We start from the raw sequence: 72089 nt of genomic DNA, 5'->3' as shown, positions 1-72089 counted from the left end.
TGTAAAATGAGTGACGCAAACAGAAAAAAAACAGAAGAAAAAAAAACAAATGAATGACGGTCATCGAACCACAAATACATGAGTCTATAGCTGTACAAATTTGAATTTGGAATTCCTTACCAAAGAGGAGAAATTCGTGATTAAAGTGGCCAGTACGAAAAACGCCAATTTCATATGTAAGGACCTAATATTTAATTTTTTTGCACCAGTAGTTTTTTATATAGCATGCTACGGAAAAGGAACTAGGACTGGAGCTTCGGTATCTCTGTTAGCGAACGCTGAGTCTTTAAGTGTAAGCTTAACAGCTAAAATTGTTATTACCCTTGTCATGTTTCTTTTGATTCCCTTCATGAACTACACAACATTTGTTTTCAATCGGAATAGATTCAAATAAACACAATTAAGCGTTTTTAATCTATTCTTTTATGAAGATGTTTGAAGTGATTTAGATGAATTAACTTACTGAAGTATAAAAACTGTTTTAAGTTTTAACGGCGTTGCTCTTGAGCACTAAAAAACTTATAGTCACTGACCGCCTAAAGCACAAAACTTTCAATGAAGTAACAAAAAATAAACAAATTTAATTAAAAATATTCCAAATTAATATTATATTTAAAATAATTATTATATTTAAATTAATATTATTCCAAACTAGAACCATATCTTACAGTAATCATCTGAAAAACACTAGCGGCATTTTTATAAAAATGAGAACACAAAAATTTGAATTCTTTTGATGACACATTATCATGGCACGTATTTCTCTTATGACCTAATAACCATAATCTTATTGGCTCAAATAACATTGTTGTATGTCTTATGTATGATTCAGTACATAATTCTCTACGTTTCGCACATAAGATGGCCAATGCTTAGTAAATTATTCCAACAGAAAATTTATTTGTTCTTAAATCATTCTTTAGCTCCGTTGAGTCAATTACCCGACTTTCACAAGCCAACATAATTCAATTTACGTGACATGTCCTTTTTTCTCGACTGACAGGAGTGTTATGCTTTCGCCTAAGATTTTTGTGTTACACACATTAGTATTTACACGAAGGTATTACCCATGAAAGCATAACTGAAATACACAGTTAAAGGTTTTGTGAAATGTACGCAGTTGTGTATGAGAGGTCTAATCTAAACCGTCATGCAAAGCTTAACGTAGACATGCATTGTAGATGTTAAATAACCCACGAAAAATATTACATTTGTCAGTCTAGAAAAATCCAGTTATTGGAATGAAAATAAAACATCAAGAATTTTTCATCAAATCCAACTGTACTGTTTGAGTAAAATACTAGTATTTAGAACTACTGTTATATAAAAAAAACTGGCGACAAAAGCAAACGAGCGATTCAGACAGACGCTTCGGGTTCGTGCTAAAAAGAAAAAAATACCGAAAGAAACGTTCTTTCAAAACTTACAAACACATTTCGTTGAATCATATTGTATAAATTTCTGTTCAGTCTTGCTTTAAGTAAAGAAACAACAACTAAGAGATTTCTTTCTTTTGTATCTTTTGAAAGAATTTGTACTTTGTTACGCTTTAAGAGGATTTACGCGAAACGAAACAAAAATAGAATTAAATGGAAATCGAATGTAAAACGCGTTAATAACGTGATGTGTGAATTACTTATTTATTAATACGTAGATTTTAAAATAACAGTACTTAATTATTAAACTTAATTAACAGCGGTAGTCGCCAGCAACAACTTCTGATGCACGAATTGGTCAGCTCGCCCGGTGTAACACCACAACCACACAGAAGACAGACGTCAAGTGGAGGCTATTCCGCGTTTCGCCCGATGATTATGGTGCCGGAGGCCTAATTTTGGCCCATTGCCTTTTCCCAGCCTTTTCTTATAAGGAAAGTATGGGAAAGGGAAATATTCTCTTCCTGCGCGTCCCCCCTTCTATCGATTAAAGATAGATAATTGCGGGTTCTGTGGGTAGTGGTCTCTTTGCTGTTTTGGCGAATCAATAAGATGCTTGCTTGTTTACCACCTTATAATAATAAAAAAACTAAAACTCTTAAATTTCAAACAAAATATTATCTAATAAACCCAATCTAACCGTAACTTTGAGTCTACATTGTTAACCTATAATTCAAAACAATTCATTAATATAATTATTTAATTGTCACAGTTATAAAACTAACTCAAAAAATCCAATGTTTCGTTTTAATTAATGGAAGGTAAGAGCTGTAAATGTCAATCGAAGTTGTCAATGATACATGAAATTCCAATGCGCATTGAATAATAAGGGATGAAACATCTTTTGACATTGACAGATAGCCCAACCTTGACAACTGCTCGGTCGTAACGCCATTGGCTCAAACAACGTTAACGATTGCTTTTAACTCTTGATTGATGCGCGTCAGCTTATCTCTTGTTTTTAGTCCCTATTAGGTAGTTAGGTGAATATATGACTATCCGTGGGTTTCTGAGACCAAAATATATATAAAAACATATCGTCATCCCTGGTATTATCTGATTTAGTCTACGAAACCCACTGTAAAGTTTTCTATGAGAATTATGAAGATAATATACATCTATTGTCATTTTTAATATTAATATGTTGCAAAACGTTCAACACTTTGTCCGCTAGCTCAGCGACCCAAAGTGGGTCTTGACCTTCGACACAAGAGATCGCAAAAGTCGCCTGTGCTGCCCCGTCCCGTTCATTACATTTCGATTTTATTTATTAAAAACTATCTTATTAAAATAACAACAGATTTTGTAAAAATAAAACGTGTTTATACTTGTCATAATTGTTTTGGTGGTAAAATTTATAATCGCTGCCTTTTATAATCCGAGTGAATGCCTACGCATATTGCGGGGAGTATGCGTAGGCAGTATGCGTATGCGTAGGCGGACACTAACTCTTCTACTCGCCTACGTTTTTATCAATTTATTACTACATTATGATGATGAAAATGTATTAAGTCGCCTATTGATATATTTCCAACTAAAACTAATTTTCTTCCTCTACTTTTATTATCTGTTATGGCATAAAAACTAATCTTACTACGCTTCATTATATTATAAATGCTAAAGTGTGTATCTAACACGTGTATATACTCAGTTTTGTTTTTAAACCGCACGGACGAAATCATGGGCTAAAGCTAGAAAATATAAAAATTCAACCAACACTTAAAGCGTGGGGTTATATTAATAAAAACCCTGTAATCAGTAAAAATAAGTAGCAACCTGGCGTCAGTGTGATCCACGCTTTATTAGAAATTCAAGCGGCAAACCACAAACACGGGATCAAAGCCGCAATTTATCCTTATCTGGTTTGTTATTACGAAAGTAATCAAGACACCGAAAATATAAAATATAAATCCAAGACCTCAATAATTTTTCTTTAACTCTAAATAAGAAATTTTAATTAATTTTCTAATCTTACTAATATGATAGATGCGAATGTTTAGATGTATATAGGTAGATGGATAGATGGATGGATGAATGGATGTTTTTTGTAAATCATAAGGTGTCAAACGAACAAGCGGTCACCTGAGTCCGCCTAATCAGCGAACCGACCGCTGCCCATAGACATCCGCAATTTAAGACGCGTTGTCTACCTTTAATCGATGATATATCCTCTTCCTGTGCGTCCCCTCCTCCATCAAAGCCACTTCTCCTTTCCATACTTTCCTTATAAGAAAAGGGTGGGAGGGTAACGTGGATGAGACCTCCGGCACCACACTCATCAGACGAAACATGGAATTGCTTCCACTTCACGCCTGTCTTCTGTGTGGTCGTGGTATTGCACCGGTCTATCCGGCACCCAACAAATATTGCTGTTGCGTAATCTACCACTGTAATACTGTGTTTGTTTCAAGGTAACTCCAGAACGTCTGCATGGATATCGATGAAATTTGGCATAGAGGCCGAATTTGGCATAGTCTGGAAGAACACATGGGCTACTTATTAACTGTTTTTTTATTTAAATAGGTTAGATGATAGAGTCGCCGGCGACAGTTATTAATTCATAAATACTTTTTATTCCTTAAAACTATGTTTGTTCTACAAAATTCAGAAGATTAATTGTGTACCTCGGTTCGACATGCGTGGTTTTAACAGCTTAAAACATGTTGTTATCTCTTTTTTTTTTCAAAAGATAATGTACGAGATGACGATACGTTTTATACAAAGATTTTGGTCTTAAAAACTCACGATTAATCGGTTTATGTAAAATATCAAGTGCAAAGTAGAATTACTTGAACAGCTTAGTGAACAAATAAGTACCTGAAGTTAGGTCGTCATGGAAAAGCGAAGTTTTAATGCCTCTGATAATAAACCATTGTCTAAGTAGTTGTCGAATACTTACTTGAATTAAAAACTTTAATGAGAGTAAGAAGAATTTTAATTAAGTTACATCTTAAATTGTTTAAACTTTCGTGAGCTTAATAAAAACCGCTACACTCACGTAAACTCCGATCCGGTGTCGGCACCGACTAGTTTCATGCCCTACTTGACGGGGGCCGCGACCACAAAATATTTTTTTTCATATCATAACGGAGAAGGGGACGCACAGAAAGAGGATATTTCTCCTTCCTGTGCGTCCCCTCTTCCGCCAAATCCAAAAGGGTGGGAAGGGAAAGAGGACTAAAATTAGGCCTCCGGTACCAGTTAAATTAGGCCTCAGATACCATAATCTCTATCCCACTCACTTTAAGTAAGGGCCCACGAGCGGGCTTTAAAGTAGAAATTGGATTAAGTATGTGTAAGTTATATGTTATTAACGTGTCTATTAAAAAATGTATTGTCTGTCATTGCAGGCATTATGAGCCGGAGCATAAATACTTAAGATCATTTCTATAGTAACTTCATAGGATCATTTCTATAGTATTGCTTCATGGGACAATAAATTCTTAGACAGTTTTTAAATTTATCGCATGCTGATATTAGCCATTACTAGAAAAAATGATAAAAATTAAATCTAATATATAAAATTCTCGTGTCACTGTTTTCGTCACCGTACTCCTCCGAAACGAACGAAAGATTTTGATGAAATTTTTTGTGCTTATCCGGTATCTATGAGAATCGGCGAACATCTCGTTCGCGGGCGACAGCTAGTATGAATATATAATTTACTATTGGCGGTCAAAGGGTTAAAACACCTGTTTAACAAAAAGTCTTGGTCTGAACTGTATTTTTTGGAGTAGAACAATTTATACCTGTCGTACGTGTTTATAATTTTGCTTTTTGCAATACAGTTGTTGTATTTGTGGTCATCATCATCATCATCATCATCATTATTTTGTCTGTCATAAAAAATATTTCATCAGGAACTTTCAAGTGTTACTGTGCAGTGCAGAGACTCAATCATTTGTTTTTTTTAATGTTATTTTTAAAGTACGGAATAGATTATAAATATATTTGTTAGAATTATATTACAGAAGCCTACCATTTCTATATACTTTCACAATCTTGCTAAACGTTTAAAAAGAATTCGTTCATTAAGTTTTTGCTCGCATAGCTTTTTTCAATGAAAACGGGGATTTAATAAAATTAAATTTCACTCAATCGGATTTACGTTAAACGAGTCTTAACTTTATAGGGGCACATTAAGATTAATATGAAAGTTGTTTTATTTTCTTATCATTTTCATCTCTTTTTCCATCAAGGTCTACTACCATACTATTATTTTTAGGTTCTTAGTTCTGTTTTATAAAACTATAATTTTATGTTATTTATGAAATACTAGATGCTCGCGACTCAATTTACGTGGAATTAAAAATAATAAGTAGCCTATGTGTTCTTCCAGACTATGTTCTACATCTGTGACAAATTTCATCAAGATTCGTTGAGCCTTCCTGAGATACCTTCAAACAAACATCCATCCATCTAAACATTTATAATATTAGTAAGATTATGGTTAGTGGTTACGCCGTTTTTACGTTTGGTCGTTGCATCCTTTCCCGTCCTTTTCCCGCACAGTACAGGTGAGCGAGAAGGACGCGCCCCGCAATCGCGCGTTTTTGAAAGTTATAATGGCTGAAATCGTCGTCGTTGTGCGTGTGCCGCTCCGCAACTTTTTATTCGAAAAAGTCTTTAAAGTGAGTGCGGGTTCGTGCTGGAGGTGTCCAGAAGCAGGAGAAGACCGGTGAAAAGAGACAAGGTACTGTGCTTCCTTCCTCTAGCAGAACTGCCTCAATTATCGTATTCCCGCAGTTTTGTACTCGTCCCACCGTGCAACGACCAACTATAAGAACCCTTGCATTACCGCGTTTACAGTTAGTAATTATGAAAAGGAAAACTGCGATGTTACAGATAGATCTTTGAGATCAGATAGGTCATTTTGTGTGACTTTATTTTTTTTTCTTCTTTCTTGTTACGTAAATTCCAACGAATCAAAAATGGCCAGACAAGATAAGAATATAAATAAAACATATTTCGTTGAAATGATCGCACATAAATGAATATTTTATGTAACGAATCCTGTTTTAAATTCAGTTATCGGAGTAGAGGGGGGGGGGGGCTGAGAGGGGAGGGGGGGGATGAAATTTCGCAGAAACCACAATTTTTAAATCGAGGACGTTTCAAGACGAATCTGTCGAAGCGAAATTCATCGAAATTGCGAATAGCGTTCATTTAGATGTGACATTTGAAGGGTGAAATTTCTAATAAAATTATTATCCAACTTAATAACTAATTACATCATAAGATGAAAAAAAGTGAAAAATTATATTTTAACTTTTGCGAAATATTATTATAAAATAATTAAAACAACTCAAACCGACTTAAGTCCCGTGACAGCACTGACTAGTGCAATTTGTAATACAAGTACGAATCCAGAATAATTATAACTCATTCTAAAAAGACGGGTCTGAAATTGATCTGCAACCACCGAGACACCAAACCATTTCCTTAAAGGCCGGCAACGCTCCGCAGTTCTTCTGGTGTTGCGGATATCCTCAGTGTCACCTTAGTGTTACCGTCACTCGTTTGCGCCCCGTCTCTTATAAAAAAACTAAACGTGAGTTTACAAATGGCTAATATTCGTAATACGTTTTTAACGTGAAAAGTCTAATTAAAATCACAACATAAAAGTAAAACTTAAAACTGTAATAAAAAAAATACAACTCCAAATGTAACATCGGATTCCGAAAATAACGCGATGACAAAGTGAAGAGTCAACGATTTTTTCTCTTTTTAAAATAAATCTAGACTTCAGACCTTCATATCTGTAATACTTCTGTCATTGTCCAATTGATCGATCAATCACTTAAGGTAGACTACACACGAATTACTTACAATTGCAAAAATCACGCATGGCATTGCAAAAATGTCATTTCAGCACCAAAAACCACTGCTGTCGAAATGAACTGTTGAATCCATGAATAATTTTCCAATCATTCTCTCATTTAAAAATCGATTGACAGAATTTCGAATAAATAATTTTAAAATCGATTAACAGAATTCCGATTAAAGAATTTTAAATTTCCAATTATAACAAAGTAATGGCTAAACTTCGCAATACAATTACTGTAGGTAAACATCCACACATTGTTTAAATTCTTTCATGGGATTTAATGGCTTTTGAAATGTTTGTAAGGTGATAAAAATGATAAATTGTTTATTAACTCGTAAATATCTTTCGCGAATAACTAAGGGAAAAAGGTTACCAAATTATATTTTAACAGACCATAAATTTAATTGTATATTAGAAGGAAAGAAATAAACATTTATTGCCCTACAAGGAATAAAAAACCAAAAAAAAAACACTAACACACATACAAAGCACAAACTTGGTACAATATGGCAAAAGAGAGCCAGCTCAGCGAAGCAGGGAAAGACTAAACTGCCCCTGCGCTGGTTACCTTTACAAAAAAAAAATTAAGTAGAATAGTAGTCACAATGTCCGTGTCACCAATTGTTTGAAGGCGCGACGAAGTATATCCTGGGGTAGTGCAGAAGCTACATATGGAGGGTCCCGGTGCGTTTCATTCGAGATCCCGGGTCCTTCGCAATCGCACATGAGGATGACAACCGAGGGGGTTTTAGTGAGTTGAAATCTCACATAAAACCCTGTCTTTGCCCCGAAAAGGCAGAGTATATTTAAGAAGATTTCCCCCTCGATAAAAAAGGGCGTCACAATGTAATTTACATTCATACAAACATAACCCACACACATAGAAATAAACTTACATGCGCGGAAAAATACATTCCTCTCTTGTCATTAGGGTAATAAAAAAAAAGATCTTATTTCTCTCATATTAGTTAAAAGACACAGATTACTCACGTTTTTGTATGTACTTTCAGTAGTGGAACGTCACAGTATTATTAAATCCAGCATTAAAAGTATAAGAGTGTAATGTGGTATTTTAACAAACACCGATATTTTCACGTAAAAGCGAACGTTTTTAAAGCGAGCTCTCTGTAAGTGAAATATATGCTGCATTAACTAAAGCGCGCTCGCAACCGTTCTAAGTATTCTATAATAAAAAGTAAGAAATAAATAATACTAATACTATATGTACATGTGTGATGTTCATTTTAGAGGACGAATGTACGTAACTTAACTAATCCTAAACTAATTTAGGGACGCCCACGCCCAGCATTGGGCGATAGGTATATAGCTAATATAAAAAAAAAAAACTCCGAATGAAGTCTATCAAGATTTCCATTTCTAATCATTCTAGGAGATTGCTCTTGATTTAGTCGACGCGGACCCTTAATATAAAAATGAAGTTGAATTAATCTTGTGCGGCGAATAAATTTGTAATACCAAAATAGCTTCATAACAATTTATATGTAAATAAATTTGGAACTGTATAAATTAAAACTTTAAATTAAATATATTTAAATGTAACGTTTCATGTGAACGAGATCGTAGCCGCTTCGGAGTATATCATAATTTCCCTCGAGCCAGCCCTAACATAAAGCCTGTAATTAGTTTTGGCGCTTAAATGAAGAATCAAATCACACGCCTACAAAATGTTAAGAGCTATTTGGTTTGTTGCAATATGTCAGGCGTTTTTAAGTTTCTAAATATTAAAAAAAACTGTCATTAATCAATGACAGTTTTTTTTTTTTTCAGGTGAAATATTTGGACAAAAGAAAACGATGAAATTGTGAGAGATACATATTTTTACGAATTTTTGGTACTGAAAATTTATTCTACGAGTAATGTCTTTTTAAAATATTAGCAAGATTTTAATTACACCGAATTGGTTTAGAAATCCAAAACCAATGCAGTCAAGAATTTAAATGTAGCATTGGTAAACCAATGCAGTTGGAATTTTGAAGTTGTAGCGGCTGTTTTATCTTTGAATTAATTAAAAAAATATAAATTCTCATAGACTTCAATTCAGATTTAATACCTAAAAGTCATAAAGGACAGGTTGCACAGAAAGAGCATATTTCCCTTACCTTTGCGTCCCCTTCTCTGCTAAATCTACTTCCCTTTCAATTCTTATCTTAAAAGAACGTGGAAAGGGGAAGAAGGATTGAAATTGCCCACCGCAAAAAGTCATCGAACGAAATGTGGAAATACGAGTACATTAAATTCGTGTCTTCTGTGTGGTCGTAGTTTTTGCATCGGTCAAGCAGGCCTTTTGTGCATCAGCTAATGCTGTGCAGACTCTAACTCTGCAAATTACTTTGTTATTAATCATTAAGTCTACGTTTAATGATTTTTACTACGTCTCGGTTATAATATATCCCATTTGTATCCAATTCTACCCCTGCTTTTTCTATATTATCTATTTTTTTTAAACATTAAAAATAAAATTATGTTAATAACTTCATGTTCAATATCTACGAGTATTATCGTATCAAATATTATTATTTTTTACTGGATCCTTAACCTTCTTCTTTAAGAAGGTTATTTTTACCTTTTTATCTTTATAGATAAATTAAAACGATTTGAATCAAATTATATTAATTAATTTTGTGCAACTTTCGATGTGACAGTAGTTAACTAAACACGATATTGGCAAACATTTGGCGATTACAAGCTGATAAGATAAATCGCCGAGTACAACCCTGATAAATAGATAAGCGCAAATACAAATTTATGTAAATTATTTTTACTGTAGTATCTATCATATATGAGCTATTTAATTAATACTGAATATAGATTTTTTTATTAATAATAAGATTTTTTTGTTAAAAAATCTAAATATATCCCATAACAATCAATAGATGAATGTGAACACCTCACTCCAGACAATCACAATGGTACTTAAAACATATAAAATTACACGCCAACAATTTAGACCGGTAAAAAAAGTTATTTCCCTGAAGAAAATAAATCAACCAGCGGTTCGTACTATTTGTTACATCTCCAACGATTTTTTTTATTATACACATATTTCGTCCTCTAAACTATCGTCATTTGAGACATCTTCCTCTAAATGCGTAAAGAAAGGGAGGCTTTTAAAGAAAAAAGAAAAGTAAAAATAAAGCCGTAACTTGTTTTTTATTGCATTTAATATTTGCAAGGACGACGTTTTGGACACCAACTAGTATCTCTAATAAAACATGTGATTATTATCAAATTAAAAAAAAATAACAGACAACTCATAAGAGATTAGCTTCCATCTTTAAATTATAAAAAAAATGAATTCGTGTGGTTGTTATAAGAATGCAATAGTGTACATGGATATACGATAATTAATAATACAAGGTCGGGCTTAATTAAATTATGCGGCAAGCTTGCGGTCGCTTGGAATTTCTAATGCCTGCTCAGGAAATAGCTCGGACTAATTAGTTAATATAAATGTACATTACTTGTTAAGTATCTCCTTTTTTACCAGAATGACTGATGGATGTTTTCGCACGTATGTACAAACACACCGCTATGACGTCATACGTCTTCAGTTTCTATTTTTCTATGTAACATTTATTTTGTTTTCATGGTTCTGCGAATAAAAGATAAAGATTTATTTGAATACATTTTTGACATTATAAAAATATATATCACTAGCTGACGCCTGCGAATCGTCAGCGCGGAATAATATTATATAAAAAAATAGCTAGCTATATACTATATTCCCGGGTACATTTGCAAACTCCCCTACAAAACATCCCAAATACAACTCGTGTACGGAATATATTTTTTTCTCGACATTACATACAAAAACTCAATTTTTACTAATATATACAGATACTTGATTGATAAGTAGTTGTAATTAAGATCAAGGTACATGAATATAAAAAAAGAAAACTTACTATCCATACATGCAAAATTTTGTAGGCCTTTTTTAATAAAATGCAATCAAATGATCTTGGAATTTAAAACAAAATTACTAAATCCTTTCCTTCCCCGTGTTAGATTACATAGGGCATGGTACATAAGGTTGTTCAACACTTCACCTGCCAATGTAAATTGTGAATGTTCTCTTAGGTGCTAAACAAACACTATGGGCCTTAGAATTCCGTCAAAATGAAAGGTAAACTCGTTGGGTCTCTAGAGAAAATAAACAATTTCGTATTTAATGAGAAGTTTTGTTTAAGAAATGGAAAGCCTTAATGTTCTTTTTTTTTCAATATAAAGACAAATGTTTGAGAAGACGAATTCATTAGAATATGAAAATTATTTTAGAGTTATTTTTAGCGAGAAGTTTAACTTAGAGGCTAGACTTTTCCAGAAATATATTTTCTATCTTGACCTTTGTTTAATTTGTTTTCTTCAATTAAAAATAAAAACAATTATCGAAAAAGAACGAATTTGAAGTGCAAAATAAACTATTTTTTTTTAATCTTCGAAAAATGACCTTAAAGGGTACTTCAAGGTCAATTATTATCGTTATATAACAAAAATAATATTATAAACCATTAACATTTTAACCTCCTTAACATTTTTTTCTTAGGATAGCTCTGTTTCATTATATCGTATATTCAGATTTCTTTAGTATGCTCCGTCGACTTCTGACATCCAGATATATTCGAATCGCAAATTTAGTAGTAGCCTAAAAAGCGAGCACATCAAATATTCATTTGAACTTTGTTCATTTTACCGTAAAAACGAGGCCTGTTCTTTTATTGTTAGCCAAAATGAAGTAGACAAGAGTAAAAAAAAATATTCATGCAAACATAGAGAATTGTAGATCAATATTTATATATTGTTTTTTATTAACTAATCGCCGTCAGTACCTATTTGAACGATCAGTGAAGCTATGTCTGTTAAACCCGCTACACAACTGCCCAGCTTCTCATTAAATACGCAGTTAAAAAAGTGCAGTTAAAGTTGAGTGAAGAATAATTGTACAGTTAAATTGTACGTGTGCAAACAAAATTTGAACTGCCAGTTAAACTGTACAATTCTTAGTTTTGCCTTTCAGTTTTAACTGTATAATTTAAAGTTAATGTTGCTGTAGTTAAAACCGAAGGTGTGTAGCGAGCTTAAAGCTCCGTTTCATCAATATCAACTCAGTATACTGAGGGGCTCGAAGCCTACTCTATATTAGGGGTGACTAGGCCATAGTTAACCACATTAGCCCAGTGCGAGTTGGTTGACTTCACACATATCTATGAATTTTTTCGCAGACATATGGTTGCAAAAAATACATTGAAACATAAAGGGATTCGAACACAAGACCTACAGATTACAAGTCAAGTAACTGAGCCACCGATGCTCTCAGTTACATGACATGTTAAAAATGAATAAAAAATTAATTAAGTAACAATATATCAGTATCTCTATAACAAGCTATCAATTAATATATCAAAGGACTTCGTCTGAATTTCCTGCGAGTAAACGTGACAAGTATAATAAAATTCATCAATTTACATGTCGTCTCTGAATCGTTCCATGGTCACGTTTTCGATCACGATGAAACGAATTCGAAATGAGAAGATATATTTTATTACGCAAGATCTAGTTTAAGGTCGAAATTAGAAATCTTTCTTGAGACGTTTGCTCGAAGAAAAATAATTTTGCGATGTTATTTATAGCTTTAAAACGGAAAATTAAACTTTATTTTTAATCTTGTTATCAGAAAAGAAGAATTAAAAATGAAAATTCCAACTTTTTAATCAATCTAAGTAATTTTATTTACATTTTAAATTATGTTTAAACGTTGATTATTTTATTAATTAAAAAGAAATATTACTACTAAAAAAAAACCTTTTTAAACTACGTAGTTGTTAAATTATTTTGACTTTAACATTCTCATACTTTATGTGGCTTTCCCATACACCAGTTAATTAGGTTAATAAAATTTAATCGATCATGTTACACTGAAATAATGTTCAAGTGAAAGCCATTCATTTCAGTCAATTAGCTGCGGCACTTATCAAAGAACGGAAGCCATCATCTGCGATGTCTATAATTAACTATCTGTCATTACCTCGTTATATCATTGCAATAATGGAGATACCGAAAATTATATTAACGTGGGTTTCCACTGTCGAAAATAACGTATAAAATGATAACATGATTGACACAAGTTTTCCGACAGTGTAATTGCACACTTACACACTTTAAATCCAAGGATGTTTTTTATGTTGTCAAAATGACAATACCGTTGTAGCGTTTGATGAGATAAGACGGTTGAAGGCCCTAAACTATTTTTTGACATAGCTTCTAACTTTCTATAATTGTAAATTCGAAAGCTGGTAGTAAAGAAAAAGAAACGACTTCCATGATTAAATCCAGTTACTTATATAACACAGCTAACGTAATAAATATCAAACCTGTAGCTCGAATATGAACCATTCAAATTCAAATTTGGTTCTAATTCGAAGAGCATGCAACCCTATGTGTAACAGAAGTAAATATGCGCTCCAGTGAAATGAGACTCAGACTATGCACGAAGATTTGACGACGCCGAAGCCGAGAATGCCCCGCCATACATCAACATCGATCACCGTCACTTTAGAAAGTTATCTCACTAAAATATTCTATACATAAAAAGACGGATTATAAACTCTTCTTTAGTTTATCTTTAACTTGAAATAAATGGCTATCCTTAAATTGTTCTGATATTTGCATTTGAAAGCTAATAGTAGGCTCAGTATCTCCGTAGCCGTTTCCCACTCACGTGGGGTCGGCACAAATACTCGTAGTTTCATAAACTTTAAAGTTTTGGCTTAAGTTTTTACGACCGGCCGTCTGCTTATCGCCAACCCTACTTGGGATAATTTTTGTTTATCCTATTCTATGCTGTTATATTCATAACATATGCAATTTTAATTATTTATTTAATGAAAGCATTCAAATTAATAACAGGAGAGTAATTAAATTTGGCCACGGAACAATCACTGCAGTACCGAGCGTATGTGATTTCGATGATTCTTAATAAACAAAATTTAATGTTCATATGAGTTTTAATAAATTATTTAATCCCGGCAACTAATTTTGATCTGTATAATTTAAATTTCGAATCTACCCATTTCAATGTGGGTGAGCGAGATAAACGAGAAAGAAAATGTGGTCTATCTTCACGTCAGATTTGAAGCAACTTCTGACGGGCAAAGATTGTATTTCTATTGTCATGTATTTCCTTACGTAATCGGTTTGCCCCCGTTCCCTTTATTCTGAACAATGACAATACTTGTTTCCCATCCTTTCCTAATAAGAAAAGGGTGGAAAGGGAAAGAGGACTAAAATTAGGCCTCCTGTACCACACTCATCAGATGTAACGCGGAATTGCTTCCACTTCACGCCTGTCTTCTGTGTGGTCGTGGTATTACACCGGTCAACCCGGCCAATTCGTGCACCCAACAAATATTGTTGTTACGGGATCTACCACTGTTGAAACTACCTAATACTTTGCTATCGCAGCAACTATAGGCGACTAACATGTATCCAGTTCTGTTAGTAAAACAAACTAATCAATTTATATTTGTTGAACCAAATAATATGTGGTCTAGATATTTGATATTCTAATTGCTAGGATTAATCCATATAATTAACACGTGTAACAATGTCAATAAAATTTACATAGTTTATGTATAACGCGTATTGATGCTCATAGAACCTCCTTGGTAGTACGGCAGAGGATGTAAGCTGCCTAGGAGGTCGTACTGGCCGGTAAAGTGAAGCCGTGCATAATAGAAGTAGAAATAAAACAGTTGAGAATAAAGTTGTGAAAATGTTGTGAAAGATAGAAATAGTTTTGTTTTATATTTTATATTAATTCCATAGATTGTTATACAGTTATAATCTATACTAATATAGCTGTCACCCGCGGCTCTGTCGGCGCGGCATTAAAAAAAACTTTATAAGTACCCTATGTGTTCTTTCATATATTCTACATCTTTGCCAAATTTCATCAAGATCCGTTGAGCCGTTCTGGAGATACCTTTGAACAAATATCCATCCATCCATCCATCTAAACATTTGCATTTACAGTATTAGAAGAGACAATATTTGATTTTTCTTTTTGAAACTGATGAACCGATTTGAGAAAACCTTTCAGTGTAGGGAAGCTATCCACGGGTAACATAGGCTGTATTTATAAGTAGATATTTTTTAATTCCACGCGGGCTACTGCCAGTAATATTAATACAAAAGTATAGATTTTTAATGTCTACTATAATGATAACAAAGAATACACACGATAAGCTTTTGGTAACACAATAATAACTACTTCGTGTAAGTTTCTAAGTAACTTTCCCATAGATAAATAACTTTATTACGCTTTTATTACTTGGAGCGTCTTTAACTTTGATATATTATTATTATTAGAGTCTCTTACGACATTTCATTTCACAACAGTAAAATTTAATGTCATAAGATAACTTTATTTCAATGAACAATAAGGACACGCTAATACGTTGTCGTATGGCAACTTTAGTTAAACAAGGATGTCTGAACAAGTGAAAGAGGCGCTGCTATCGCTGTTGGGTCAGTAGCAATATATATGTATACTAGCTGTCGCCCGCGACTCCGTTCGCGCGCAGTTAAAAAAAAATGAAAAATAGATTTTGGCCGATTCTCAGACCTACTGAATATGCTCACAAAATTTCATGAGAATCGGTCAAGCCGCTTCGGAGGAGTACGGGAACGAAAACTGTGACACGAGAATTTTATATACGAGGATTAGATATAGAAACGTACTTAAACATTCCTAATTCAAAGTATATAGTCAATATAGTTTGTTAATATAACTTTTTGGACCTGACACCTATTTTAATCAAAGGTTTAAAAATACTTAACACAAACTTTGCTTTGAAGTAATTCTAGTATCACTTTTTATATGTTTTATTTAAGTTTACTAAAGTGAAAATATTCTAATAGATATCTCAAACTAAAGTAACACTGAGATTGTGAACGTGCATGAAATATAAATGTGAGCAAAATTTTCTGCGCTGTTAAAATCACATGCTAAAAGCAGATTTATATATCATGCATAAAATTGATATGGACGTCGTTGGGCGAACATTTTAATAAAACCTAATCTTCAATATTCTATCCATAGAACCAACCGCTACAATCCTTAGATATTATATTATGCTCACATACATTTTGTTGTTAAACAAATTTTATACATCCTGTTTCAGGTCAATTAAAAAATTGCCTTTTCTTCAATTATTTGTTAAATGATGCTCTCGTGGCTCAGTTTGAAAATTCTTGATTTCAATTTATGAATTCTGAACAATGTCTTGTGAAGCTTGGGCAAATTTCCAACCGGAAATTATCATCGTATTTCTGAAAACATTTATAACAGCGAAATTCTAATCAAAATAATTTAATTTAATAAAAGTCTATATAATTGTTTGTAATCTGTAACATACAACTTTATTTAATTCCGATCTGAACATGAAATATTTTCATCATAGGAAAACTGCACATTTTACGCTACTAGCTATTTCCGGAAAATGGTTTTCCTCATATCCATTTATATGTTTGTATTGAAACTAAATATATATATATCATTTAAGTTAAATCCTACCTCCTGTATCGGATAACAAAAGACTTTTCATCTTCCAACATTTTTTTCTGTCTACCGATAAATCTTTTGTTACAAAATAAAGCACACACTACGTTCACTCGACACGACCAACGATAATGTACTTTCGAACAAGTTTGCGAGATTTATACTCTGAAAGTTCGCGTGTTTTGGTATCATCGGCTGGAAGAAAATTTAGAGAAATAGTATTATACGTCGAATAAATGGAAACAACCTAAAGAAAGGGTCGTAAATACATATCAACATTAAATCTGTAACATTAACCTTTTTTTCTCAACGAAATTCTAGTCTTGCCCTTCCTATTCTAATAAGCAAGTAGAGGAACGGGAACTGTCTTATTTCTGTACATCTGTATCCATTAAAAGGTTGGCAACGTATTTACAATTTTCTAACTTTTTGTCACATTCGAGATTTTTTAATTTGTAGCATGTCTAACCTTAAAAGTTTTTTAAGGTCATCCCAAACCAGTCAAGGCACGTTAACACATATTACTTTCGTTCCAATTAAATATCGTCCAAACCAGACAGTACATAAGGCATTGCAATTTCTTAATGTCTCTTTTGTTAAACTTCTCTGGGTAGAAAGCAAAATCTTCAAAGACATTTTGCATGCCGTCTCCGCTGTTAAATACCTTGTCCATTTATAAAAGAGAAATGTATTTTTTTATCTACATTGTCAATATAGTAATTCTTATTTTGAATTTATAATATACTAGTTGTTGCCCGCGACTCCGCTCGCGCGGAATTAAAAATAGATCTTTATAGTAGCCTATATGTTCTTCCAAAGTATGTTCTACATATGTGCCAAATTTCAACAAGATCCGTTAAGCCGTTCCGGAGATACCTTCAAACAAACATCCATCCATCCATTCAAACATTCGCATTTATTATATTAGTAACATTTATGCCAAATTTCATTATTAAAATCATCGCACATTTTAAGATCACTTTTGAAAACAATATTTTATAGTCTCAAAAACATATACTTATTATTTGTTTGTTTTGGTTATGTCTTACTAGACTAAGATGGTTCTAGACTTTATTTACCACGTTAAATTCTTAATTTCATTTAACTATAGATGATCTGATTAAGGTCTCGTACATACACTGCCAGTTTATTTTTATGTAGACCGAAGTAAATATAGATTTATAAATATCACGAATCGAGTTTGGATAAGACGTTTAAGCTTGTTCAATACTATCTTATAAAGTTATTCAATTATGAGTAACCACCGCCTAAGTTTCTCGCAAACTTGGTCGGACTTTGCTACATTGATAATGGCATTATTAATCTGCTTTTGTGATAATTTGTGCTTACATCAATTAGAATTAATATCAAAGTTTGTGATTTTAATATTCACAACTTTCTCTAGCATTAATGTTTAATATACTTCAGGAAGTTTATGAAAATGAAACTTCTTTGACGGCAATTAGATAAAAAGCATCGTCTACTATTTCCTGCAGAAGATAGACACAGTATGTAGCATTCTAACATATATCTCTATCTGCCGTAATATCTTCTTTACTCATTACTGATTTAATTATACTTTCTTTAACTTTATTTTAATTTTAATTATCATAAATTATTTACTTTTATTTTACATTAATTTTAATTTAAATTTTAATTTAAATTAAAATTTTTGATCCCACAGTCAAATTATTTTATATAATTTTGTAGGACATAGTTCTATTTTAGGTTATCATTGTATTATAAATAAATAAATAAATAATCTGAATTCACTCTTTTCTTACGCAAATCCTTCACGCAATCTATCCATACTTTTTACAGTCCCCCTCTACCTTTACCATCAAGATTTAATCTCATTTGTTTCTTGTTTTAGTAATTTGTATGAAACGTACCTTGTTTTGTAATTTTAGAATGTTGGAACCTAAATTACGGTAATGGTCGTATCGTTCCATAAATTATTTCAATCAATCATCAATCTGAATCAAGATGATTAATCGCCATATAATTTTAGCGTTCGTTATGTAATTGTACTGTTATTATTCGATCTATTAAAAAAAAACATTTGATATTAACTTTAAATTAACTAGTTTAAAATAATTAAAGAGTTTCAACCGCCACAACAGCTCCACGAACACATATTTTTATCACATCTTCATTAAATGAAAATCCAAGATTAACATTATTTTCGCAAAAAAATGTATACTACCAAAAGACAGGCTCCTTATTACATGCATACAGGTTTAATTTATAAATAAAAAGAAATTGAGGAATTGTGTGTTTTACCTGTACAACTGCTTAAACAATAATATTAATAATCTAAAGGTAATACTGTGTTTGGTTGAACGGTCGGCCCAACGGAAAACACCCATTTGTCCCATAAATGGGTACATTCAATCAAGTTGTACGAATTAATCAGTTCTTTCATTGTATAAATGCAAACATGAGACTTTACGATGAGTTGTCTGAGCGGATTAGCTTAACAAATGTAATTTGGTTGTATGTAATGTATGATGCATGTATGAAAGTGCAGTGATAGCTTCCATACAGTCTACAAAGTGGCCTTTTGTTCAACGAAATAGCTCCAACATAGTTCTTCTACAATTTTTATTACAGCAATTTTATTTTACGACCGGTCATGTATTATGATTCAATGCTTCAATTTTAAAGATGAGATAGTGCCAGTAAAATTTTTGTTTAATATCCAAACGTTGTCGGCGTTTAAACTTTAAAATATTTTTAACTGAAAACATAAATTGATTACTTTATTTCTTCATGAAATATTTATTAACAATAGAGCGTCGGTGGCTCAGGGGTTAAGCACTTGACTTACAATCTGCAAGTCCTGGGTTCGAATCCCGCTATGTCCCAATGTGTTTTTCGAGTTTCGATTTACATATTATGTGTAAATTTATCTATGGTTTAGTCACCCCTAACTTAGGGTAGACTCTGTGCCCCGCGGTGGGGTCGTATAGTGAGCTGATGATGATGATGATGATGATGATCATGAATAAGCTGTAATATTTTTTTTTTTGTAATTTGAAACCTAATGAATGTCTCGCTCAATAGCCGTCGTAGTCCCATCAACATTGATGCAACCGCAACACTATTATTCAAATATATTTTTCTCTGTTTTTTCAAAAATGATGGCAGAAACAACAGTATGTTTTAATAGAAGATAGAATATAATAGAAGAATTCTACAGTAGAAGCTCACAGTTAATTGAACAATTAAAAAAAGAATATTTTTTAGAATCGCGGCCCTCCGTTGACGCCATTTGTTCCTTTATTTGAAACTCTTCTAACCCTCCAAGTGATTAATTAATTTGAGATGTCAAGAGCAACACTATCATGCGAAGTGTCTAAGGCTGTTACTGAAGTTAAATAATTAATCATTTACAAACTTTGTTTACACAGTAGACATGTTACGTATAAAAATACACATTTTTTTTCTTCTTTTCGTTAAAACTTTAAGAATACAAAATCATTCTTTTTACAAGAAGTACTCCATGACTATTGAATGCTGCGTGTAATCTTTACTTAAAATCGAACCACAGAGAAGTAAAGTTCTCTCATTTCACCTCAGCCCCAGTGTGATGGAAAACGTGACAAAGTACAACTTTCAAGCCGATATGTAAATTTTTCAACATTTTACATTTCGATCACGAACTTCGGACGAAATTCTGTCGACCAGAAGCGGAGCGTTCTTTGTAAATAAATAAATACACTTTCACGTGTCCCTTTTCACTGGATTTCCAATGTTGAAATAAAAAAAGATTCATATAATACTGAAACACGATGTTATGGCTAAGACTATCCCTACATTCATGTAATAAATATAAAAAACATTATATTTATGTGCAAGACAATTTCATATATGTATTACTTTTGTAATTTTGAGTGTGTCGTAAGTCGTATCAAGAAACTCGACACTGCATATCCACTATCGAAGCATAAGCATAAATATATTGTCATCCCACTCAATATCTTACAAAAAGGCAGAGATAACAATATTTTTGTTGCGTCTGTGCAAACCGGTGATAATATAAACATTTGGCATGGAATATAATCCTCTGCGTCAGTGTTAAGCACAATCGTGTGTGTAAATAAACTAACACAGTTTATTCCAATGTGGGTTTTTATATTTCCAGTTATAATCCAGCGCTTGATTCGATCGCTGTACTGGTATAATATAAAGTAGGCAATAAGCCTTGATTACAGAAGTATATAATCGTAAAGTGATAGGTAAAGCATAATCAACCAACCAGCACTGGGCCGGTTTGGTGGCCTAACATGGATAAGCTACGAGCTTCTAGGTGGAGACGTATACATGAGCTGTAGATTAATGTATACAGAGCTTTAAAAGCTTTATGTTACATAGTTTGATATTAAAATACCAGCAGCATTATATTATGAGTTTATATATGAATCTTACAAAGGAATTTCGTTTATGTGGCCACTCGACCGTTCTCAAAACACGCAGTCGTAGGCAAACGTAGGCTACGTTTGACGTGACTTGCTCGATGGCTACTATTTATTACATGTAGTTTCCTTTTTGTTTAGTATATAATATTGCTCATATTAATCTTAATCGAATAATTCTATTTAGAACGATTAGAAATGTGGTGGTAAAAAAATACTTTTAATTAATTTTACACATAATTTTATAAAGCTTTGTCATTAATAACTCTCAAAGGATAAAGAAGAAATAGACGTCTCTTTTTCTTTTCTTTTAAATGATCATCTAATTTTTTAAACACATAGATTCAATTCTGTAGATGGCTAAATTGAGGTTGTACCTATATATTCACATTCAATATGATTGACTTGTATTCGGAGAAAAAAACTTTATCAAGTTTTTTTTTATTTTCAATTACACTATTAGTTAACTACATTTAAAATTCGTAACTATGATCTCTGAATTTTCAGATAGCTAAAATTTTTTTTGCAACAAAAGTTATGATTAATAATTCTGTCGAAATTCGGAAAGCCATAAAATATGACTTGTACCTAAGTGCCGAAAGGTTAGCGGGTGGAGCAAACGACTGCATATATTATCCCGAAAACCCTTTCAGATATCGTTCGTGAACGTTCCGAGAATACAAATTCACTGATCTTAATGTTACTGGAATCATTTATGATTATATACAACAAATATAACAACTTGTTTGAATTAATTAATTACAAAAAATTATAGAATCATATACTGATTTTATCATGTCGGAATTATCTAAATTGCTTTGCAGAAGTCCTATTAAATTACTAATTTTAAATACCGCAGTTTCGTGCGGTTTTTTTCTAAATCATTTATTATTGTTGTTGTATTTGTTGTTTGTTTGTTGTATTGTTGTACTCCTGATTGGTGTTAATAATGTTACAAAAAAAACTTGTTTAAAGACACTAAGTATTCATACTAATCACATAGTTTAATAACCAATTCATCAGTATGTCTAAGATCAATAGAATTGGAATTATACGGGTACTAGCAAATCTAAATAATTACAGGCTTGTGGGATTTAATAGCTCAAGTTGGTCCAATTCAGTGTATGACTCTTGGGCGTAATGTTTGTTGAAAATCACCTCGAGCTGTGAATTTGTAGTTATACTAGTTAGTTTAAATTGGGATCACTTTGACGTATCCGGGATGGAGGAAAATGGAGACGTAGACGAGATAAGTTTTCAGTATCGTGTTGTACGAGTAACCCATCTCCTTATACGAGTATATGTATATACCCAACACTTACCATATAATGTACATGAACACTTATGTACACATAATCCGGGGAATTAGACAGAGGTATGGGGTTTCCATTTCACAAAATCCTGGCACACGAAAGGCTTGCTTAAATTACGATGTTTTTTTTTTAATTTAATTTGATTACTTCTAATTCAGTAGTTGTTAAACATTATACGAGTTACGGAATTTGGGAAACGCCTACGGTCAAATTGATGAAACGGTCATAAGTCAAACTAAATTATGTAATATACAGCACACCAGCGCCCCCCCCCCTGTCAACGTAGAAAAGTATCACAAGATCATTTTCGTACTGTAGCTTGCATGGCAAGTTTTTTTTTCTTTTGCACCACTTTCTCACCCTCAAGGTTTTACATGTTCTTTTACAGAACTAACCGCGACAGCAGCGCCTCTCGCACCGGTTCGGTAATTCGGTTATTTGAGTGTGACAATCTTACAAAAATAAAAAACTTGAGAGGTGTCAAGGGACACCCGGATGGAACGAAGTTCTATAAAAAACTTAAGTCTTCACAAAAAGTACATTTTATTTCTATGAATTTTCGTTATATATTGTCACGTCGTTGCCATGGTGAAGTAGCGCTCATTCGTCTATAGCAAAAAGTGTCGTGACAACTTTTCGTAAGAATTTTTTCCGTCTAGCCCCCTTTCACAACGCGCGATAAGGAACTTCGTTCCAATAAACACCAAAGCTTAGACGAAGACATGAACTATTGTTTGTTAGCAGGTAGCTCCCACAAAGTCTAAATGAATCTATCATTTCACCTAGCATGGTGGACCATGAGGGGTACACCGGTAGAGGTAGGCTTAGGAAGAGATGGATGAATTACGTGAAAGGTGACATGATCAAGAAGAGGGTGACATTGGAGATGACGGCATACAGATTGATTTGGAGGATGGAAACTTGGTGTTCCGACCCTACATAAGTGGGAGAAAGTCAGGAAGGTGATGATGATGATGGTGAAACATGTCATATTAATAAATTATTTTTATACATTATATATTCATACTTATTCCGAGTGGGGTGTTTAATACCAGTTGATAAATTATAATTGAAAAATAATCTAAGAAATAAACAAAATAATCAATCATTTACAATGACATTGCATTTAATCGTAAAATTTCACTGCGACATCACTTTTATTGTCGTCTCTGTTTTTTTTCATATGGTATGAAAGTGATGACTATATGTTTATAATATAAGTAAGTACTTTGAGTGTGGAAACACCTGACGTTAGCATTTTAAATTGTACTTACAAGGTGTCGAGTATTTAGCACTTTTCGGGTGTTTTCCATTGATTCTGTGACTCCAATCGGCCAAACGAATAACATCGCACTTTTCTTTATTGCTATTTATCTAAAGTTATGGTTTTGGAACGAAGTCCCTTATCGAGCGTTATGAAAGGTGGCTAGAGGGAAAAAATTCTTACGAAAAGTTGTCACGACACTTTTTGCTATAGTAATTATGTTAACGACGAATGAGCGCTACTTCACCATGGCAACGACGTGACAATATATAACGAAAATTCATAGAAATAAAATGTACTTCTTGTGAAGACTTAAGTTTTTTATTCATAGAATAAACATTGGTTCCTTCACTAATTAATCGAAAGGAACTTCGTTCCATCCGGGTGTCCCTTGACACCTCTCAAGTTTTTTTTTTATGTATATTAAACCTAGATACGAAATTTATATTGGAAAAACTAAGCAAAATAAATCAAAAGGTCAGGACAAAATCTATACATAATATTAAGAAAAAGTCACTTAATTTTTTTTTTCATTTAAAATAAGCTCATAGCTTTTTTATTTAAAATATGTAGCTTTTTATAATACTTCTTTTATTAACTGAATAAATTATTATATATCTTGGTTTTTCAAACCATTGTAAGGTTTTGAATTCCTTACATTATTTCTCAAGTTATTCACAAGGCATGTTTTAAACTTTAGCAGAATTTACGAAGGAACTTGTATCGAGGGAATTATTCAACCTGGTACAATCTTGTGCGAAACATATGTGTGTGTGAAAACTTTCAAATGTAAATTTTACTTTAGTAATATTTATTTTCAGTTTTTACATAACAATAATTTCAAATTAAACTTTTTATATCTTTATAGTAAAAAAAAAGATATAAGATGTATTAAAATTAAATATACCGTTAATAATCTTACTTCTTACTCATGTTATAAATGCAAATATTTAGATGGATGATGTTTTTTTTAAGATATCTCTGGAACGGATCTTGAAGATTTGGCACAGACGTAGAACATAGTCTGGAAGTTCTGAGTATAATGATACTGGTGACCTATATTTGTGTCACACACACTTATGACATTTCAAAAATAATCTTACAATCAAATGTCAAACTTGTATGAAACACACCTTCTAGAAGCATTATATTTATGGATAAGGATTTATAAGTTAAATAAAATAGATAACAAATAATAAATTGTGTTTGGTTTATATTGAAACTTTTTGCTATCAATGTAAACATTTCATTCTCCAGTAGTTAAGTTTAGCAAAGTTATAATTTTCAATTATTATAACAAAATGTTTTTGAATAATGAATAATTTTACTTTAACATTCTATTATAAAACTACCTTTTACCCGCGACTCCGTCCGCGCGGAATAAAAAATAGAAAACGGGGTAAAAATTATCCTATGTCCGTTTCCTGGTTCTAAGCTACCTGCCCAGCAATTTTCAGTCAAATCGATTCAGCCGTTCTTGAGTTATAAATAGTGTAACTAACACGACTTTCTTTTATTTATTTATTTATTTATTCTTTAGCACTTTTATAAGTACAAGGAGGACTTAATGCCTAAAGGCATTCTCTACCAGTCATCCGGTATATGAGAGGAAAGTATAATATATTATAAGATATTTGATGCAAAAGTATTTTAAAAGAATTAAACTAACAGCGAAATAATGAATTTAACTCTACTTCATAATAATCCTCGCTGTAGTATAAACTCAAACCGAACGTAAATAAACAAAAATGTCAGACGTTCCGCAATGACGGATGGAAAGAGACTGCCTTGAGCAGCAGCGCATGCGTCCTTATAAAACCTTTTGTGTGGCTACCCTCAACAGTCCTAACAATATAGATATAAAATAGATAATAAATTGTGTTTGGTTTATATTGAAACTTTTTGCTGTCAATGTAAACATTTCATTCTCTATTAGTTAAGTTTAGCAAAGTTATAATTTTCAATTATTATAACAAAATGTTTATGAATAATGAATAATTTTACTTTAACATTTTATTATAAAACTAGCTTTTACCCGCGACTCCGTCCTAGCGGAATAAAAAAAATGCACACAAGATAAAAAAGTTCATATGTCCGTCTCCTAGTTCTAAGCTACCTCCCCATCAATTTTCAACTAAATCAGTTCGACCGATCTTGAGTTATAAATAGTGTAACTAACACGACTTTCTTTTATGTATATAGATTTACAAATAAGCGTCTATTTACCATAACGTAGTTCCTACATGTGTGTATGTGGGTATAATAAATTCTAAAATTATGATTTTGTAGAACTTACTCCTGATATAATTGAAAACATAAAATGGCTAAGAAAATTTTAATATACAAATCCTAAAATGAATTTTTATGTGCAATAAAAGAAAAGTACTTTGAAAAGCAAATCCTTAGTAGGTTTGGTAGAATCGTTAAGACTTTATACTTTACGACATAATCTGCTTATCTAATTTTGCCTTTGCAGTAAATTTTCATTTCAAATAAGTAATTTAGATGTATTTTAAATTGACAATATTTCCGTTATTCATTAAAACAAATATTACTGAAAAAAAAACCTTTAAAAATTCTCAATCTATCCATTGTGTAAAAAATACAACTTTTAAAAATAAAATACTGATTTTCAGACATTTTTTTTATTTTATCAATATAAGCAACGTCACCTGACTGTCGACAAATAAATCTTCATTCATTTTAATAATATATTAAAGTCACGTAGAAAATACTTCGAGTTTTCTAAATCCTTGACTTCAATAAGAAAATGCGTACAATTTTAATGTCTCGTACATCCGTTTGACCTCACGTTTACGATCAAATTAAGGTAAGCTAAAAAAACAAATTGAATTTTCGGCCATGATCACGACATTAATCTACCAATTCACATATCCCAAAACCCTTCAGTCTACAAGATATCATAATAAAATGAACTTACATAAATACCCGTGAAACCCCCCTCCCCCCTTCTCAGTCTTTAATATACAGAAGGTCTGTGAAATACAGTTATTATAAGTATACAGTTTAAAGTTCTTTTGTTTTGAACTTTGTAAACCTACATAACTTTAGTGCTTGACTTACGGAGTTAATTTAAAGTTACTGTAGTACCTCGACACAAGTTGAAAAGTTAAAGAGTTGTGAGAAGAGGTAAGTAAGATAAACAATTCTATTGTCTATGCTTTACACTGAAATTAAGTAGACTTATTTGTATATAATGGGAGTACTAACAAAACTATATTTTTGGTATAAAGCTGCTTTGTGAAGCTTTATTGCATACTTAACCAAAGCATTATGTTTACATTATATGCTTTTGAGTTTTCTTCTTACAAATGCCGCGTACTGTGATAATGACCCGTTGTCCTACGTGAGCGATAAGCGCGATAGTGTAACACGACCCAACACGAATCATTATCACATTAAATATTCGCTTGATAAAAAAACGACTTCATAACCATAATAACGTAATAGTGATTATGTACTACGTTCTAATTAATACATTAAGTACGGTAAACATTGACAGTTCCTTGAGTATCACACAAGTTACTTTAAAATAAAAATAAATGACATAAACAACATCTCTCGTAAAATACCTTTATTCAACTATTTTAATATTCAACACAACAACTGAACCAAAAGCAGAAACGCAAACAAACGAAATGCAATAAAAGAGAACATAATTCAAACGAAAGCCTGCCAGTGACACCAATGTATACAGCGTGTGAGAAATAACCTGAACTAAATGTTATTTTCCTTTGTAATATAAATAACAGATTTTTTATATCATAAGGTGGCATACTTATAATGGTGGCATAATAGTACCATGATCATAAGACAGGCGTGAAGTGGAATCATTAACGCCTTTAGTCTGATGAGTGTGTGCTAGAGACCTATTTTTAGTCCACGTTCCCTTCCCAACTTTTCAACACATTTGCAATTGCAGATGTCCATGGGCAGCGGTCACTTCACCATTTCGGAGAATCCAGGTGGCCGCTTGCTCGTTTGCCACATAAATATATAAAAAAAAACTTTAAGCAATTGTTTTAGTCGCTTTGTAAGAGACTAAAATTTAAGGAACTTCCATTGATACACACTTGTACACAATACATTAAATTGTTTGCTCATACTGAGATTGTTACTTAAGTAGTTTTTATTATTTGGACCCAAAACTGAATTTGTTTTGGGTCCAAATAATAACTGTGTAAAATATAAATGGGTTGTAAATAATAAATGGTTTACTTAAAGTGGGATTAATTTCTTCTAAGTTCACAATACTCTGGATATGAGGATGCTTCTACTTTATGGAAATTTAAATGTCTTTAAGTGCCAAGCTGCAGTATTTCTGGCATCGTTTTGAAGGATGATCAGGGCTCACCTGTGACTGTTCACATATCCAGCGGTTGAAATATACACCATATGTTACACCCTTTTAATTACATTTTTTATAATTATTAGTAGTGATTATCGCAACTCTGATAACCCGAAGCTACGTCATATCAAAACAGTTTAGGATTAAATTTCGATAATAATTGATTACAATGGAAAAATTCAAATGTTTATTGGATAAATTTTTATCTGCGCATTAACAATTTTACGCAAAAATATATAAAAATATTACGATGTACCTAGTAGTGATGCAACGGATGTCTGTTTCCGTTTCCGCAAGTGCGGAAGTTCCGCATGCTTTTCAACATCCGTTTCTGCTTCTGTTTCCGCAACTTTTATAACGGAGATAAAACGGAACTTTACGACGGCTGAGAGATCCAAATGCGCGGCGCGATTCGCGCAGTCCGTGTGCGGCCTTTCGGCACTTGTCGCATTTGTTTGTTCACGTACTTTTTTTGTGAATTTAAGCGCGTAATATTTTCTGCTGCTGTTTGAAACAATCAGTTTCTCTTGCTGGAGTTAACTGTCTAGTTGTTGTCCATATAAAATTTGACAACTGGCAAAATGTGACTATTTCATACTTACGAGTTATTAAATGTACTTTTGAATAAGTGATAACCATGTAATATATCATCATCATTATTATCATCAGCTCACTATACATCCCCACTAAGGGGCTCGGAGCCTACCCCAAATTAGGGGTGACTAGGCCATAGTCAACCACACAGGCCCAGAGCGGGTTGACTTCACACATATCATTGAATTTTTTCTCAGATATGTGCAGGCAACATCATTATGGTTTCCTTCACCGTAAGAACGTCGGATAAATGTACATTTGTAAATCGAAAAACAAATTGGTACATGGCGGGATACGAACCCAGCCCCTGCAGATTGCAAGTCAAGTGCCACAAGCCACCGACGCCTAATAATTATATATTTTACTAATGTAGATTTGGTGTATTTGATACTTAACACATTCACTGTTTACAAAATAAAAAAGGTAAAAGCTGGGAGCCAAAACTTTTTACGGTGAATTTTTAGGTTAGTTTTAATATTTAAAAGCCTCCGTTTGTCAACACGTATTTTAACTTATTGCAGCACAGTAAAAATACATACATTGAAGGCTAAAGGACACCGATATCCAATGCCTTAATAAATTAAAAACGAATACAAACTGTTTTTTACCAAAAAAATAAATATTTGAAAATATTTTTTTTCATATTATTTACACTTCTGTTTCCGCATCCGCTTCCGTTTCCGTTTCTGCTAAAATTTATTTTTGACATCTGTTTCCGTTTCTGGTTCCGCTAAGGCACTTCCGTTGCATCACTAGTACCTAGTTGATATCGTCGAGCAGAGGAGTACTTTTGTTCCTGCCTTGCTAAATTAAATGACAAGTACCATAGTTATAAATTACATGGAAATTCACATGTTACATAGGGTAGATCTTCGAATAGATGCTGCTGAAGCCATCCTTCCTAGCTCTAGAAGGACTTAGCCTTGTAATAAACATAAAGTCGCTGGATGCGAATTGTCCACATTTTGTCGAAGAAATAAGGGATGTTCAGCGGTTGACTGATACAGCTGTCGCCGTGCAGCCAGAACTTTTAATAGCAACTGGTAATTGCAGTTCGTGTGTGGCTCAAATACTGATCACTCAATAGTGATCGTTTTCGGTACCGACTCCGTGATGTAGTCCGTGTATGGCGGCGCTAATAGCTTAATAATAATGAGTTATGTGACATTGATAAAAATTATAATCTACACGTAAAATTAATGCCGGTGGAAGTTAGATATTCGTTATCAAAATCGCATGAAAATTATCTTCGCTGGTAAATATTAAAGGATTAAGTGATAAAGTTTTGGAAACAATAGACTTAAAGTAATAAAAATCAAAGCATTAAAAATTTATACTGTAAAAATATAAAACATTGTATAAAACTCATCTGATAATGGTGAAAGTAAAGTACTTTGTTGTTTTTTATACGGAATGACCATCTGCTGGACTAATTTTTTAAAATTTGTCAAATGAAAGCTTCTAAGAAGCCTAAAAATACAAACACCTTGTATTTAGTTTAGCAGTACATTTGGCGTCTTTCAGTATTAAGAAAAGCACCTCGCACTTCCCCCACCTATGTCACGCCTTCCCTTGTAAGCTTTTGTAAACATCTAACGACAGAGCTTTGATATGCTCGGTGCCATCTTATAGATTACTTCATAACGTTATTTGAACCTTCTAGAATCTAGAAGCATGTCTCTAAAGCTTTGTTTGTGGATCCACTGCCGTACGACACGAACAAAAACACTTTTCTCAATTTTCTTCATTTCCTCAAAAAAAAAAGATTTGGTATTATTTTTTTTTCCAGGCGTAATCCTAAAAATTGCCAAATTCTTGTTCATGGCAATGCTAACTCAGACAGTAGCGCCAACTATGATCGCAATAGTCTAAAGGTCATCGTCCACGGTTGGAAGAGCAACGGCAATTCCAACATTAGCTTTATCATCACCTCAGCTTTCTTAGCTGTTCAAGACTGCAACGTGATTTTTGCGGAATGGTGCGATCTAGCAAATAAGTACTACATCACTGCTGAAAACGGCGTACCCGGCGTTGGACAGGTCCTTGGCAACTTCTTGGTTTGGCTTATCATAACTGCTGGCGGTAATTGGAATAATGTCCACTTGGTTGGTTTCAGTTCGGGCGCTCACGACGTATGTAGGTAACGCCGGAGGAAGTCCCAGACGTGTTACAAGATCGGTCGGTGCTCAAGAATTTTATTTAGTTGTAAAAAAGATTTCGTATCTGCTGTTCTATGTATTATTACTCTTATGTATTATTATTACTGCATCCATAATATTGGTAATGGTATATTGGCTTTAAATGTCTTATTTTCCAATTAAGTTAGCAATTACTTTACACGATCATCACTTCGAAAGATCGTACGAAATTAGTATTTATCGAAAATAATGCACTAAATGCATACAGATTTTTAACGAAAATTATAATTCCTCAAGAACCCGGATTGATTCTACAGATGAAGAATCCATTATTCTCCCCATGTTTTCATCGCGTATTCTGTTTAGCTCTTTCGAACACAAGGCAACGTAAATCTTCAAAACTGATGTTGTATCCTTAAACCGCGAGGATCTTGTGGTGCACACACACACTTGTGTTCGGACACACAACGTCAATTCGGCGGGGGTACGGGAGTCGTCTACATCCGCATGGCGACTACGTGTCAACTGTATAGATTTGCTCCACCACATTGACAATCGCAGCGACTTTTCTAACGATGATCTACACCAACAGATTGTGAACGACTTTTTTGTAGGCTAAAGAACAAAACGTAGGCTACTCGCGCCTATGTACGAAAATCCATGACATTCTATTGAGTAAGTCAGTAAGGGACCCAAATTCCTGGGTTTCGAAAAATTACGTTAGCTTGAGTGCGAAGGTCCTATCTATTACTATCAATGGAGCTACAAGGAGGCATGAACTGACGTCTGTCTAATTCTCTTGTAAAAATCAATCATAAATAATCAAATAAGATAATTAGGCACGATCGTGATGATAATGAGTTCTTACGATAATGAATCCAAATAAATACCGCAAATCTGCGATTGTAACTGCCAAAACAGTAACAATGAAGGTTCTGGTGATTGTTTGCGCCCTTATTGCAGGTAAGTTACTACTTAGCAAATTATCATCATCGCCTCACACTATATCCTGCAAGTACAAGATTCGGCATAGATGTGACAGGATCGATCCAAATGGAAATTTGCATGAGTAAAACTCTTGCTCGCTGGAGCCATTAAATACCATCAACCTGCCCTTATCGGCACAGTATTTACCTGGGCCTCTATACATTTCTATCAGCAGTCATATCTGAATTCACCCCCTTCTGACGCAAATCCTCTTTCACACAATCCATTCATACTTTCTTTGGTCTTCCTCTACCTTTATAGCCATCCACATTTAATCTCATTACTTTTTTGTTTTGTTTTGTTTTGGAGCCATTAAATATAGCAAAAATATTTTTCTAATATGCCTGACCTAATTACCAACTCAACGCTTACGCTAATTTTTTTTATAAATTATTAAATTAGAAAAGAGTTTCATACATCGCTTACATTTATAAAAGTTAGTCTTCCCATAAATTTTACACTTAAAATCTACTTGGTAATGAAAAACAATGCATTCCGGAATGTGTAAGATTCGCTATAGGTTATCCCTTAACTTGCAGTGTGCAGTAGTGCACCACCATCTATGATCCCAGGGGACAATAGTCACTATGTAGAGGGTGAAAGTCGATACATCTGGATACCGGATGGGGAGGGTGTACCACACCTAGTCGATTTGGAAGAGCCAGTTGATGAAGATGTCTTGAATGGAAGAAATGGTGCAAACAACCAATACTGGCTATTTACAAGGTAATTTTCTAAATACCCCTCATAGCAAGTATGTCGTGTAATTAAGCAATTCGTAACACAAAATTCCTTAAAATCTTAAAACTGTACGCATACGCATATACTCCACCAAGGATTACTTTAGATCATCAATATCTTATGATAGGCCCAAGTATGCGAAAAGTTCATGAATGTCGTTTCTCTCATTACTCAACTTTTTGACTTAAATATAAACATGCATTTTTTTATTCTAGACGCAATCCCAACAATGCCCAAATCCTTCGCAATGGAAATGCTGGCTCAGTCACTAACTCCAATTACGATCGCAACCGAGCCCTGAAGGTCGTCGTCCACGGCTGGAACAGCAACGGAAATTCCAACATGAACCCTCTCATCACCTCAGCTTTATTAGCAGTTCAAGACTGCAACGTGATTGTTGTAGACTGGCGCGATCTAGCGAATAAGAACTACGTTACTGCTGCAAACGGCGTACCCGGCGTTGGACAGGCCCTTGGCAACTTCTTGGTTTGGCTTATTAACACTGCTGGCGGTAACTGGAACAATGTCCACTTGATAGGCTTCAGTTTAGGCGCTCATGTAGTAGGAAATGCCGGGCGCACTGCCGGAGGCAGACCCAGACGTGTTACAGGTCGGTGCTCAAGTAATTCATTCAGAAGTTTGTGAATTGTATAAAAAATCACATCTATTGCTCGATGGTTATTTACATGACGTTATAAATGTTTATAATTAGATAGATATAAGAACTTTTAATTAGAAGCAATCTGTTGTAAATAAATACAATAATCATGTTCTATAAGCAATAAGCAACTTAGGGTAGGCTCCGAGCCCCTCAGTGGGGACGTATAGCGAGTTGAAGATGAAGGATGTTTCACACAAACAATTTTATTTTGTTCGCATAATTGTCTAAAAGAATTTCTTGATGTCAGGTCTCGATCCCGCTGGTCCCAGGTGGGGAGGTAACTCAAACGCTCTGAACCGCAACTCTGGTGGCTACGTTGAATGCATCCACACCGATGGTGGACTCTTGGGCATCTTCGACCCAATCGGTAACACAGACTTCTATCCCAATGGAGGTCGAAACGCACAACCGGGATGCTGGGTCAGCACTTGCTCCCACAGCCGTGCATACGATCTCTTCGCGTCGACAGTACGAACTAATCACTTGGTGGGAAGGAGATGCAATAATTTAAATGAAGCTAGAAATGTTCAATGTGCTGGTGCCTCTCTTAACATGGGCAATGGAATTATAAATAAATCTGGGTAAGTTGTTCATAAAACTAACTACACAAATAAATATCCTTGATCCATTTATTTGTCTGTGAAAGTAATTTTGCATTTTTGATTCATCCACTTGCCTCCTCAAAGTGAAAAGAGATACTGATTTGTCTGTGCCGTTGCAACCACTTCAGAGATATTCGGAATACTACCTAAATACAAGAGATGCTCGCTTTTTCAGATGTAAAAAGCTCTTATACTTACATCATTTCATTTTGTTACAGATCTGGTCTTTACGGTCTGCGAACTCGCGACAGATGGCCGTACTAAAAATTGAAGACATTGGCCTAATAAACGACGACTGATCATAAATTTTGTTTTACTTACCGTGGAATTCCACCGTCTTAATATTTATGTTGACACATATTGTTCTCTTTACTGTTTCAAAGATATTCAGATGGATGATAATATGAATTAATAAAAGTGTTCCGAAAATGGAATATTTATCCCCAAATTACACTTTCGTCAACAGTTGGCACTATAATTAGTTATCTAAAAAAACAGATAACTTCTAATCTTGTCATATAAAGATTATTTATTAGTTTATTATCGTAATGATACTTACTCCATACCATTTAATTAGTATTAATTTAAATTAAGAAACATTTGTATTTTTTATATTTTATCAACATTCGGGCGCCCGAGACGTCGTCGTCAGCGCGGAGTACAATAAAAATATCATCCAAAGTTATACCCGCACCACTCACTGAAAATCCCGTCAAAATTGGTCCAGCTGTACTGGAAATTACTCTAACTAAGCTTCGTTTAACGGTCAATTTAGTAGACGATTAAATTGTTCAAACTAAATCCATTCTAAGGATCTCTCTTGAAGGACTCTAGTGCTGCAGTAAGCAAATTACATTTTATAATTAATACCGTAGTGTAGAATGAAAAGCTACTAATTAGAGACTGCAGCAATAGCACTGCACGAATGATCCTTTCGACCGGTGCAATACCATGTCCACACAGAATACAGGCGGAAATTTGATGTATTTCATAGTAATGGAAGAAAGACTAAAATTTGGCCTAGTCTTTTTTTCATTCCCACCCTTTTCTATTATATATATCATATTAAAGATATATCATCTTCTTTACGTCTCCTCCACTGCCGATTTAAGATTGACTACACATCTGCAATTGCAATTCTACAAAAACGGACGCTTCGTTATTTAAACGTATTCGATTGGTCACTTGCTCGTTTGCCACATTATATTATAAAAAATAAAACATACATTGATACCCTCACGCAATAGCACTTATTCGATCTATGACATTAGATAAGGCAGCACCTTTTCTCAACGATAGCGTGACAAGAGCGCATCGCGCGGTCTTTCCTACCGCTATGTATACTCTATTAACCTGATTAAAGCTTTTTCAGAACGATAAGTCAAGTTGCAGTCACTATAGTGGTCGTTGCAGTATACTACAGCAACGACGTTCATATACTTTAGTTATACGAGAAATACGTAAATTTACGTCCAGATACATTTGTTGACTCCGTTAAAGAGATATACAATTAATAATCTAAACTATTCGCTTTCGATTGCCAGAAAAAGTATCCATGCGTTCAGGATATTCTAAGTTAATGCGGAAATTCAAAACATCCTGTGTATAGTAAATATGATCATCATCTTAATCATTAACTCACTATACGTCCTCACTCAGGGGCTCGGAGCCTACCCTTTTTTTTTTATAGTCAGGAAATGCATTTACGCACCCCTACGCCGGGCTGTGCAATGGCGTAGGGAGTGTGGGACTCGCCGGCCACAGTAGGTGACCGGAATACCCACTAAAACCTGACTGCCCTCTGACGCGTTACGGCGGGGCCACGGGAAACGCGTGAGCTTACTTCCGTGACTCCCGCTTCCCGTGGCAGCGCATCGTCTCTTTCCTACCGATCCGACACAGGTACCGCCCGAAACAACCATGTCCGGACACCTGCACCTGTGTCGTGCCTTGGCTCCTCCCACACCACTCCGGGAACTGTGGGCGTATGGCCTCTATAGTGCGCACGCCGTATTGGGCGTGCGCTAGGCCACTCGCCCAGAGCTCCACCGTCGTCTTTTTCCTCGCCTCCCGGGCGCGGGAGAGCTCCTCTGGAGCCGGGACTTTGCCCCGGGCTCTTTGTGTTGCCCGCGCACAGTAGGCTTCGGCCAGTACGCCCGCCTCTATTTCCCACGGAGGGGTGCCGGCCAAAACGCAGGCCGCCGCGTGGCCTACCGTACGGTAGACCCGGCAAGCACGCGCCGCAACTATGCGTTGCGGCCCGCGGAGGAGGGCCCTGTTCGGTGCGTTGAGGGCGTCTGCCCATATCGGTGCACCGTACAGGGCCATGCTCTTGATGACCGTGGTGTACAGCAGTCTCGCATGTACATCCGGACCTCTAAGGTTGGGGAGGAGCCTTGCCAGGGCTGAGGCCGCGCCCACGAGCCGGGGGGTCAGCGCTCGGAAGTGATCGCCGAAGCGCCAACCCCCGTCAAGGACAAGGCCCAGATATTTTATCCGGGCCCTGACCCCGACCTCTTCTCCGTTGACCCGGAGGGTGGCCCCCGCAGGAACCCTCCACCTAGGCCCTTTAAAGCAAAGGGCCTCGGTCTTGCTGACGGCCACTCGGAGGCCTAGCGCCTCGATCCTCCGGGTCATTAATGTGGTCGGAGCCTACCCTAGGTTAGGGGAGACTAGCCCATAGTCAACCACGCGGGCCAAGTGCGGGTTGGCTAACTTCTCATATCTTTGAATTTCTTCGCTGAAAGTCGGCTAAATGTACATACATGTATATTAAGTAATGGTCGAGACTGATTAACCATAATGTAATTCGAATTAAAACCGTTCGCGTAATTATATAAAGTAGTGCAAGAAAAACAATTTTTATAATTTTCTAGCAGTGCATTGTAAAAGCTTTGTACAGCAAATAGACTCTACTTTTGAAACAAGACCTCACTGAAAATTAAAAGAAAGACTGTAGTTTGACATCAGATTAATGAACTGCTTGCAAATTAGCAACCTTTTTATATAAAGTATCACAAAAATCGGTACTGAATTAGATAAGTAAATGCGATAAAACAGGATTAACGATAAAATGTTTAATACCGTAACAGTTAATCTCTCAGCATTAAAAATAGCTAACCAAGCATCATGATTTCAGTGATTTCTTATTATCTGACAATTTTATTACGTTATTACATTATCTTTACAGGAAATCGAACACCCACTATTCGATTTTCAACTCATGCCAACTTTGAAATAAGTGACGATGACGATACGAAGGCGATCGTCACAAATATTTGTGCTAGGCCCACACAGATAACCAATGTAAGATATGTTTGCAAAATACACGCTGACAACATAACTGGTCAACAATATGTTATTAACCAAAGAGGTGGCCTGTGAAAATACAAAAACTTGGTAGCGACCACTAGAAATCGCCCATAGACATTTCCAACAAGTTAGAAGATTTCAGATGTAGACCTATGTACCTTTGACAGACTAGTGAGAGGATGAGGAGGGATATTTCTCTTTCCTTTTGCTAAATCAGATAAATTGCAAATAGTTTATTCAGAACTTTACTTAGACTTTGTGAAGCAGTCTCATAAATTAAATTTGGCGACGAAAGCATAATCATAATTTTGGAAATTTTTAATTTATATATGTATCATTTTTCCTTTATACTTATTCCTTGCTTAACATATTGCTATCAGTGCGTGAATGATTTTGTTTTATCGACATGCGTGTGAAATCACGCGTGTTACACTCAGCGAAGTGTTCAGTGTGACTAAATATACACGAGTGTATTAAAGATTTGAAACTTTCGTAGTACTAATCTTGATAAACTATTTAAAAACGGCTAAACATTCGTTAAGATCTACAGCCGTCACCGACTAATTGCAGGTCCATCGAAGGTCCTTTTACTGTAAAAGTGAATCGCGGTCACGTATCGCTACTACATCCTGCTAATTATTTACCCTGAAGAAGGGTCCTAACGAATATGAAATTAGACGGCGCCGACCGGACTATAATAAGCCATTTATGTTTCTGTTCTCCTTTTATATTTAACGTTATCGTAAATATAGCTAGCAATAACAGTAACGTTGGCAATATAGGAATAAAATTGTTGCTACCCTATATTCCAGAACATTTCATTAATCAATATTGATATGACAATTTTTATCTACTATTGTCTACACGAGCGCTGTCCATGGACATCTACAATTGCAAATGCATTGTCTACCTTTAATCAACGGAGTAGGGGACGAGCAGAAATAAGACACTTCCCCTTCCCATCATTTCCATAGTCAACTTTTATACAGTCATGGTCGTGGTTTGCAAAACTTTGTTTTCGAAAAATTGGATAGATAATTTGCAAGATAACATAAAGTCAAAGATAACTAAGGATTTAGATGATAATAAATCCTATAAATTCACTAGATACCCTAGAGTTGCAGCATTGCGTGTGATCACCATGAAGCTCTTAGTTCTTCTTCTTCCTCTAGTGGCACGTGAGTATCAGATTTAAATAACTAAGCACTTATATAGCACTCAGGTGCATTGTGCTTGACATAGACTTAAAATAATAGAGAGGCTTGCCCTCCATCGTAGGAGGGAACCCTCCCCACACCTATTCGAAACGTGCTTCCTTAGAGATTGCCCTCCTAAGATTTTGTGTTAACCTCATTGACTCATACCAAAAATATTCTACTAAACCTTCTGTACACTACATTTATCAATTTCATTTTAAAATAAATTTGATTTGAAGAACAAAAGTGAATTTTTGCCAGCATAAAATACTATGTAACCTTCCAGTGTGCAGTGGTGCACCAAAACCCTTAATCCCGGGTGACAACAGTCACTACGTGGAGGGTGTCAGCCGCTACATATGGATGCCCGATGGTGACGGTGTACCGCACCTGGTTGACTTAGAGGAACCAGTAGACGAAGAATTATTGAACTCTAGAAATGGTGCTAACAATCAATACTGGCTCTACACCAGGTAATGTACTAGATATAGGTATCAGATATGATTTATTGCTTTAAATTATTTTTATGGTACGGCATCTTTATTGGTTCTTCATTTTACTATGAATGTCATTTAAAAATTAATATTTTCTTTATCTGGTATAATTTTAGAATTTTCCTATATACCTACTCCGACTTTCTAGTTTTTTTCACTCTTAAATAAAATGTAACTTAACAAAAACAAATGAAGCAACAGAAAGATTTTATAAAACATTACGATTATTATAAACATTCACTTTCAGGCGCAATCCCACCAGTTCGCAAATTATTACGAACGGCAATGCCAACTCCGTGCGTAACTCCAACTACAACGGTAACCGACCCTTAAAAGTTGTAGTCCATGGCTGGAACAGCAACGGAAATTCTCAAGTTAATCCCCTCGTCACTGCAGCTTTCCTCGCTGTTCAGGATTGCAATGTTATAGTCGTTGACTGGCGACAACTTGCTAATTCTAACTATGTGACTGCTTCGAACGGTGTCCGTGGTATTGGAGAGTCCCTTGGCAACTTTTTGACGTGGCTTCTTAACACTGGAGGCGGTAACTGGGACAATGTTCATTTAGTCGGCTTCAGTTTAGGCGCTCATGTTGTCGGCAATGTCAGACGTACCGCTAGAGGCACAGCCAGACGTGTCACTGGTAAGAAATTTCTGGCAACATTACAAATTACAGTTTGTTATTAATTCCTAGCTGTTGCATCTAACTTTCTTCATGTTTATTATTTTTGTAAACAAAGTCATCACATTTTAATTTCTTCTACGGTTTTACATATAACCTCAAGTTTCGTTCAACATTAATACCGATACTGATCTTTTATATCAAAATATTCTATGGCGATTTTTAAAATAATTTATCGATTTAGAACTTTGTCAAATAAGTTCAACTTCGAACTTATTTTTAAAATATACGTTTGATTAAATGCATAATCATTATTTTAGGTCTCGACCCGGCTGGTCCCAGATTCGGTGGCAATTCTAACGCCTTAAACCGTAACGCAGGTCGTTACGTGGAAACGATTCACACCGACGGTGGACTTCTGGGAATCTTTGATCCTATAGCTCATTGCGATTTTTACCCGAATGGCGGTAGGAATAGACAACCTGGCTGCTCGAACAGCTCCTGTTCCCACAGCCGTGCATACGAGCTCTTCGCTTCCACCGTACGCACGAACCACTTGGTCGGAAGGCGCTGCAATAACTTAAACGATGCTCAAAACAACCGGTGCAATGGAAATACTCTTAACATGGGCAACGGTATTATAAACAAATCAGGGTAAATATATTCTTTATACTTTCTGCTGAGTATCTACGGTAGTTTGAAGACATCTAAATAAATTAATTTATATTTTGTTTCAGAACTAATGGACTCTACGGCCTCACTACGCGTGCGTCTTTCCCCTTCTAAGTCAATGAAATACATATGTCTAATAAATAAACGATTATAACTAGAAAATCTATTATTTCCCATCACGTTTATTGTTCATTGAGCGGTAAAACGTATTTTAATCGTGGTATAATCTTAAACCCAAAGATGGAGACTAACTCATTAACCCGTTAATCGTTAATTAACGAAGTTAAAATTTTGCTTAACGGATTAACTTTTAAGTTAACTTCAAAAAACGTTAAACCTTTTGTTAACTTCCATTAATTATTAAGTCCGTTAATCGTTAAATTAGGAACTTGGAGACAGGGTTTCATTTTGTTTAAATTACGCGCCACGCCACTCTCGTAAGTTCAGCTATGTTGAGCGACTGTCAGCGACTCGAATACTGAACGAACGAGTTGTTAATGGATATATGTGAAGTTCGCGTCCAAGTGTGATGCATCAGAGCGTCCGGGAAAGACGTGACCAACAGCCAGAATCAAAAGAAGGTTCGAAAATACTTTACTGCATTCATACATTTACAATTTGTCTTATACTTGAGATACAAATTCCACCTACTGACTATAGGTTTAATTGCAATCAAAATAATCAAGTGTGAAAAGATCGAATTAATGTTTAAGATGATGTATCGTGAAATTAATACGCGAAACAAGTGTCACCATAATAAATGAAATTGTAAATTCAATTTACAAAAGTGTGTGCCATTCAGGCATATTATCAAAAGATCTTCTTTTTACTCGTTTTACCAATTTCTGTCAGCCCCAATAGCAGTATAATTTTTTATGGTTAACTTTTAACGATTAACTTTAATTTGCTTTAAGTTTTCGATAATTTAACGCTTTAACGCTTAAAGTAATTTTTTTAATCAACAAATCAATGATTAACGAAGTTAACTTTTCGATTAACTGTGCCCACCTGTGCTTAAAACGAATTATGATTTTCGATATTTATACATCAGATTTTAAAAATCAGATTCAAAATTTACACACAACTATTAATCGGGTCTCAACCTATTTTATTGTCTTGACTTTTTATACTTGAATATCTAGCGGCCAATATCTGTATGTCACACGGGGTGATTTAGATCCCGACCCAACCGTCCTTTAGCTTTTTTCCATGATATTCGAAAAATAAATGAGAATTATTCGTTTAAATTCTCAATAAAATATCTTGCACTTTTATTATTTTATTTTTAATGTGAATGTGAAATTATTTTATTTTTTGTAGCGCCTTCAAATTGTTTACCTCAAAATTTCATAATGCAATTTTGTGTACACATTTACTGTGAATGGAAAAAATATTAATTAAAAATTTATGAGTCGGCAGGATAATTAATATTTTTTTTTATTTCCAATACCATTTTACAATAACAATATTACAAATAATTAACGCTATATAAAGCGCAGTGGTTTGTCACTAGCGCTAAAGTAACCGTCTTGCGTACATAAGTAATGTTTTCGCTTGCGCTTAATGTTTTTTTGTGTTGTGTATTTTACCAAACCTGGGGGCAGTTCATTTATTAATCAAGGAACGTTGTAACTTGCCGTGCACTCATCAGTTCACAATACGTCCCCACAGAGGGGCTTGGAGCCTACCCTAGGTTAGGGGTGACTAGGATCCAACATGGAATGAAAAATTCAAATTCTCTGCCAGATTGCCGTAATCCGCCACCAGTTTTAAACCAATATTATTGACAGCCACGCTAAAAAGAATAGAATCAAAGTAAACAATTTTTTAATTAGTCAGAAGGATTTGGGATAATTTTCAACCAAATAAAGTAACCAAAGAGTATCGGTGGCTCAGTGAGCACTTGACTTGTAATCTGCAGGTCCTGGGTTCGAATCCCGCCATGTACCAATGTGTTTTTCGATGTAAATATATACATTTATCTGACGTGAAGGAAAACATCGTTATGGAACCTGCACATATCTGAAAAGAAATTCAATGATATGTGTGAAGTCAACCAACCTGCACTTGGCCAGCGTGGTTGACTATGGCCTAGAAAGGTAATGGTCACTGTTTGGTGGTCTAGCGCCGGTGTGATCCATCACAGTTTCTTACCAAACGGGGTAAGCATTACTGAAGATGTGTACTGTGAAGAACTGAACACAATGATGGGGAATCTGGCACATCTCCAACCATCATTGGTCAATAACTCGTCCCCGCTGCTCCTGCACGACAACGCGTGACATCATCACGCACAGCAGACGGTCTCCAAGTTGCAATAACTGGGGTTGGAAGTTCTCCGTTATCCGCCCTACTCACCAGACCTTGCGCCTACAGACTACTACTTTTTCCAGAATTTGGATAACTTCTTGGCATGAAAAAAGCCAATACCCTAGAGGCAGTACAAAATGCCTTTGAAGAGTTTGTTGACTCCCGTCCAGCTGATTTCTTTAGGAAGGGCATCAATAAACTGCCACTGCGATGGCAAGGATGCGTTAATTGCATGGGTGATTACTTCCATTAATACAAATAAAAAATAGATGAAAAAAATGGTTTAATATGAACTTATATACGTGTTTCGACAACGGAATAGGTTTCCCCAAATTTCACTCTCATTAACCTTTGGCACAATCATTAGTTATTCAAAAAACAGATAACTTCTAATCTTGACATGAAAAGATTATTTATTAGTTTATCATCGTAATAAGATTAATTATTAATCGAAATAAAGAAACATTTGTATTTTTATATATTATCAACATTCGGGCGCCCTTGACGTCGTCAGCGCATAGTAAATTTAAAACATTACCCTTCGGCACATACAGTCATTAGGTATGTGCCGAAGGCCAAATTTTAGTCTCTTTTTCATTTCCACTATTTTCTTTTAAGGTAAGGATGGGAACGGGACGTGTATTTCGATGAGGTGAGGACGCAATGGAAGGAGATATATGATCTTCTGCACGTCTCCTCCACTGCCGATTTAAGATTGGCTACACATCTGCTATTACAGATACATATCTATGGGTAGCGGACGGTTCGTTGTTTAAACGAATTCTATTGGTCACTTACTCGTTTGCCACCTTATACTATAAGAAAACATACATTGATACCCTCACGCAAAAATAATAAAGATAAGGCAGCCTCTTTTCACAACGATGACGTGATAAGAGCGCATCGCGCAGTCGTTGCTACCGCTATGTACTCTATTAACCTGATTAAAGCATTTTCAGAACGATACGTCAAGTTGCAGTCACTTTAGTAGTCGTTGCAGTATACTACAGCAACGACGTTCATTTACGTCCAGATGCATACGTTCGCTTCATTAAAAAGATATGCAAATAATAACTTAACCTACTCACGTTTGATTGCCAGAAAAAGTATCCATGCGTTCAGGATATTTTAAGTTAATCCGGAAATTCAAAACATCCTGCCTATAGTAAAAATGATCATCATCATAATCATCAGCTCACTATACGTCCTCACTGAGGGGCTCGGAACCTACCCCAAGTTAGGGGTGACTAGGCCATAGTCAACCATGCTGCCCAATTGCGGGTTGACTTCACACATATCATTGAATTTCTTCTCAGAACGTCGGCTAAATGTACATACAACTGCTTGCACGTTGGCAATTCAATTAGAGAAGTAAATGCGATGAAATAGGATTAATTTCCCAAAATTTAAAATAGCTAACAAGCATCAAGATTTCAATGATTTCTTATTATCTGACAGTTTTACTACGTTGTTATATTATCTTATCGAAGACCCACTGTTCGAATTCGATTAAACTTTGTGCAGCGTAAAGTATACACCAAAAATTTCATACTAACTATGAAATAAGTGACGATGATGATACGAAGGCAATTATGGCAAAGAGGTGACTTGTGTAAATACTTAGGAAAACTTGGTAGCGACCACTAGAAATCGCCCATAGATATTTCTAACAAGTTAGAAGATTTCAGATATAGACCTATGTACCTTTAACGGACAGGTGAGAGGTTGAGGAGGAATATTTCCCTTTCTTTTTGCTAAATCAGATAAATTGCAAATAGTTTATTCAGAACTTTACTTAGACTTTGTGAAGCAGTCTCATAGATTAAATTTGGCGACGAAAGCAAAATCATGTTTTTAATCAACCATTGTGGGAATTTTTAATTTATATATACGTCATTTTCTTTTTTTAATTAATCCTTGCTTGACATATTGCTATCGGTGCGTGAGTCACTTTGTTTTATCAGTATGAATTTAAAAACACGCGAGTTACTCTCAGCGAAGTGTTAAAGAATTGTCAATGTAACAATTAGTTAATAAGGATAAGACATTATTAAAAATGACTAAATATACACGAGTGTATTTAGATTATAGAAACTTTCGTAGTACTAATCTTGATAAACTATTTAAAAACGGCTAAACCTGAGTTAAGATCTGCTGTCGACACTGACTAATTGCAGGTCCATGGAAGGTCCTTTTAATGAAAAAGTGATTCGCGGTCACGTATCGCTACTACATCCTGCCCAGCTAATTATTTACCCTGAAGAAGGGTCCTGACGAATATGAAACTAGACGGCGCCGACTGGACTTTGTAATAAGTCATTTATGTTTCTATTCTACTTTTTTATTTAACTTAATCGTAAATATAGCTATCAATAACAGTAACGTTGGCGATGTAGGAATAAAATTGTTGCTACCCTATATTCCAGAACATATATTTAATCAATATTGATATGACAATTTTTATCTACTATTGTCTACACGAGCGCTGTCCATGGACATCTACAATTACAGATGCATTACCTACCTTTAATCAACAGAGTAGGGGACGAGCAGAAATAAGATATTTCCCTCTTCTATGCATCCTCTTCCAAATCCACTACCCCTTCCCATCATTTCCATAGTCAACTTTGATACACTCAAGGTCGTGGTTTGCAAAACTTTGTTTTCGAAAAATAGAATAGATAATCTGCAAGATAACAAAGAGTAAAGTCCAAGATAACTAAGGATTTAGATGATAATAAATCCTATAAATTCACTAGATGTCCAAAGTTGCAGCATTGCGTGTGATCACCATGAAGCTCTTAGTTCTTCTTCTTCCTCTAGTGGCATGTGAGTATCAAATTTAAATAACTAAGCACTTATATAGCACTCAGAGGCATTGTGCTTGATCGTAGGGGGGAACCCTCCCCACACCTATTCGAAACGTACTGCATTAGAGATTGACCTCGTAAACATTTTTTGTTAACCTCATTGACTCATACCAAAAATATTCTACTAAACCTTCTGGACACTACATTTATCAATTTCACTTTAAAATAAATTTGATTTGTAGAACAAAACTGAAATTTGCCAGCATAAAATACTATGTAACCTTCCAGTGTGCAGTGGTGCACCAAAACCCTTAATCCCGGGTGACAACAGTCACTACGTGGAGGGTGTCAGCCGCTACATATGGATGCCCGATGGTGACGGTGTACCGCACCTGGTTGACTTAGAGGAACCAGTCGACGAAGAATTATTGAACTCTAGAAATGGCGCTAACAATCAGTACTGGCTCTACACCAGGTAATGTACTAGATATATGTTTCAGATATAATTTATTGCTTTAAATTATTTTTATGGTACGGTATCTTTATTAGTTCTTCATTTTACGTATGAACGTCATTTAAAAATTAAGATTTTCTTTATCTGGTATAATTTTAGACTTTTCCAACAAACCTACTCCGACTTTCTAGTTTTTTATTACTCTTAATTAAAATGTAACTTAACAAAAACAAATGAAGCAACAGAAATTTTTTATAAAACATTACAATTTCAAAACATACACTTTCAGGAGCAATCCCACCAGTTCGCAAATTATTACCAACGGCAATGCAAACTCCGTGCGTAACTCCAACTACAACGGTAACCGACCCTTAAAAGTTGTAGTCCATGGCTGGAACAGCAACGGAAATTCTCAAGTTAATCCCCTCGTCACTTCAGCTTTCCTCGCTGTTCAGGATTGCAATGTCATAGTTGTTGACTGGCGGCAACTTGCTAATTCTAACTATGTGACTGCTGCGAACGGTGTTCGTGGTATTGGAGAATCCCTTGGCAGCTTCTTGACGTGGCTTCTTCAAACTGGAGGCGGTAACTGGGACAATGTTCATTTAATCGGCTTCAGTTTAGGCGCTCATGTTGTCGGCAATGTCAGACGTACCGCTGGAGGCACAGCCAGACGTGTCACTGGTAAGAAATTTCTGGCGACATAACAAATTTTATTAATTCCTAGCTGTTACTTCTAATTTTCTCCGTGTTTATAATTTTTATAATCAAAGTCATCAGATTTTAATTTCTTCTACGGTTTTACATATAACCTCAAGTTTCGTTCAACATTAATACTGATACTGATCTTTATCATCAAAATATTCTATGGTGATTTTTTAAATAATTTATCGATTTTGAACTTTGTCAAAAAGATCAACTTTGAACTTATTTTTAAAATAGACGTTTGAAGAAATGCATAACCACTATTTTAGGTCTCGACCCGGCTGGTCCCAATTTCGGTGGCAATTCGAACGCTTTAAACCGTAACGCAGGTCGTTACGTGGAATCGATTCACACCGACGGTGGACTTCTGGGAATCTTCGATCCTATATCTCATTGCGATTTCTACCCGAATGGTGGTAGGAACAGACAACCAGGCTGCTCGAGCAGCTCCTGTTCTCACAGCCGTGCATATGAGCTCTTCGCTTCCACCGTACGCACGAACCACTTGGTCGGAAGGCGCTGCAATAACTTAAACGATGCTCAAAACAACCGGTGCAATGGAAATACTCTTAACATGGGCAACGGTATTATAAACAAATCAGGGTAAATATATTCTTTATACTTTCTGTTGAGTATCTACGGTAGTTTGAAGACATCTAAATAACTCAATTTACATTTTGTTTCAGAACTAATGGACTCTACGGCCTCACTACGGGTTCCTCTTTCCCCTTCTAAGTCAACGAAATACACATGTCTAATAAACGATTATAATTATAAAATCAATGATTTTTAATTTCAATTATTATAATATTCAGATAAATCGACCTTACTCTTTAAAAGATAACACATTGTTTAAAGATAACACTGATTTTTATTAGTTATTTAAAAAAAAAACCATCACGTTTTAAATTCTCTGAATGGTAAAACGTATCTAAATCGTGCTATAATCTTAACACAAATTATGATTTTATCAAAATTTACACACAACTATTAATCGGGTCTCAAACTATTTTATTGTCTTGACCTTTTTTATACTTCTACTACTACTACTTTAACTCTACTTGAACATCTAGCGGCCAATATCGCCCCGAGTAGATTAACTCTAAAATAGTTTCTCGTATCTCACACGGGGTGATTTAGATCCCATTGAAATTTGGTACAGACATAGAACATATACTCAAGTAACAAATGAGATTTTTCACTTATTAAAATTGTACGTAAACGAAATCGAGAATAAAAACTAGTTTTTATTATAAATTCTATAAGTACATAATAACTTATCGTTAGTCTCCAATTCAGAAGGCAGAGTAGTTGCGCCAGCCAGTAACACAAAAAGAGTGAATGCGATGTTCTCCATTATAATAAAGCTAAAACAACAATTGACATGTTACGATTTGAACTAAAATATCTAAATGGCTTAGGCATATTATTTACTAGACCCTTTTAATGTAACTAATAAGTAATAAAACATACTCATTACTTAATTAAATAAAATGAAATTACATGATTTTCTCAACAATATTGAATTAAAGTTTGGGACATATTATCCTAATATATTATCATATCAGGTAATGGAAAACAATGCATTCCGGAAGGTGTAAGATTCGCTATAGCTTATCCCTTAACTTGCAGTGTGCAGTAGTGCACCACCATCTATGATCCCAGGGGACAATAGTATCTATGTAGAGGGTGAAAGTCGATACGTCCTGATACCGGACGGAGAGGGACCCCATCTTGTCGATTTGGAAGAGCCTGTTGATGAAGATGTCTTGAATTCAAGAAATGGTGCAACCAACCAATACTGGCACGTCGTATCGTGTATTTAAACAATTCGTAACACAAAATTCCTTAACATCTTAAAACTGTACGCATATACTCCGTCAAGGATTACTATAGATCATCAATATGTTATAATAGGCCCAAGTATGCGAAAAGTTCATGAATATCGTTTCTCTCATTACTCAACTTTTTGACTTAAATATAAACATGCATTTTTTTTATTCTAGACGCAATCCCAACAATGCCCAAATCCTTCGCAATGGAAATGCTGACTCAGTCACTAACTCAAACTACGATCGCAACCGACCCCTGAAGGTCATCGTCCATGGCTGGAACAGCAACGGAAATTCTAACATGAATCCTATCATCACCTCAGCTTTCTTAGCAGTTCAAGACTACAACGTGATTGTTGTAAGCCGTACTAAAAATTGAAGACATTAACCTAATAAATGACGACATATCCTAACTTTTGTTACACTTACAGTGGAATTCCACTGCTTTAACATTAATGTTGACACATATTGTTCTCTCTACTATTTCAAATATATTGAGAGAGATGAAAATATGAATTTATATACGTGTTTCGACAACGGAATAGGTTCCCCAAAGTTCACTTTCATCAACCTTGGCACAATAATTGGGTATTTAAAAAACAGATAACTTCTAATCTTGACATGAAAAAATTACTTGTTAGTTTATCATTGTAACATGATTAATTATTAAGCGAAATTTCTTTTCCTACGTCGAATAAACTGCAAATAGTTTATTCAGAACTTTACTTAGACTTTGTGAAGCAGTCTCATAGATTAAATTTGGCGACGCAAGCAAAATCATGTTTTTGATCAACCATTGTTGGAATTTTAATCTATATATACGTCATTTTCTCTTTTTAATTAATCCTTGCTTGACATATTGCTATCGGTGCGTGAGTCACTTTTTTTTATCAATATGAATTTAAAAACACACGAGTTACTCTCAGCGAAGTATTAAAAAATTGTCAATGTAACAATTAGTTAATAAGGATAAGACATTATTAAAAATTACTAAATATACACGAGTGTATTTGGATTTTATAAACTTTCATGGTACTAATTTTGATAAGCTATTTAAAAACGGCTAAACATTCGTTAAGATCTACTAACGACACCGAAGAATTGCAGGTCCATGGAAGGTCTTTTTACTGTAAAAGTGATTCGCGGTAACGTATCGCTACTACATCCTGCCCAGCTAATTATTTACCCTGAAAAAGGGTCCCGACGAATATGAAACTAGACGGCACCGACACCGGACTATGTAATAAACAGTTTATGTATATGTTCTCCTTTTTATTTAACGTAATCGTAAATATAGCTATCAATAACAGTGACGTCGGCGATATAGGAATAAAATTGTTGCTACCCTATATTCCAGAACATTTCATTAATCAATATTGATATGACAATTTTTATCTACTTTTGTCTAAACGACCGCTGTCCATGGACATCTATAATTGCAGATGTGTTGCCTACCTTTAATCAACGGAGTAGGGGATGAGCAGAAATAAGATATTTCCCCCTTCTATGCGTCCTCTGCCAAATCCACTTCTCCTTCCCATCATTTCCATAGTCAACTTGTTTTGTTTGCAAAACTTTGTTTTCGAAAAATAGAATAGATAATCTGCAAGATAACATAGAGTAAAGTCCAAGATAACTAAGGATTTAGATGATAATAAATCCTATAAATTCACTAGATGTCCTAAAGTTGCAGCATTGCGTGTGATCAACATGAAGCTCTTAGTTCTTCTTCTTCCTCTAGTGGCACGTAAGTATCAGATTTAAATAACTTAGCACTTATATAGCACTCAGGTGCATTGTGCTTAACTTAGACCTACGATAATAGAGAGGCTTGCCCTTCATCGTAGGGGGGCAACCCTCCCCACACCTATTCGAAACGTGCTGCCTTAAAGATTGACCTCGTAAACATTTTTTGTTAACCTCATTGACTCATACCAAAAATATTCTACTAAACCTTCTGGACACTTCATTTATCAATTTGATTTTAAAATAATATTGATTTGAAGAACAAAACTGAAATTTGCCAGCATAAAATACTATGTAACCTTCCAGTGTGCAGTGGTGCACCAAAACCCTTAATCCCGGGTGACAACAGTCACTACGTGGAGGGTGTCAGCCGCTACATATGGATGCCCGATGGTGACGGTGTACCGCACCTGGTTGACTTAGAGGAACCAGTCGACGAAGAATTATTGAACTCTAGAAATGGCGCTAACAATCAGTACTGGCTCTACACCAGGTAATGTACTAGATATATGTATCAGATATGATTTATTGCTTTAAATTATTTTTATGGTACGGTGTCTTTATTGGTTCTTCATTTTACGTATGAATGTCATTTAAAAATTAAGATTTTCTTTATCTGGTATAATTTTAGAATTTTTCCATAAACCTACTCCGAATTTCTAGTTTTTTCTCTCAAGAGTATTCTCTTAATTAAAATGTAACTTAACAAAAACAAATGAAGCAACAGAATTATTTTATAAAACATTACAATTTCAAAACATACACTTTCAGGAGCAATCCCACCAGTTCGCAAATTATTACCAATGGCAATGCAAACTCCGTGCGTAACTCCAACTACAACGGTAACCGACCCTTAAAAGTTGTAGTCCATGGCTGGAACAGCAACGGAAATTCTCAAGTTAATCCCCTCGTCACTTCAGCTTTCCTCGCTGTTCAGGATTGCAATGTCATAGTTGTTGACTGGCGGCAACTTGCTAATTCTAACTATGTGACTGCTGCGAACGGTGTCCGTGGTATTGGAGAGTCCCTTGGCAGCTTCTTGACGTGGCTTCTTCAAACTGGAGGCGGCAACTGGGACAATGTTCATTTAATCGGCTTCAGTTTAGGTGCTCATGTTGTCGGCAATGTCAGACGTACCGCTGGAGGCACAGCCAGACGTGTCACTGGTAAGAAATTTCTGGCGACATATCAAATTACTGTTTTTTATTCATTCCTAGCTGTTACATCCAACTATCTCCGTGTTTATTATTTTTGTAATCAAAGTCATCACATTTTAATTTCTTCTACGGCTTTACATATAACCTCAAGTCTGGTTCAACATTAATACTGATACTGATCTTTATCATCAAAATATTCTATGGTGATTTTTTAAATAATTTATCGATTTAGAACTTTGTCAACATGTTCAACTTTGAACTTATTTTTGAAATAGACGTTTGAATAAATGCATAATCATTATTTTAGGTCTCGACCCTGCTGGTCCCAGTTTCGGTGGCAATTCGAACGCGTTAAACCGTAACGCAGGTCGTTACGTGGAATCGATTCACACCGACGGTGGACTTCTGGGAATCTTCGATCCTATATCTCATTGCGATTTCTACCCGAATGGTGGTAGGAACAGACAACCAGGCTGCTCGAACAGCGCCTGTTCTCACAGCCGTGCATACGAGCTCTTCGCTTCCACCGTACGCACGAACCACTTGGTCGGAAGGCGCTGCAATAACATAAACGATGCTCAAAACAACCGGTGCAATGGAAATACTCTTAACATGGGCAACGGTATTATAAACAAATCAGGGTAAATATTTTCTTTATATTTTCTGCAGAGTATCTACGATAGTTTGAAGACATCTAAATAACTCAATTTACATTTTGTTTCAGAACTAATGGACTCTACGGCCTCACTACGGGTTCCTCTTTCCCCTTCTAAGTCAACGAAATACACATGTCTAATAAACGATTATAATTAGAAAATCAATGATTTTAACTTTCAATTATTATAATGTTCAAATAACAATTTCAAATAAATCGACCTTACTCTTTAAAAGATAACACACTGTTTAAAGATAACACTAATTTTTTATTAGTTATTTTAAAAAAAAACCCATCACGTTTATCGTTCACTGGTAAAACGTATCTGAATCGTGTTATAATCTTAAAACGAATTATGATTTTCGATATTTATAAATCAGATTTTATCAAAATTTACACACAACTATTAATCGGGTCTCAACCTATTTTATTGTCTTGACCTTTTTTATACTTGAATATCTAGCGGCCAATATCGTCCCGAGTAGATTAACTCTAAAATAGTTTCTCGTATCTCACACGGGGTGATTTAGATCCCGACCCAACCAACCTTCGCCTTTTTTCCATGATAATCGAAAAATAAATGAGAATTATTCGTTTAAATTCCCATATAAAATATCTTGTACTTTAATTATTTTATTTTTAATGTGAATGTGAAATGATTTTATTTTTTGTAGCGCCTGCAAATTTTTACCTCAAAATTTCATAATGCAATTTTGCATATACATTTTCTGTGTATGAAAAAAATATTAATTTAATATGTATGAATCGGGAGGGTATTTGTTTATTTATGAAGTGATGTCTTTATGGAACATGTGACCAGCATTGAAAAGATTGAAAACAAGACTCTGATGTACAAAAGGTTAGGTGTAGGTAATTAGTAATTAATCATTTGTTCCAAGATGTAATTCTTATACATACAAATTGAACCTATTTTAATTATAAAATCTGTCTTAGAAAATTTAATAAAATTAATATACTAAATTTAGCTCAAATCGCCAAGGAATAAGTTGGAGCAAGAAGCTTTTTCAGAATTTGCCTCTTGATTGCGAAATCTCATTCCGTCGCAGAGTTAAATTAACTTCTGGCTCGTTCCAGTAACGATGGAAACTAACTATGATTCAATTTATGTGGCCGTAATGAAATATAAGAAAAATGTAAATACTTCAGATTTAATGAGGATGGAAATATACTCGTTATGACATCTCAGTCATCGTGGCTGTCAGTTCATCTTGTTAATATCAGATTTTTATTTTGAGCATTATCTTTTTTAATTATCTGATTATTTTTATCTATTATATATGACAAGAAAACACGTGGTTTTCATTCAGGACATTTGCGATTTTATTTCTTAAATAATTAAATCATACTGTTATATTTCGACGGATATAATTATATTTGTATGGATGGACGTTTGTTACTACGCATCTTCAAAACAGTTTAACTGATTAGATTAGATATAAAACAAAAGCTAAAAGAACACTTAACCAACTTTCTGTTTTGTTTTTTTTATTTCTTGCGGACGACGTCTTAGTAAAAATGTACAATATCGAAGCAAATAATGAAGATATGTTTGTTTACGTATGAATATTTGTAAATTCAAGAAAAAAATAATACACGTATAAATGAACTTTGCAAGGTGATTACCTATGATCCCAGACATGTGTACGATTATTGTGGGATACGTTTGATTTACATAGTTACTCGATAACGGATAATTCACAACGGTTCAACACATCTCATTGAAATTTGGTACAGACATAGAACATAGACTCGAGCAACAAATGAGATTTTTCTTTTATCAAAATTGTGCGTAAAAGAAATCGAGAGTAAAAGCTAGTTTTTATTATAAATTCTATAAGTACACTATAACTTATCGTTAGTCTCTAATTCAGAAAGCAGAGCAGTTGCGTTAGCCAGTAACACAAAAAGAGTGAATGCGATGATCTGATACGACGAAAAAACAATTGATATGATACGATTTAAAATAAAAAAACTAACATAAATAAATTAATAATGTAACTGTTAATATTGAGCATTGAATATCCTCAAAAATGACAAAGAAAAGATTAAAGGGTTAGGCATTTTATTTACTAGGCCCTTTTAATGTAACTTATAAGTAATAAACCAAATGTGACTCATAACATAATGAAATTGCCTGAATTCTTCAATAATGTTGCATTAACGTCTGGGACATACCTAATACATTATCCATTCAGGCAGAAAAATAATAGATATTGTCAAAAATAATCAATCAGTTAAAGTTTTGATTACCTCTTATCTTTCAATACACTGTGCTTCAAATAAAACGGGTCGGTTACAACTCAATGAAATCGAATATTGGACATAGCTTTCAAATGAAAACCATTTATAAACAAAGAAGACGTCCTCATGGAATTAAAAAGAAACACTTCTTAGTAGCCATCTATAAAATGTAATCTAGTTCTGTTCCAAAATTCATTTAAATACGTTCAAACATTTTGGAGTTAAATTGTACCAACTTAAGTACATCAAATTTTCGGCTTAACATTTCTAGTAAGTTGTACTACTTAAATGTAAAGTCTGAAATTATGTTATTTGTTTTAAATAACTTAAAGTTAAAATATAATTCCACAAATTGAGTCAACTGCCCTGTTTACAAATGTACCGGTTTAAATAAATTTTCTTTGGGAAATGAGACAACGACGCTTATCATATTTGGGTTTTCTTTGTATGACTTATTGCCGATTGATTGATTAAAAACGATTTCGTTGAGGCCACTTCATAAAAAGAAACAACTAAACATAAGGGTGTATGTGAAGCGTCACGTCCTTTACTTACTGTGAGTTTCTAATACTAAAATCTCCGTATAAATCATATTGTTATTTTATCGATCTTTTTAATGTACAAAAACTTAGCTTTGTTTGATTATTTATAATTACGTTTAATCTTTCTATTTCAATTTTTGCATTTCAATTTTTCAATAAAAAATTGGCTAAGAAGAGAACAGATTTTCAACAGGCTATACTCTCTAATCTATCTCCAATCATTATAGGAAAGAAATAAAAACTATATCTATAACTGATTTACTACATTTTGATAATTATTTACAATATAATAATTTGATACAGAATGTTATTTTACTATTAAGACTTTTGAATAAAATTATCAAATATTGGTAAGAAATTCAAGAAATTATTCCGTTCATTAGTAGTCAGTGATAAGAAAGTCGTTTAAAATGTATCATAAATAACTGTGGTCCTAACAAAATTAATGTTATTTTAAATTTAATAGATATTGTACTAAATATCCAATTGATAAAATGTTGTTTAATGCGGTCAGTCATTTCGGTTTAGCTTAAATACTGGTGTTAAAAAAATGTTATCAGTCTCTATTTAAAAGTTTAAGTAAGTTGGCAGCATCAATTTCTATTTGCAGTAATTAAATATAGTTTCGACTTTAGTATTCTCCAATACGAATTATGATATATGTATTATTATTTCAGAAAGGTTCGACAGTATGAAGACAATCGTATTTGCTTTCGTAGCACTGTTGGCTACTGCCAACGCACGGCCTCAAGAAGTCGAGACCGCAGGTCAGAAAATCTTGCATAACTTTACTTCTGAACATTTTTTAACGTAAACTTTTTCTATGAAATATATTTATCGACTTAACAGATTCCAGTTTTATTAACGAGATTGTCGTTGAGCTCGTCGACACTGTCATTGAGCTAATCAAGGAGCGCGGACTTGACCCATACGTCGTTGAGGTGGCTGAAGGAGAATATCCTGTTGAGGGGTATGTAAGCTAAAACCAATTGAAGTTTGACTTCGTTCTATAATTCTACATTACTCATGTTTTATGCTTGTTTTCGAAGTATTCTCTTCGCCAACGGTAGCGTCGACAACTTCATGTTCTCTGGCCTCAGCAACATTGTCGTCAATTCTGTCAGCTTCTCGGGCTCTCATTTAGACATCGACATCTCATTGCCTAGAATTGTTACCAGTGTGGGTAAGTTATCGTTCAGGTTTTCTACATTTAACCTGCTTTGATGTTTTGTTATTATTTAATCCAGTGAATATCCACCACCATTTATCTCATTCATTCATAATTCTCATTCATAATCATTTATTTATCAGGTTTATCTTTATTTCAGAAAATGTCGTTGGTGACGTGAATTTATGGAGCAGATCCATTCAAGGTGAATTTAGTGGAAGGTATATATTACTGATTGGAAAGATTACATTAGTAATAATTCAGAATGCACATTTCTTTCATGATTCTTTTGACGGTTTCATTTGTCAAATAGTCGTAACTGGGAAATTATCTCTTCTGTTTACAGCATAGCTATTGTTGACCTTCGCTTGGCCGCACGTGTTAGCCTGGGACTCCCTGAATACCTTTTTGATGATTTGAACCTCTCATGTCAACTCGGGGGAATTGAAGTGAGTTTCGTATTTTGTAACATATATTTCAGCTTTTAATTTCTTATTAACTTATATATTACTTATCATTAGTACTTATTTCTCTCATATTTTCTTATATTACTTTTTTAACAGCTTCATTTTTAATTTTTACTTTTGTGAAAATACAAATTTTTTAATTTTTTTCCAGGCCGACTTCAATTCCTTCGTTATCCAAGGCCGTGACGTCACTGATAGTGTTAATAACTTCTTCGGAAACACCTAACCTAACCTGCTCATCCAATACGAGGTAATAATTTTTAAATTTATTTCTAAATTATAATTTAACAATCGTTATAACTGCCTTATATAGATATGGTTTGGAAGTAAATTTTGTAATCGTTCTTTTGTTTGCTTGCAGGAAGAAATAAACCGTTTCTTCGAAAGAGTAATCATCCGTCTTGTGAAGAACCTGTTCTAAAAAATCTTTTGTTGTCGTAATGAAAACTTCTTCATAAATATTTTAAAGTAAAGGCTTCAAAGAATAACCTTTTTGTTTTTAATTTAAAAATCCCTCAATAGAAAATTTGTATAATTTATCTATACTACCAAAAAAATCTTAGTAACTATGAGTTACTTTCCTAAAGATACCCAAACTAAGTATAAGCTCAACAGCTGTAGCCAGCAACAACAACATCTGTTGCATATATGGGTCTGCTCGTCCGCTGCAATACCAGAAACACACAGAGAAATGGCGATGTAGAAGCAATTTCGTGTTATATCTGATGAGTGTTCGTGCCGGAGGCCTTATAAAAAAAAAAGGTTGAGAAGGGGAAGTGGATTTGACGGAAGAGGGGAAATATTCTTTATCTGTACGTCGCCTCCTCCGCCGATTAAAGGTAGACAAGGCATCTACATTTGCGGATATCTATGGGCAGCTGTCGCTACACTATATCGGTGAATCCAGGGCCGCTCGCTCGATTGCCACCGTATAATATAAAAAAGTGTTAAGTTCTTTAATACTTATACTCTCAGAATGACATTCGTTCATGTAATCTCTAAAGATACTAAACTAAAATTAAGTTGAAACATCAATGATTAGGGTGTTAGACAAAATTACTTCTATTATAATCAGATGACAGACTGTGTTTTCCAAACGATTTCGGAATGCAAATAAAAAAAAATCGTATCCAATTAAATCATTGTCATAGCTAGCTGTTTCTCGTGGCATCGTCCGCTTGGACTTTAAAAGTGTAAGACAAACTTTCACACACCGATTTACTGATTTAAAGGGTACCTGAATTAAAAAAAAATACTGAAATACATATTACGAAATGTTTATCAATTTTCAAGTAATTTTACTTAAACTTGTAACACATATAAAGATAACATCTCTCCATAAAAAATTACACCACTATCACTATAGACTTTTACATATACCCTATACTATATATAATAAATATAACTGTATAATTGAAAGATTTTTGAGACTGATGTGTCAACAGTCAATCGAAATCAAAATTAAGAATTTTAGATTTCGGTTGGTTGTCGTATTGACGAAATAATGATCGTAATATAACATTCAATGTGTTCTTACGGTGAAGGAAAATATCGTGATGCAACCTGCACATATCTAAGAAGAAATTCAATGATATGTGTGAAGTCAACCAGCCCGCACTTGGCCAGCGTGGTTGACTATGGCCTAGTCACCCCTAACTTGGGGTAGGCTCCGTGCCCCTCGGTGGGGACGTATATTGAGATGATAATGATGAATGAATGAGAATGCAGATTTCGATTGAGAAGACGTAGTTACATAATTAATGTACAAAGTTTGGAGAAATGATCATTAATGTAGAATATTCGCCACAATATGAATGAGACACCAAATAACTTTTGGCTCAAAATGCAATACAAAAATAGCAAATCTTTATAATTTTACTAATTTTATCACATACATCATATGACTGTTGCTATACAAAGATAACAAAGAAAATTAAAACAAATCAGAAACACCTGGCATGATAAATCTAATTTTTAATTGTTAATTTGAAATAATATGATAGTCACCAGTAAAGATCTAATTGATAAACATTCTTTTATTGCTATCTAAGATTTAGGTTTAGTTTAAATAGGCCGGTTGCGAGAATATTTTCATTCTGTGTCAGAAACAAGGTAAGTGAAGAATAACTAAAATTGCTAAATTATATATATATTTTTAATTATACTTAATTATCTAATTATAGTTTGTTTGTTTTAATTTTTATTGTGCAGTACTTGTTTTCTACATCAATTTCAGAAAAATCGACCAACATGAAAATCATCGGATTCGCTCTCTTTGCATTGTTGGCCACAGCCAACTCCTTGCCTCAGCAAGTTCAATCCTCGAGTAAGAACATCTTTGATTAAATTTATTAAATGCTAGTAAAGTAGTTATTTCCTGTAAATTCGAAATTTAAAATTAATTAATTAAATTATTAAATTAATGTATAACCCTCTAACTTAGCAATGTTTTGTTATTATAGACTTGAAAGACTCAAGGGTCCTAGACCAAATTGTCAATGAACTTATTAAATCTATCGTTGAGCTGATCAAGGAGCGCAAACTTGACCCGTACGTCGTTCCGCTGGCTGAAGGAGAAATCGCTCTTGGCGGGTAATTACTTTAATACAAAAACTTTTCTATTTTTAAAATTCATTCTTTGTATTATATATAGGTTAAGAAACCATTGATCGGGTTGTGATGAAACTTATGAAAACGGCCAGGTTCATTTACTTTTTTTAAGAAATTTTGCTATTGAGTTCAAATACTTCTATACCTTTAGCAAAAAATGATTCGCTATGAGAAATAACACCTATTCTATGTTTGGTGTCGCAGAATCCTCTTCGCCAGCGGTCGTGTCGACAACTTCGTGCTCTCCGGCCTCAGCAACATTGTCGTCAACTCTGTCAGCTTCTCGGGCTCTGAATTGGATATCGACATCTCTCTGCCTAGAATTGCGGCCAGTGTTGGTAATATACCGTTTGCAATTTCTACAATTCTCAGAAACCTGATGTTTTGTTATTTTTCTAACAGTTACATAATGATTGTTCGTGTTTGTTTCAGATAATGTCATTGGTGACGTGACTATTGGAAGCAGGAACATTCAAGGTGAATTTAGTGGAAGGTACGTATTGTTTGTTCATTAACAAGGTTCCTAAGCAAAATCCTTCACTAATCCGGAATGCATAAATATTGTTGTTTAGACTTTAACAATTCTTTTCACAGTAATATTGGTGAAATAGTACTAATGTCGGAAACTGCAAGAATAAATTATTATTAGAATTCATTCCTCTTCTCTTTTTACAGAATAGCTATTGTAGACCTTCGCTTGGCCGCACGTATCAGCCTGGGACTCTCTGCATACCTTCTTGATGATTTGAGCCTTTCATGCCAACTTGGAGGAATTGAAGTGAGTTTAATCGATTTTCTTCCCTTCGCCTTTTTTAAATATTCATATTGACATTCTTAATATGTTCTACTTTGATTTTACTTATTATGTGTTTATTTTACCAGGCCGACTTCAGCTCCTTCGTGCTCCAAGGCAATGACGTCACTGACAGTGTCAACAACTTCGTTGGAAACACCTTGCCCAATCTGCTCATCCAATACGAGGTAATACATTTCAAAATATTATTTTCAATGCTTTCATTTGTTATTCTTTAATATTAGTTATTGTAATGGAACTATTTTTCGCTTACAGAACGAAATCAACCGTTTCTTCGAGAGATTCATCATCAGTATTGTCGAGCGCCTGTCCTAGAATGTCGTCATTATTTTTTTGTAATATTAAATAATGTATTGATTGTAATACCGATTTCTTCGCCAATTATTTATTTTAATAAACATCTCAAACAATATCCTTGATTTTTTTAATCCTGAAAATACGACATGGAGAACCAATGATATTTTTGTTGTTGATCCTTGAATTTTAATCTTAAAATAGAGTTATTTCAAAACCGGACGATATAGTTTCAATATAAAGTAGCAGTCTTTACTTTGTATGGGTAATAAGTCATTTTCAGTTGAATTTTAGGCTGAACTTTCGACTAAGCCATAGGCTACTTTTTCTGGGTCTCAATAGACTGCTTACATATCAAATTACATATATAACACTTAGATTACTTTGTACATAAGAATAGGAAAACGATGTAATATACAATACTAACATATGAGACAAGTTGTTTTAGCTAAGAATTTTTTTTGAAAAATTCACATTTAATACCCCATTACATGATGCATGTTTCTTTGTTGTTGCACACAATTTAATTGACAAAATAAATGTCTTATATTTAAACACATAATGCGGAAGAAAGGCGTGAAACAGAAGTTATTCCTAATAATTAATTATTTTGTTTGTTAGATCTAAAAGTATCAACTCCAAAATCACGTGCAAATTCTGCTAGTGCAGCAAAACGTGAATCATGATTCATATAATTTTTATTTCCAGTATCCCAAAGAAACATTATTTGCGATAAAACTCAAAATATTAGACCAATAAATAAATCGATAAATCAGCAAATCTAAGGTTCAACCCTTCTATACCGTCAAGTCTGTGTTAGGCGAGCTAATTTCTGTACAAGATCAAAATGACGTGACGGCGGTCGTTTGTTCACAGCGACGATCACGGTAGTTCAGTCGATGTCTTGTCAAACTAATTATCCTTAAATAGACGCACTAAAAATGACGTGCTGCCGCCGGCAAGATGGTCATGTACTTGTTTGTTTACTACTGTTTTGTATTGATGACACATCGGGACATCACATTTTCGGAACCGTTCAAGTGGTAGCGCTGATCTACACAAAATACCGGCGGCCGGGATGAAGGCGCCAGGCGAAGGGCGTGCAGTGGTCAAGCCACTGTAGTATCTATAACTATCTGTTGTTGCTGCCTCGGCGCCGTCTATTCGTTCCCGTTGTCGAGACGGTGACGGCGTTGGTGGACAAACGGCCCTAGTCTGTTTAGACGAGTCAAAGCTTGTAAGCAATAATTGCTTTAAAATAATTGCATTGGTTTACAAAAATTTCATATGAAATTAAATTTCAATTCTTTAATCTCCAAAATACAACAAAAACAATTTCAAATGTGAAAAATATGGAAAACAACCACAACCAAAATGGATTTATATTTATTTGTATGGCCATGTCTTTCAGTACTACTAATATTACTGGTCAGTGCCTTCCTCAACCCAGCCAGTGATTGGTCAATTACCATTGATGGCGGGCATAAAGATAAGTATAAGCAATTGATTTTTGTCAGTAACATGGAAAACATTTACATTACGGGCGTCAGAAGTCCGGTGTATGCACCTGTTTCAGTACTATAGGGAGTCCTCTATAATGGGCAGTGATTAATAGGCTGGATTTGCGCCAGCCTATTAATTAAAATTAATCAAGCCTTTTACTTAACTAGACGGACGCCTGGACTATATGTGAATGTATGTACAGTGAGTTCGTGTCTAAACTCCCGTCTCAAATGAAAGAAATAATAAAATAAAACTGTTTAATTCATATAATTTTTCAAAGACCAAACATATTATTATAAATAGTCTTTACTGTGACTACATTGTAAGTTTTACCGGTTTTTTTTTTTTTATAAGAGAAGGGGGCAAACGAGCAGCGGGAACACCAACAGATATCGAATAAAATCGTCATCTCCTGGGCTTTCTTCCACTCACGTGGAGTCACGTTAAAGTTTTGGCTTAAGTTTTTACGGTCGGCCGCCAACCCTACATCGTGAAACCGAAAAAAATGAAAATAATAAATTTTTGCATCATACAGAATAAATTCAAAAGTTTAAAAAAATGCATGAAGTCAATTAATTTCATATTTATCAGTGTATTATTTGAGGTTTAGAATTGTTGACAGATCCAAATCAGCCAATATTTGATTACCAATCTCCAAAACGTTCACACTGAGAAACTCCTTAATTTCATCCTTTAGACATAGACAAGTTATATACAAACTCGATGCTTAAACATATAAAACTAGCTTTTTCCCGCGACTCCGTCCGCGCGGAATAAAAAAAAAAGAAAAGAAACGGGGTAAAAATTATCCTATGTCCTATTCCTGGTTCTAAGCTACCTGCCCACCAATTTTCAGTCAAATCGATTCAGCCGTTCTTGAGTTATAAATGGTGTAACTAACACAACTTTCTTTTATATATATAGATTTCATATTTATCAGTGTATTATTTGAGGTTTAGAATTGTTGACAGATCCAAATCAGCCAATATTTGATTACCAATCTCCAAAACGTTCACACTGAGAAACTCCTTAATTTCATCCTTTAGACATAGACAAGTTATATACAAACTCGATGCTTAAACATATAAAACTAGCTTTTTCCCGCGACTCCGTCCGCGCGGAATAAAAAAAAAAGAAAAGAAACGGGGTAAAAATTATCCTATGTCCTATTCCTGGTTCTAAGCTACCTGCCCACCAATTTTCAGTCAAATCGATTCAGCCGTTCTTGAGTTATAAATGGTGTAACTAACACAACTTTCTTTTATATATATAGATTGGAACAAGTCATTTATTTAAATTATAAAAAAAATACTTAAACGTAATAAGTAAGACCCCTTGCTTTATTTTCAATACTTTTACTGGAATATTTTTATCCACTACCCCATCATCATCATCTTCCTGCCACAAGTTACACCTGTGACCTATAGTCATTTCATCCACCCTTCATTTATTCCGCTTTACACGACGCGGTCAATACCACCACTAGACGAGTGAACTAGGATATTAAAAATATTAGCAAATTGGTAAAAACACACCATTTAAAGCGATTAGAGAACCTTCCATCCTGTTCTACCTACTACTCCAGTAGTTGAATATTGTCGCTACTCGTGTATAAAGATAAGAAAGAAAATTAAAACAAATCAGAAACACCTGGCATGATAAATCTAATTTTTAATTGTTAATTTGAAATAATATGATAGTCACTAGTAAAGATCTAATTGATAAGCATTCTTTTTTTGCTATCTAAGATTTAGGTTTAGTTTAAATAGGCCGGTTGCGAGAATATTTTCATTCTGTGTCAGAAACAAGGTTAGTGAATAACTAAAATTGCTAAATTATATATTTTTTAATTATACATAATTATCTATATAATTTCTTGGTTTTAATTTTATATGGTGTAGTAATTAAATCAATTATTAATACAACAATTTCAGAGAAATCGACCAACATGAAAATCATCGGATTCGCTCTCTTTGCATTGTTGGCCACAGCCAACTCCTTGCCTCAGCAAGTTCAATCCTCGAGTAAGAACATCTTTGATAAAATTTATAAAATGCTAGTAAAGTAGTTATTTCCTGTAAATTCAAAATTTAAAATTAATTAATTAAATTATTAAATTAATGTATAACCCTCTAACTTAGCAATGTTTTGTTATTATAGACTTGAAAGACTCAAGGGTCCTAGACCAAATTGTCAATGAACTTATTAAATCTATCGTTGAGCTGATCAAGGAGCGCAAACTTGACCCGTACGTCGTTCCGCTGGCTGAAGGAGAAATCGCTCTTGGCGGGTAATTACTTCAATACAAAAACTTTTCTATTTTTAAAATTCATTCTTTGTATATATATTAAGAAACCATTGATCGGGTCGTGATGAAACTTATGAAAACGGCCAGGTTCATTTACTTTTTTTAAGAAATTTTGCTATTGAGCTCAAATACTTCTATACCTTTAGCAAAAAATGATTCGCTATGAGAAATAACACCTATTCTATGTTTGGTGTCGCAGAATCCTCTTCGCCAGCGGTCGTGTCGACAACTTCGTGCTCTCCGGCCTCAGCAACATTGTCGTCAACTCTGTCAGCTTCTCGGGCTCTGAATTGGATATCGACATCTCTCTGCCTAGAATTGCGGCCAGTGTTGGTAATATACCGTTTGCAATTTCTACAATTCTCAGAAACCTGATGTTTTGTTATTTTTCTAACAATTACATAATGATTGTTCGTGTTTGTTTCAGATAATGTCATTGGTGACGTGACTATTGGAAGCAGGAACATTCAAGGTGAATTTAGTGGAAGGTACGTATTGTTTATTCATTAACAAGGTTCCTAAGCAAAATCCTTCACTAATCCGGAATGCATAAATATTGTTGTTTAGACTTTAATAATTCTTTTCACAGTAATATTGGTGAAATAGTACTTATGTCGGAAACTGCAAGAATAAATTATTATTAGAATTCATTCCTCTTCTCTTTTTACAGAATAGCTATTGTAGACCTTCGCTTGGCCGCACGTATCAGCCTGGGGCTCTCTGCATACCTTCTTGATGATTTGAGCCTTTCATGCCAACTTGGAGGAATTGAAGTGAGTTTAATCGATTTTCTTCCCTTCGCCTTTTGTAAATATTCATATTGAAATTCTTAATATGTTCTACTTTGATTTTACTTATTATGTGTTTATTTTACCAGGCCGACTTCAACTCCTTCGTGCTCCAAGGCAATGACGTCACTGACAGTGTCAACAACTTCGTTGGAAACACCTTGCCCAATCTGCTCATCCAATACGAGGTAATACATTTCAAAATATTATTTTCAATGCTTTCATTTGTTATTCTTTAATATTAGTTATTGTAATGGAACTATTTTTCGCTTACAGAACGAAATCAACCGTTTCTTCGAGAGATTCATCATCAGTATTGTCGAGCGCCTGTCCTAGAATGTCGTCATTATTTTTTTGTAATATTAAATAATGTATTGATTGTAATACCGATTTCTTCGCCAATTATTTATTTTAATAAACATCTCAAACAATATCCTTGATTTTTTTTAATCCTTGAAAATACGGATATGCAATATCAATGATATTTTTGTTATTGGGACAATAAGAAATTTTAATTATAATTTTAAAATAGAGTTATTTCAACTCCGGCCGATATAATTTCAATCTAAGGTACGAGTAGATATTCTTCACTTATTGTGGGTTTAATATCCAAGAAAATTCATTTGATTTTTGGGACTGAACTTTCGACCAAGTCAAGATTAAGAGCAAAACTAATAGTAGAAATTTCAATAGTTCCTTATTTATCCTTCCAATGCGGCGTACAAATAATAGGCACATATAACACATAATACCATATTACACACTTAGATTATATTTCAAATAAGAACTTGCTGTCACCCGCGACTCCATCTGCGCGGGATTAAAAAAACATAATAAAATAACCTATCTGTTCTTCCAGTATATGTTCTACATATGTGCTAAATTTCACTAATTTCACTAATTTGAGATACCTTCAAACATTCATCCATCTAAACATTCTCATAATATTAGTAAGATAGGTTCGATACAATATCATCAATGTCATAAGACATTTGAAACGATTTGTCTTCCTAAAGGTTTTTTCTTGAACAAAACCAACCTTATATAAAAAAATAAGCAACAACTCTATGCAAAACAATAACCGGAGTCGATTTATTTAAAAACAGAACCATGACCAAGTTTTGGGCAAAGACCAATTTAAATAAACGAATGTTTATTGATCACTAGCTGTCGCCCGCGACTCCGTCCGCACGAAATTAAAAAAAAAACTTATTAAGTAGCCTATGTGCTCTTCCAGACTATGTTCTATATCTCCGTTGACGCGTATTGGAGTTACCTTCAAACGTCCATCCATCCATCCATCCATCTAAACATTCGCATTAATAATATTAGTAAGATAGAGATTATTATGTGATTTTTACCATAAATTTTTACCTACAGGAGGGATATTCTCACATATGCACTACTTAATCTCTTTGTTTAAATAGACATGTCATTCTTATAAAACTTTTGTGTGAAATTACTATTCCCTAATTAAAATCTAAACAGAGACGTGGCCCCTCACTGCGGGCAACATTAGGCGGCTCAAAGTCATAGAAAGGGCAATGGAGAGGGCAGAAATAATGTGATCCGCAGCAGAACCAAAGTAACCGACATTGCCCGAAGAATTGTAAACCTTAAGTGGCGATGGGCCGGCCATATTGCCCGCAGAACGGACGGCCGATGTGGCCGCAAAGTACTGGAATGGCGGCCACGTACAGGTCGACGCAATTTGGGCAGACCTCCCGCAAGATGGAACGATGATCTGGTCAAGGTTGCGGGAGTATCTTGGATGCGGGTTGCATAGGACCGATCATCGTGGCGATCTTTTGGGGAGGCCTATGCCCAGCAGTGGGCGTAACGAGGCTGAATGGATGGAATTAAAATCTCGGCTTAACTCTTGTGTAGTGTACCTGTTTGAGAATCGGTGGGGAACCTTCATTATGATCAATGATTAATAGGCTATACTCGAGTTCTCGTCACTCCTTGCACAGAACTAGACTCCATACTGATCTACACGTGAATTTTCAGTAATTTAGTGGCTAAGCTGAGGTTAGCCACTAAATTACTGAAAATCTTGTGTAAATTCATAAGTATCAAATGAAAGAAATAATAAAATGTAACAGTTTAATATATTTCATTTTTAAGGACAAAACATATGTTTATAAGAACTTTTTTTTGTGAATACATTAATAGTTTTACAGGTTTACAAGATACCGGAAAAAATGAAAATTATAATTTTAAAAGATAGAAAAAATGTGTGAAGCCAATTAATTTCATATTCATCAGTATTATATTTATACGCCTAGAATTGTTGACAAATCCAAATCGGCCAAAATTTGATTACCAATCTCCAAAACGTTCACACTGAGGAACTCCGTAATATCATCCTGGAAACATAGAAAAATTATGTATAAACTCGGTGCTTATACACATAAAAAAGGAACAAATTATTTATTTAAATTATAATAGAATATTTAGACGTGATAAGTGAAATCCCTCATTTTCTATATTTTCTGTTATTTTTATTATTTATACACTGTTATTTTTATACACTACCCCATCATCATCTTCCTGCCACAAGTCACACCAGTGATCTGTCATCATTTTATTCCGCTTGACACGTCACAGTCAATATCGCCGTCACACTAGACGAGTGACCTCGGTTCACTTAAAATCAGAGCAGATTGGTAGCGGCACACATTTAAAGCGATTATTGAATCTTCTAATCGGTTCTATCTACTACCCCAACCATTCAATATAAATTTTGGGGACAACCTAAATCAGATTTGTTAAATTGCTAGTACCCATGATAATCTGTGTTAAATTTTAAGAGTAACTTTTATTTTACAATAACAGTACCTCCATAACAACAAGAATCTCTTCAACAAAGTGTTTCAAAAATACGCTGATGAAGTCGCTAAGTACGGGATCGTTGAATAAACCTGTTATTTTTGGCTGAAATAAAAATAAATGTATTATTAAAGTATACCTATGTATGTACCTATAGCAATACAAAATTACTAAATTCGTTGGTCGATCTCGACCAATCTGTCTGGTCTACTCTTTACGTCATTTCCAGAATAACTTGTATACATTATTTTTAACAGCATACCATTACAACCAGTTCTTAATTCATGTCATTAATTGAATCTTAGTAAAGCGCTGATTTATTCATTATAATAACATTTAAAGAAATTATCAAAAACTCAAAAGAATTAACACTTACATCAAATGAACCTACTGAAACACTAAGTCTACATTCTTCCAAAGTTATAAAAATCCCTCCAGATAGTCTTATAGACAGGACAATATTCGCGCGAATACGAGGCTCGACAATTCTTAATCTGAAATATAATAAAAGTAATATGTTTAAAGAAAACGTAATAATAATTAAATTAGTATTTTTACCGCTCTTAAAGGTATAAAGTGTTCAGAATCGATGCCTATCGAGAATTTCTTATAGGCTTGTTTTAACCATTAAAATGATGAACCTACAAAATTTCGTCTGAATGATGGACACATAAATAAGAAAGCATTGAGAATGGATATAGGCAAAGAGGTAGTGGGAGACCGAAGAATGTATGGATAATTATACGGAAGAGGATACGAGTAAGAACGGAGTGATCAAAAGAATTAGATAATGATGATACTTACGACATTTCTCCACTGCCAAATATACTTCCGCCGAAAACTGACAAGTCGAGGTCGTACCTACCTGAAATTTTCAATCTCTTAGAATCTATAGTTACTCGATTTAATTACTTGTTTTATTTTCTACATCCGTATGGCAATTTTTACTATCAATAATATACTGACCCGCATTAAAATCCACCACCGGGACATGGCCATCTAATATTAGTCGATACCGCTGCTGCAGTAAGGAAGCCATGGTTAAACCGAATTCGTTGATTACAAATGTGCTCAAATTGTCCATTGTAAAATCTTTAATGTTTATATATCTGGAAAAATATGTTTAATTTAAAATTCTAATTTGTTTGAAAATTTATTTTTAAAAATCTGTACCTTAAATAACATTGGCAGAGACCACGAACTTACATTTGGCGCAAGTTAAATTAAAAAAAAATTATATTGAATGGTCAACATCAAAGTTTGTTTTAACATGCAGCAGTTTAGAATAATTTTATCTTCTTGATGGTATAAGGTAGGAAACGAATAAGGGGCCACCTAAAGTCCCTAATAAAGCGAGGTGACCGCTGCCCAGAGACATCCGCCTTTGCAGTTGCGTTACCCACCTTTAATCGCCAAAGAAGGGAACGCACCGAAAGAGGATATTTACTCTCCGTATGTGTCCATTCCTCTGCCAAATTCAACTTCCCTTCCTATCCTTTCCGTAGAAGAAGAAAAGGCTGGAAAGGAGTGAGGACTTAAACTATGCCTCAAACACGCTCACTCATCAGACGAAACGCGAAATTGCTTCCACTTCAGGCCTATCATATCAGTTGCGTGGTCATGGTATTTCACCGGCCGAGCCAGATGTTGTTGGGGGCTCTATCACAGCTAAAATTAACTGCCGCACTTAGAGTCTATAATTTGATACTGAGGGATCCTTTTATAGATCTCATACCAAATCTTCCCACAAGAGGACTACTTAAATACTGAATACGGCGGTAATTGAAATATTAGAGAACCAAAAAAGAGAGCAGACAATTTTTATTGATTAAAAGTTTAACTTACCCGGGTAATATGGGGATTAAGTATTGATCAAAATACAGCTCACTCACGTAAAGCGGGTCTAACACGGGAAAAGTGTTAGATCCAGTCACCATCAATTCTCTAAATTCTTCAATTAAATCAAGCACCAACTGCTCCAGTATACTGTTTCTTGTATTTTCTTCTGTAAATTTATAAAAACACATTTCAGTTATAAAAAGGACTGCAAAGTCTATTATTTATTTATATTTCATGTATTTACTTTTTTTATATATACGAGTACAGCCATAACGTCTGGATCTTGGGACATGAAATTTAACATTGAGGTTTCTGTTACTAAGTAGGCGTCCAGTGATAAGGGATTTTTTTTTTTTTGGGCGGCGCCATGCCGCCCTCTCGTTCCCCTAACATGTTTTAGGTCAGGGACCTTATCTACAGCTATTTTTATTTCTTTATTAAAAAATTATTTAAAAAACCAAAATTACAAAATTACTTACATCTATTATCACAATATTACTTATTCTACGTTAAAACAAATAAATTCAAATAATAAAAAATCAAAATTAAAATACAAATTTAAAATCAATACATAAAAAACTACACCGTACTTCTAATTATTACAATTTTGGCTAAGGATATGCAATACACAACGAAGTGTCCGCTATATTTTTTAAAACTTATTAGATTTTTCAAATTTTCTTTATTTACTTTCGCTTTTAATTTAATTTCTAGTTCTGCTCTACGTACTGCGAAAACTGGACACTCCGTGAGTATGTGCAGCACGGATTCACCCCGTGCTGGATCACAAATGCAGGAGGGGTCCTCCTTGCACTTAAACCTGTGCAAGTATTCGGAGAACCCCCCGTGCCCGGTCAAAACTTGAACCAGCACGGGGTCCAACTCTATCCTCCGAAGTGCAGGATAGGCCGCCACGTCGTCGGGAAAGAAGAGCTTCGTGGTGGAAGCCGTGTCTCCATCCATATAGCGCCTGTTCCATTTGTCAAGCGTGTCCAGACGAATCTGTCGCTTGACATATGGAACAGGGCATCTTTCATAGTTAGCTTTGGTCTTCATTCCGACTGCTGCCGCTTTCGCCAGGAAATCCGCGCGTTCGTTTCCCTCCATCCCCGCGTGTGCCTTCACCCAAAATACTTTCACAACTTTCAACTTTTTCAACTTTCCCTTGCGCTTTCACTACTTCCATATTCTCTCTTATTCCATCCGCGAGGGGATGGAGTGAAACGCCGCTGCTTAGCGTTTCTAACGCGGATCTTGAGTCGGAATAAATACCAAAGCTACCTTTCTTACTTTTCACCACTTGCTGCACGGCCTCACTCAGGGCAAGCAGTTCCGCCTGGTATACGGTGCAGAAGCTTCCCAACTTTAATTTCCGGCAAGAGATCTCCGCGACGTTATCCCACACGGATACCGCCGCGCCGACTTTGCCGTCAATTTTGCTGCCGTCGGTGTAAATATTTACCTCGACGGCAGCTCGCTGGGCTGCTTCGTCACCGTCCGCCAGGCAGTTGAACTGTAGCCCTTCCAGCAGCGCGGGGTGCGCAGAGTGATAAAGGATTTTGCGAAATGCGGGATGCATTACTAAAGGTTTATTAGGGGTTGGGGGTCCAAAGTTAGTATGGAGCAACGTTATTCCTTCGGCTAAATTTAATGAAAATAGAAATAAAGCTAAATAAAATAGCTTTTCCTTACAAATAAACTTTTTCTTTAAGGATTTTTACAAATTTATTCCATTAAGGTCAAAAAAGGGGGCTCAAAGTTCCTAAGTATATTTATTGTTAAGATATTTGCGATATTCGACTTCTAAAAATCTTTTCAAATTTGTCCTGTAAAGAGGGACGCTAAAGTTCAAATCTAACCGTTTATTTATAAGGTCGCCTAATACATACAAAAAAAGTATGTCATTTTGTGTATGGATTATAGGTACTACGGGAATGCAAATTTTGTAGTAATAATAATGTGCAAGACTTTGCGTGTAAGATTTTTGTTGTACTTTATGTCTGATAGAGGGCGCTGCTCAAATTTCAATAAATTTTTTGTCGATGACGACACTATGGCGATTGCCAAAATATTCATGCTAGGACCCACTAAACGTGTTCGTTTGATATCAGAATATATCAGAAGGTCCCGAAACCACTGAAAATTTCTTTCACTGTTTCGAAGCTACACTATCTCCGGGTGACATAGGCTATATTAATTACTAGATTTTTTTTACATTTCTTTGCGGACGAAGTCGCGGTTAACTGCTAGTAGTATTATATTATTATTTACAAGACCTCACATAAAACTTAATGTACATAAGTTTTAATTTTAGCCAAAAATATTTTCTTTTTAGAAAATCTACTTCTGAAATATGATTCTGAATAAAATTATTTACCTGTTAGGAATATCTTTTCCCTGGTATTCTCCACTTCGACGGGCGAAGCTCCTACCAAGGCTATTGCCGCCGCGATCAAAATGATTAAATAACGCATTTTTGTATCTGAAATAAATATTATTGAATTATAATCGGATAAAAAACCATTACAAGCTACAGTCATTGTCCGGTCACGACGGACAACTTTCAAAAGCGAGAAACTCTTGTTAGTGAGAAACTCTATAAGCGAGATTTTTTTATAAGAGAAGGTGGAAACGAGCAACGGACCGAAAATTACCCGGTCCCTTGAACTCTCGCTTATTAAATTTCAACTATATTTGATTTAAGCAAGTCTAAATAAGCGTCCAGAAGATACAAAATATTTCCAAAATCATTATAACAAAATAATATTATT

The 72089-nt window shown here is 34.6% G+C and overlaps 7 protein-coding genes across 7 annotated transcripts; 6 read left to right on the top strand and 1 right to left on the bottom strand.

Moving 5' to 3' along the window:
- The first annotated feature begins 31803 nt into the window (after positions 1-31803).
- On the top strand, positions 31804-34233 carry LOC106707820 (pancreatic triacylglycerol lipase-like). The gene is made up of 5 exons (XM_014499257.2): positions 31804-31899; positions 32463-32649; positions 32880-33274; positions 33573-33906; positions 34146-34233. The coding sequence occupies exons 1-5, from the start codon at positions 31809-31811 to the stop codon at positions 34189-34191; spliced, it is 1053 nt and encodes a 350-aa protein (XP_014354743.2). The 5' UTR covers positions 31804-31808; the 3' UTR covers positions 34192-34233.
- Positions 34234-38341: 4108 nt separating this feature from the next.
- LOC106707816 (lipase member H-like) lies at positions 38342-40369 on the top strand. The gene is made up of 5 exons (XM_045685847.1): positions 38342-38417; positions 38722-38908; positions 39177-39571; positions 39871-40204; positions 40288-40369. The coding sequence occupies exons 1-5, from the start codon at positions 38381-38383 to the stop codon at positions 40334-40336; spliced, it is 1002 nt and encodes a 333-aa protein (XP_045541803.1). The 5' UTR covers positions 38342-38380; the 3' UTR covers positions 40337-40369.
- Positions 40370-45324: 4955 nt separating this feature from the next.
- On the top strand, positions 45325-47265 carry LOC106707886 (pancreatic triacylglycerol lipase). Its single transcript, XM_045685855.1, has 5 exons — positions 45325-45361; positions 45631-45817; positions 46086-46480; positions 46771-47104; positions 47188-47265. Exons 1-5 carry the CDS (start codon positions 45325-45327, stop codon positions 47234-47236), a joined length of 1002 nt encoding a protein of 333 aa, XP_045541811.1. The 3' UTR covers positions 47237-47265.
- Positions 47266-49984: 2719 nt separating this feature from the next.
- Positions 49985-52057, top strand: LOC123723514 (pancreatic triacylglycerol lipase-like). Its single transcript, XM_045686379.1, has 5 exons — positions 49985-50080; positions 50386-50572; positions 50851-51245; positions 51544-51877; positions 51961-52057. The coding sequence occupies exons 1-5, from the start codon at positions 50044-50046 to the stop codon at positions 52007-52009; spliced, it is 1002 nt and encodes a 333-aa protein (XP_045542335.1). The 5' UTR covers positions 49985-50043; the 3' UTR covers positions 52010-52057.
- A 637-nt stretch (positions 52058-52694) lies between these two features.
- On the top strand, positions 52695-56556 carry LOC106707796. Its single transcript, XM_045686532.1, has 7 exons — positions 52695-52761; positions 55373-55462; positions 55545-55665; positions 55745-55878; positions 56024-56084; positions 56210-56312; positions 56482-56556. Exons 1-7 carry the CDS (start codon positions 52695-52697, stop codon positions 56554-56556), a joined length of 651 nt encoding a protein of 216 aa, XP_045542488.1.
- Positions 56557-58362: 1806 nt separating this feature from the next.
- LOC106707853 lies at positions 58363-65002 on the top strand. The gene is made up of 14 exons (XM_045686529.1): positions 58363-58442; positions 58567-58656; positions 58793-58922; positions 59145-59278; positions 59373-59433; positions 59616-59718; positions 59823-59921; positions 63458-63575; positions 63712-63841; positions 64059-64192; positions 64287-64347; positions 64530-64632; positions 64737-64835; positions 64924-65002. Exons 2-14 carry the CDS (start codon positions 58581-58583, stop codon positions 64981-64983), a joined length of 1308 nt encoding a protein of 435 aa, XP_045542485.1. The 5' UTR covers positions 58363-58442; positions 58567-58580; the 3' UTR covers positions 64984-65002.
- A 1849-nt stretch (positions 65003-66851) lies between these two features.
- On the bottom strand, positions 66852-71823 carry LOC106707839. The gene is made up of 7 exons (XM_045686475.1): positions 71696-71823; positions 69325-69484; positions 68446-68588; positions 68284-68344; positions 67856-67973; positions 67489-67584; positions 66852-67016 (listed from the first exon to the last, which is right to left on the bottom strand). The coding sequence occupies exons 1-7, from the start codon at positions 71790-71792 to the stop codon at positions 66924-66926; spliced, it is 768 nt and encodes a 255-aa protein (XP_045542431.1). The 5' UTR covers positions 71793-71823; the 3' UTR covers positions 66852-66923.
- Between the last annotated feature and the right edge of the window lie 266 nt (positions 71824-72089).

Source organism: Papilio machaon, chromosome 3 (genome assembly GCF_912999745.1).
Source record: "Papilio machaon chromosome 3, ilPapMach1.1, whole genome shotgun sequence".
Classification (NCBI taxonomy): Eukaryota; Metazoa; Arthropoda; class Insecta; order Lepidoptera; family Papilionidae; genus Papilio; species Papilio machaon.
The sequence above is the reverse complement of the archived record's forward strand: the minus strand, read 5'-3'. Positions and strand labels throughout refer to the sequence as shown.

Bases quoted from the DNA above. Each gene is read 5' to 3' on its own strand.
- LOC106707820 (XM_014499257.2), top strand. From the start codon at position 31,809: ATGAATCCAAATAAATACCGCAAATCTGCGATTGTAACTGCCAAAACA. The intron at 32,650-32,879 runs GTAATTTTCTAA...TTTTTATTCTAG, and splicing joins CAATACTGGCTATTTACAAG to ACGCAATCCCAACAATGCCC. The intron at 33,275-33,572 runs GTCGGTGCTCAA...TCTTGATGTCAG, and splicing joins CAGACCCAGACGTGTTACAG to GTCTCGATCCCGCTGGTCCC.
- LOC106707816 (XM_045685847.1), top strand. From the start codon at position 38,381: ATGAAGCTCTTAGTTCTTCTTCTTCCTCTAGTGGCAC. The intron at 39,572-39,870 runs GTAAGAAATTTC...TCATTATTTTAG, and splicing joins CACAGCCAGACGTGTCACTG to GTCTCGACCCGGCTGGTCCC. The intron at 40,205-40,287 runs GTAAATATATTC...ATTTTGTTTCAG, and splicing joins GGTATTATAAACAAATCAGG to AACTAATGGACTCTACGGCC.
- LOC106707886 (XM_045685855.1), top strand. From the start codon at position 45,325: ATGAAGCTCTTAGTTCTTCTTCTTCCTCTAGTGGCAT. The intron at 45,362-45,630 runs GTGAGTATCAAA...GTAACCTTCCAG, and splicing joins TCTTCTTCCTCTAGTGGCAT to TGTGCAGTGGTGCACCAAAA. The intron at 47,105-47,187 runs GTAAATATATTC...ATTTTGTTTCAG, and splicing joins GGTATTATAAACAAATCAGG to AACTAATGGACTCTACGGCC.
- LOC123723514 (XM_045686379.1), top strand. From the start codon at position 50,044: ATGAAGCTCTTAGTTCTTCTTCTTCCTCTAGTGGCAC. The intron at 50,081-50,385 runs GTAAGTATCAGA...GTAACCTTCCAG, and splicing joins TCTTCTTCCTCTAGTGGCAC to TGTGCAGTGGTGCACCAAAA. The intron at 51,246-51,543 runs GTAAGAAATTTC...TCATTATTTTAG, and splicing joins CACAGCCAGACGTGTCACTG to GTCTCGACCCTGCTGGTCCC.
- LOC106707796 (XM_045686532.1), top strand. From the start codon at position 52,695: ATGGAACATGTGACCAGCATTGAAAAGATTGAAAACAAGACTCTGATG. The intron at 52,762-55,372 runs GTAATTAGTAAT...TTATTATTTCAG, and splicing joins GTACAAAAGGTTAGGTGTAG to AAAGGTTCGACAGTATGAAG. The intron at 55,666-55,744 runs GTATGTAAGCTA...TTGTTTTCGAAG, and splicing joins GGAGAATATCCTGTTGAGGG to TATTCTCTTCGCCAACGGTA.
- LOC106707853 (XM_045686529.1), top strand. From the start codon at position 58,581: ATGAAAATCATCGGATTCGCTCTCTTTGCATTGTTGGCCACAGCCAAC. The intron at 59,279-59,372 runs GTAATATACCGT...TGTTTGTTTCAG, and splicing joins TAGAATTGCGGCCAGTGTTG to ATAATGTCATTGGTGACGTG. The intron at 64,348-64,529 runs GTACGTATTGTT...CTCTTTTTACAG, and splicing joins CAAGGTGAATTTAGTGGAAG to AATAGCTATTGTAGACCTTC.
- LOC106707839 (XM_045686475.1), bottom strand. From the start codon at position 71,792: ATGCGTTATTTAATCATTTTGATCGCGGCGGCAATAGCCTTGGTAGGA. The intron at 68,345-68,445 runs GTCAGTATATTA...TGAAAATTTCAG, and splicing joins GGTGGTGGATTTTAATGCGG to GTAGGTACGACCTCGACTTG. The intron at 67,974-68,283 runs GTAAGTATCATC...ATTATATTTCAG, and splicing joins TTTGGCAGTGGAGAAATGTC to ATTAAGAATTGTCGAGCCTC.